Source organism: Pungitius pungitius, chromosome 20 (genome assembly GCF_949316345.1).
Source record: "Pungitius pungitius chromosome 20, fPunPun2.1, whole genome shotgun sequence".
Classification (NCBI taxonomy): domain Eukaryota; kingdom Metazoa; phylum Chordata; class Actinopteri; order Perciformes; family Gasterosteidae; genus Pungitius; species Pungitius pungitius.
This window is the reverse complement of record NC_084919.1, coordinates 4,464,870-4,536,958: the sequence shown is the minus strand read 5'-3', so window position 1 is coordinate 4,536,958 and position 72,089 is coordinate 4,464,870. Positions and strand designations below refer to the sequence as shown.

Here is a 72,089-nt window from a genome sequence, read left to right as displayed (position 1 = left end):
TTCTGAACTTTTGCCTATATGCCTCAGGCACTAGTTCATATGCCCGTAACACTGTCCAGATCATAGTCTAAACTCTTCTCCAGTGTCAGAGTGATACACACCTCCTGTGCTTTTCCCACCAATTTACACTGGAGCAGCCAAGTCCAAACATCCGTCGGCCATTTTAAAGTGGATGCGATGCGTTCAAATGCATTAAAATATGAATCCACATCAGACTCCCTGAAAGGTGGTACCAGCGCTATATGCCTGCCGACATCAAAGCTATCGCGAGGAGATTGAGGGGTCTGATTTATTATAGGGGACCGGGGCGGGCCACCGGGCTGGCGTTCCAGCTCTAGGGCGCTAACTTTAAGGTGCATAGCTTCCACCTCCAACTCCCTAACACGGAGTGTCAGCTGGAGTGCCTCCGTCGACATCACCGGCGTAGCTTGAATATCCACTTTCTTTGGCCCCTCTACAGTAAACAGCCCCCTCTCGCCTAGCTTTTCAGTCACCAATTGTCTCAGTTCCTCTCGGTTTATGTTCACAGGCATTTCTATGTCAAAAGAGTTGAGCACCAAATCCACCTTCCTACATTGGCTTAACTGCTAAAGTGTAGGATCAGCTACAAACTTGTCCAAATCAAACTCCATTTTTCACCCATACAACCAGCAATGCAGGACGAAAGAAAAGACCGGACGAGCCCCCAATTATGTTACGACCGGCCTAGGGGAGCCGGAAGTAGCATACACAAGAGTCTGTCCACCTGTCCAAATTAAGACCAATGCCGGAGTGTTCTCGTTCACAAGGGGTATTTATTTCAGTTCGAGGTCATGAACTTCAGGGTGAGCGTGGCCCAAAACAACAAACAAAACAATCTGTGCAGGTCCCCTACCTTCCCTAGAACACACAAAGAAACAAATCAAAATACAAGTGTCTTACCTATCTCCCTACCCGATAACATGAGAAAACATGAACAAACAAAAAGGCTTCTCACCCCTTCCGACCTCCTTGCTAAACCCCCCACTACCCAAAAATCCACGAGGTCCAGCATAGGTTGGGAGCTGGAGAGACAGGGAAAAGAAGAGACGGCGCTGGCTCTCACAGGATCCCTGTTATACACAGACGTCCAATCAACTGCAAAAAAGAACAGATACAGGCAAAATATAACAGCAACCCCCTCAGGCAGGGAGGTGAGCTGCACTTTATTATGACACTCTTGGTCATAACATTGCCTCAATCAGCAGCACTCTTGGGTTTCATTTGAGTTTTACACAAGCAAGTCAACTCAGTTGTCTTGCTTTTATCTGAACTTTCTAATAATATCTTAGCCATGATGAGTTGTCTACTCATTGCGGGTGAACCAGGATAGATTCTCTCATGGCGCTTAATCTGTTTGGGCAAGATTAATTCCTTCTACACACAAAATTCTTTCTACATACAACATTTAAGATTGGAATAAGTGCTACATTGTCACCTCAACAGGACGCAGATGCTCAGGCACACATGAGGAATATTTGCAGCAGCTAGGGGAAAGTGTACACATGGCTTTAGCACAAACCTAAATTTATCATCCCCAGCCCAGTGCTTCAAAATGCACCTCTTGCCGGTGCAGAGTGATGGCCTGTTTAGAGGAAAGCGCCTGCTCTTCAGATCGCATTGTCTATTCCATAAAGGTCTGGGAAGCAGAAGCTGCTTGATCTCATTTCCGCACTTGTGATGAAATGGCTGGGCATGCCTCGCCAGGCGATGATGAGGAGGAGCAGGAGGCCCACGGTTCAGTAATACCACATTCAGACCCGCTGTGCACTGCAAATATTTGAAATGTCAATCCATTTGATAATGTCAGTAGGCCCCAAAGAGCCAACTCGGCATTGCAGGCGCTGAATATTAGCAGCCCGCTCCACCCTCCTTTACCCATTTTGTTCCATTTTCCCTGTTGACTAATCTTTCTCTAGCCGCTTGGGTCCAGATTACCAGCAGAAAGCGGGGAGCTGACCGCGCAGGACTCAGGCAGCTGCTCAGCCTTCTGAAGCCAACAGTGAAGCAAGTAATAGGCTTTTTTAATAAGCGCAGACATTTACCTCAAAATACTATGTTAATGTCTCGTAGAGAGAAGATAATTGTTGGATCATTATCTTCATCAGCAAGCAGGAGTCAATATCACATTCAATGGGTCACCTCAGAGATGCATCTGATGGTTAGCCTCAATGCTTCAATCCTCAATGTATTCATACAATTATTGTTTACAAAGATCATTTAATTGTGATAATACGTTTTGCCGTTTATAGTGACCCGAACAGGCTTTGTAGTAAAGGGTTATGGGTTTTGCACCAAAGGGGAGAAACTAAGGAACTAATGTTGAAGAGCAAAGTAGTAAAGTACTTTTTACAGATATTGAGCATCAAAATCGACGTGAAGTGCAAGCGTCTGCGATTTTGATTACATTTATGGAGATAACTGCTCATGTTTTTTTTTTAAACACACCACATGTTAATGCAGGGCACCTTGCTCTCAAACAGTGCAGCAATCCATCATTATGCCCAGACTCATCATTGTGAGTCAGACAGATGAGGAGCTGAGTGCTGCATCAATCGCTGAGACCCTTTTATATATAGCGGTGTGCGCGGAAACAGACATGGACGCTATGTAATAATGATCAGGCTTCTTCACATTTGCAACATAAACAGCTTTATGAAATTTGGGTTGAGAAATTGTTCAGTACAGTGTTAATGATATGAGGCAAGACACATGATGTTTATTGTCGTCTTTGCAAACTTGGCCGTCACTTTACATGAGTCTCCGCTGTAGTGGCTTCAAGCACAGACACAATTGCATTTGAGTTAATTCTTGATAAGCAAATGGGACTTCTTGCTTAACAAGATAATTTTTATAAAAGAGTTCAAGCTCATACGTGAGTGTGTGTATAGCAAGAAGAAAAGGCTCTATTCTCTCATCTACAAGCATTGCCACTGCAATAAAAGAACAGTGTGTCACTCGTTGTGGGGGAGGCTGGATGCTGACGACCCGGGATAAATTTGCACCAGATTCATGTGGACAGAGGGGCCAGCAGCAGCCAGTCTCCAGGGCGCCGTGGCGCTGAGAGAGCAAACACACACAGACAGCAGGCCGTGATTAGATTCAGATCAGGTGTCTCAGAGAGGCTCAGCGCCATCGCAATGAGGGCCTCCTCAGAGACCGTTGCCGTGCTGATCCATCTCTTCCTCCAGCCACTGGAGTTTAGAGAGCAGCAGGGCAGACAGAGAGGCTGGCCCTGCGGTGAACCGCTGACCCCCGTGGGGTTTATTCGCTGCCATCTGAGTCACCTCTCGGCGCACTGCTGACATTTCAAGGGAGCTGCACAGCGAATCTTTCACACTTGGATAATGGGGATAATACAGAGTTGCGATCACATATTTTCCTATTTTTGGGAGGCAACTGGCTGTTTGTTTTGTCAGCTGGCAGTCAGAGTGCCCTGCGGTGTAACCACTTTTCTTTTGTGGATGATGAAGTTTGTGTGTAGGGGGGCTCTCCTTTGGCCATGGTGAGATTACAGTCCCTTGCTGAAAAGATAGTGTTTGAAATATTGTCCAAATATCCAATCTCTCCCTAGAATAAGAACAGCTTCTGTGGTTTTACGATACACTGAATTTGGATTAGAATATGTATTAGTTGGTTTATTGGTATTTATTGCAGATTAGAATGATTTATATGGCCATGAATGTCAAAGTATTATAGTGTCAGACCTAGGCAGTTCATGAATTTATGCTGTATCAAGTTTAAAGTTGAAGAACGGCAGAATGTGCAGGTGTCCCAGCCTTAACAAATTGGCACCAACATGGTGAAATAAAAGCAATAATAAAATTGGGATTGCAGTAAAATTACTAAAACAGTGGACTCAATATTACATATTTTCTTTTTTCATTGTCCCAATTTTAAAGCTATTTAGGAGTTGATCTATAAGTCATTTCCCATGCCACATATTTAATCCAGCACACTGTGGATTGGATTCAATTAGCCCCTGCTGTTCCATTGTTATTGATTCTCATTTTCTTGCAAATCCATTCTTTCCTTTTCTGACATCTTTGATACAAAAAAAGAAAATCAGGCAGATGTGTGATTGTTCCAGAGATGAAGACTCGCATTTGTGTGTTCTATATTTTATAGTGTAGCCATGACAACAAATGTCCCCTGATATTTGCAAAGTAGTCCCAAGCCATGATCTTCCCCTAAGCCATTAGTCTAAACAAACTCTAACCAGAGGGCTGCCCCGTCATCAAACTGAATGATGGTTTTTCACGTTTGTTAGAAGAAGTTTGAAGGCATAGACACATTTGTTTAGCTAATGGCTTGCTAAGCAGTCTGGTATGGGATGGGTAATGTGCGGCGGCCCTTTGCAGTTGGTTTATTGGTTACTGCAGGCTGCCTTATGACCCAACAATTATCTATTTGACCTCAGTTGTTTCATGTGTTGGATGTGATGCATATTTATACCTTTTCACTCTCTCTGTCTCTTTCTCATATATATATATATATATATATATATATATATATATATATATATATATATATATATATATATATATATATATATATATATATATATATATATATATATATATATATATATATATATATATATATATATATATATATATATATCTCATATACTAAGCCTATTCTGTACAAAACTGAGCTTTTGACAACCCCTCTTCCCCAACACAAACCTCCTTGTGCGTGTCAATTTCTTGCCCTCTTACCCGACTTCCATTTCACGCCGCCCCCTTCCTGCCAATCAGTTCGGAGCCTGATCACAACATGGCATTAACCGGCATATAAAACAGTTGACTATCTGCACTTTGGTTGATTGCCGTCAGCTCACACACATCCTCACCGAGTCATAATATTTAGACCCAAGTTGGAGGACTAATCAGCACGTTTCCGGGGAGAGCGGTGCTTGTCAAGATTTATGGGCCATTTCATGCTCCCATTTCCTTTAGTAGGTATTACGTGTCACTTTTATAACACAGTGAAGTTGAAGTGGTGAGGTGAAATGTTAAGTGATGTTTCAGCGATATGCAAAAGGAAGAGATTGGCTTATCCTTAAGTGGGTATTTAAGCACTCATCCAGCCTTCAGAGGGATCACGGCCGTTTTCTGACTTCGACATAACAAGGCTGAATGCAGCGTCTATGTCCTTGAGGAGCCTTCGCAATGCTTTTTCAACCTGGGGGAGAAGGACATCCCACTGCAATACTTGCAGTGGCATGTGATTGGTTTGGTCTAAAAGTGGTACTCCTGTAAGAATGTTTTCTTACCCTGGAAGTTTAGTGAATTTACAAAAAGAAAGACTATGGTTTTTGTTCTGCCCTCGGAACTGGGCAGTTGGTTCCCCCTTCTGGGCACTATTGGTTGTTTAATTAATTTGCTTTTATGTTGGCACGCACTTTCACCCGGAACCGGAAGTTCACCGTTTGTGTTATTGTTTTTGATAGATCGTTTCAGAGAAATCATCCGCTGCCATCCTTCATGTTTAAAAGCCTTCGAAAGAATAGTCTTTTTACTGCAATTTTAATCTTTGTCAGTGCTGCAAAATAAAGCATTTGGAGCTTGGAAGCTGATTTTTGACTCAGTAAATGCAAGCTAAAGATGAAAAATACATGATGCAGGACCTGATGCAGGACCTATCGAGCACATTAGAATGGTTCTGCTGTTGCAGTGTACTGCAAATAAGTAGTTTTCCATAGCAACAACTCACAGGGATTCAAAGCTTAAACATGAATTATCCCTCTGCAAATGCTGCTTGAATTATTCTCTAAGGTAACTTGTTTTTATTTGGTTCTTTGCCTTGCAGAATTTGCAAGTTGCGTATAACATCCTTCTTTTAAAAATGCATTCTCATTCACAGTAGCTCTTTGTAGCTATTGTAGTTGGATATACTTACACAGCAACCAAACTTTTTATTATCCTGAAATCATAGAGATATAGTAAGCACACATCCTTATGGTTACTGCCCCAGTATTTATTTTGAAAGTCATTTTCCAAAATAGCAAACATAGTTTTGAAATATATATTATAGATATAGTAGAAATATAATTATAGGAAATATATTTTTTTTTCTTTAATGAAACTACTACTCACCCTTGTTAAAGGTTCTTCCAGATGACAGAAGCCATTCAGACAGAGTTATTTTCCCTCTCGCTGTTTCTTTTATTTACTGTGTTTGCACATTAACTCTCTCACACAGTTATTAACTGTTGGCTGAAATGACCTTTCTGGCCCATTAGCAATTTAAGCCTGACATATCTCTTGTCTATTTACTAATTAATATGCAAATAAACTGAGGAATTATGGAAATTCGTTTGGTGGACTAAACTTGAAAGAAGTGTTTAGCAGATGACAGAATCCCTCTGACTTCTGTACTAATGTGAAACAGTGCAGCAGAAATGCGTTTAGCTCTACAACCAGCTGCTGAGAGAGCTGTTCTGGGCTCAGAGTGGACTGCAACACAGAGCTCTGCGGCAAGACGAAGGGTGGAGGAATCTGCTTCTACTCCAACAACTCCTGATCTGGAATCTTGAAACAGGCGGTTTGTATTTATGCCATTTCCTTTCCGATGCTCGCAGAGTTGCTGTCACGGCACGCCCTGGTTCCGACAACCATGGAGCCGGAGGGGATTTGCTGGCCTGTCGTGTCTTAAGCAGACAGAGAGAGTTAATAGAGCAGGACAGAGTTATCAGGAGATTCTCTGCGGCGTCGTTCGGATGTAAGAGTGAGAAAGAGTCAGTTGAGGGGAGAGCTGATGGAACAGAGGAGGCCAGTAAAGTAAATCTGTGCCACCACCCCTGTCCAGGGTGCAGGGGTGTGTGGCTGAAGGCGGAGGAGAGAGCAGCTGGGGTGTTCTCTTTATCCTACGTTCACACCTAATGCGTCGCCTCAAACGTTCGAAATGCGCCACAGGACTCTCGGAGGTACATATGTGGTCAGTTTGCTGTATCACGTCTGACGCGATGGAAAGGGGGCGTGGTTTATCATCCTGACACAGGTCAACTTTCCGCCATTGTTTTTCCTCCACATCAACTGTGGAAGACATAGCGACTCTGTACTTCTTGTGGAAGTCCTACTCAGGTTGGACCTTCAAACGGAGTCGTATTTTTGTACTAGCATCCCCAGACAGCTTGGTGAATTTCACCGACTTCTACAGGAACTTGGTTTGGATGACTGCCGCTTTTAGCGGTACATGATGCTAGCCGTTAGCCCGTTTGATAACTAGTTGGCTCCGATCGGGCAGTGTGCTTCACCAACTTCACATCATACTTATCTTCCGAGGGAACTGTCCCATGGAGAGACATCGTATGACTAAGCACATATCCAAACTTCCCTAATATGACATAATATTTACAATTTACACTTTACTGTACTATATTCAGTGCAGTGATGGGATGTTGTAAAAAGGCACACAGATTGTATGCTGTTTGTTAAAAGTGCGAGATCTTTCTCGGACCAGTTGCACAGGTTCTATAATGTATTGTATAGGCTATCGCATCGTAGCATCACGCCATTTTGACGCCAAAGATATTTCAACTTTCAGGTTTGATGCGACTTTGGCCAAAATCGCTTTGGCTTAGCTTTGGAACGTGATGCGAGAAACGCGCAGCTCAATCGCAGATTTGCATCCCTCGAGCGTCATCGCGTCAGCACATAGACTTTGTATGTAATCCTGTGGCAGGTGGATTTTTTTAAAAGAACGAAAAATGGGCTACAGATGCACAAGAAGTCTCGCAACTCTAAATCTGACTTGAAAGCCAACTACCTCGCAGCCAGAAATGTGGTACAATGCAAGAATCCTTTCACTATAGCAAAGAGTTGGTTCTGCCTGCCGCTGTGCATATGTGCAGTCAGACGATCACTTTGCATCCTGCTGGAACTGCTTGTTCTGTGATGCAAAAAATTGACTGCTAAAGCATTTATCAAATTAATTCGAAGAAGTACTGTGTGAAAATAAGGATGCAAGGGTAGTCTAAAAAGTGACTTAATCTAGCAACTAAATTCCCTGATCACCTTTTATTTGATGGTTTGTATTCGGATATCAAAAGAAATGTGTAGATGTATCCATTGTTGCATTTGTAAGTCCACTAAAACCCTGAGAACAAAGTGACAGGTCGAGGCTTTAAAAAGTTCAATGGAATGGCATTGTAGTGGTCAGAAGATTATGAACACCGACTGTATGTCCTTTGATCTTTACAGGGATAAACAAACTCCATGCTCAATCTGAGAAATCCTCCACTGGTCTCAGAATCTATCAAGTGAATTTTCCTTCATGCTTAAACCCCTAACAGAGACGATGAGCTGGCATTAAATTAGCCGGCTTAAATGATGACTAGAAATACATATTCTCACTGATTTGTGCTCGCACATCATTTGGCCCTATGAACGGCAATCGAGAGTAATGAAATCAGATGAAACCCCATCAATCCGCCTGAATGTGCTCCAGCTCTATCAATCCATGTTATGACACCCCCATCGAACACTAACAGTGTCCAATATGCTATTAAATGTAGATGACAGATGTGTTTCTTTTAATCTAATTGATTCATTAAGGCCTTTCACGAGATCCCAGTAAAAACGATGCAAGTCAGCTAGTTTAAACAGCCTGCTGATCATCGCGGCTGTACTGTTTTCACTCCATCTATGTCGAGATTCAAGTGTGTTAGCAGCCCACCATCCGGCAGAGAGTGAAAAGTCTGATAGTTGACGCTGTACATGACCTATTGAACACTGTACCGCTGCTCCTATTTCTCATTCGGAAGTTACTGCCTTGAGACACAGCGGAATATGCATTTAAATAGTTTGGAGTTATATGGTCGAGCTTTAATTTCTGAATCTCATGACATCATGTGAACACAGTTGTTCAAAAATCTACTGTAGAAACTAAGCTAACAACGACATGGCAGGCAACAATTAGCCAGGAGCTGGTAGAGGTTCTGCTAAGATATATAATATGTGTTTGTTCACCATATGTGTTTCTCTCATGGTTAAACCTCTGTCTGTGGGTAAATCTTTATTTTCTTGTTGAGCTGGTTGGGCATCCCTGTGGTGTGTGGCGCAGTTTCACCGAGAGAGATCACACATAGGTGTAAGGGCCAATTCTTTTGCGGGTTCGTCTTGTCCTGTTTTCAAAAGCCTAGCCTTTGTTTTCATTCTATGGTGTTGGAAAATGCAATAATGTTCCACATTAGTAAGTGTTACTTACTGCTCTTTCACACTGAGGTACATTGTGTTCTGGGTCATTTGATTATCAAGCAGTTTGTGCGTCGATGTTTATAATATTGTGGTCTCAAAGATGATGTCTACATTCAATGATCACTACCAGCACTTAGTTATTGCCCAGAGCCCCCTCCCTGTTTTAGCATGTTTATCTTTCAACCAAATATTCCTGCTCAGAAGACCTCGGAGTAGGCTTGGTGCATGACTTGTATGTGTGTCAACTCTGTCTCCTGTTGGCAAACATTAAATATCCTTTTGATGATTTCACACCGGTGTCGAGTGGGAATTTTTCTAACAAGTGGGAACCCAACACTGTTTCTTAAAAAAAATGCTCCATTTATGACTTAAGAAACCGGTTTGGCATGTTTTTTCTTTTTTTCGCATCTGTTAATCTATCACAACAGTGCTCTCAATATTCAAGTAGCATGTATCTTAAAATAATAAGAAAATGATTATTTCTTTGAATAGAATTACATTACAGTTATAGGTTGTTCCGTGTTCAACTTCACTGTGTTATAAAAGGTACATAATGATAAAGATACAAGGTTGAGACTTCAAAACTACTTTTGCACAAAACTCTCGCTCAGAAACGGAAGAACAACAAACTGAATGAGTTGACAAAAACAAGACTTGAGATAAGAGAGTCTAGTGTAGTTTTCCATATGTATTCACAGACTCTATTGCTCCGTGGTGTCTGAGCGCCAGAAAGGACGACCCGCCATCATTCTCTGTCTGAGCAGCTTGTCGTTCAAAAATAATCCACCAGACCAAGTGTTAATCGTCATACATCAACGTTGCGCCCAAGAACCGCTGATGAAAAACAATGGCAGCCCATCTCATTCTTCCACCTCTAATCCGTCAGAGGTTTCGACGCAGAGCTCGATTTGCCCCGGCGACCAATGACATTTACCCTGCCCACTCCTTCATCCGCTTGAGAAATTCCACAAAGCATCCCTAAAATCAGCCCGTGCTAGTGCCAATATGTCTTCATCGCACTCGCAGCAGAGATCCTCACCATACCAAGATGAGGCGGAGATTTCGGCCATCCATCTTGATCTGTTGAGTGGGATGACTTTCAGTGTCGCCTGAACAGCAGCAGTAACCAAGGCACAGTCTCCTCTCTGGCCTTCACGGGCCTATGAGCGAGTGTGAAGAATGACACCACCAGACTCAGTTCAATCTCTTGGATCAGCCTTGATGTCCGGTCTCCGGACTCCAACTTGCCCATGGTTATAGATGCTCAACATTTGTTAGGGGATGGCAGAAGAAACTTAAAAGGAACTGACAATGGTTGTGACTTTTGTAAAGCTGTTTATAGGACGTGTAGCTCACTGATAGCAGGTCAATATATACTGAGAAAGAACAAAACAAAATGTTATGTGTACAACCACCAGAGTGGCTAGAAAAATGTGTTAAAACTTTGCGGTATGCAAGTTACATCCTGTCAAACCACAAGCATAGTTTGATTTGAGCAACTTTCAGAATGAAAGTTTTTGAGGCCACAACATTTGTTGTGGTTTTAACATGAGGGTTCACAACCACATTCTTTTCACTCCCCAAATCATCCAATACGAATGAGCGTCAGTGAAGCTCTGCTTCTGATGTCAAAAGACCGAGAGGCATTTTGGCATTTGGCATTTGGCCTTTGGCGTTTTAATGACACCCCAACTAGCTCCAATGTAAAGCCGACCATGTTGTCATTATCAGAGCAACTGAGATAATGTAAACAGAGGGACGGTCCACTTCGGGAGGGGTTTGGGGTTGATAGTTGGGTCAAAATTATGGACTCACACCCACAATGTTATCTAGGACTTATTATATGTCAATTTTGTAAAATGATTTCTATACTTGGCTTTTGCCATGTGCATATGTATTTTACATACCAAACACACTTATTCTAAGTAATAGACTTTTCCTGTAAACATGAAAGTCTATTTTGAAAAGACACCATATTGAGCAAAAGTAACACCGACATGAACATAAAAAAGCTTCTGCTATTTGACAGTGTCAATGTGTTGACACTACTGATCAGACTAGATGTACTGATAAAACATACATTTGCAAACATCAATAACTTGATACAGCTTGTATTGGATTTCTCCCAGTTTGCTGTAAAATAACTAAAGAAGAGACCTCATTTGTACCACCACTGCAGCACTATGAATTTAAAATGTTAAACTCCACCAAAACGGCACTGCATTGAAAAAAAATCCTTTTATCTTTGCCTCCTAAATTGATTTTCCAGTTGCCAGCCACACAAGAGGTGTGTGTGATATTGAAATAATGGCCAATAGATAGAGAGAATTTCATTTTCAAGTCCTTTTCATCCCGAGGAAAGCCAAAAGGGGTCACATTTTAGAAACAAAAGGGCCTTGCCAAATGATGCTCTCTTCCGAATAGAGGAGAAGACAGAGAGGGTAATTTCATACTTGTTTATGCCCACATTCCCCAGCTCTTCTCGCATCAGAGTAAATTGATTTCACTCCTCTTATTGCAGCAATACTCAGGTTCCTTCAACCCATGATGAAATTAATCATGGTAATGTCCCCTCTAAGTGAAAAGAAAATTAATTTGCACCTCCAAACTGATCCAACTAATAACGGGCTACAAGTAAGGAGAAAATGGGAAATCATTACTCGGTGAACATTATCTTTATTATTTGCACTCTCTTCTGAGCATAAAAAAGGGCTAGCCGGGTAGGAAGTTAAGGCGGATACCTTGGAGTGTATCTGACTTTCAACAAAGAAGACATTAAATTGGCAATTGACCATTGATTGCTCGCTAATAGCAGAAAGAGGAGGGGAAGAAGGACGTTTTCTGCAACAAATTTCTTTCCTAAAAAAAAAAGAAAAATCATGCATTTTATTAAAGACATTGAGCTTAAGTCCTCTGTCGAAAGACCCGGGTAATTTATTAGTGTATTTGACGTTAATTAAATTAAATGGCATTCTGCTCATTCCTTACTAAATCCTTCAAGTCACAGCCTGATCTTCGCCTTGTCACCCTTTTTTGTCATCTACCAAAAGTAACTAGTGTGCCTGGCAACAGTTAAGGTCATTGAAGTGGTACATAGTTTCCAGAGGTGTCAAGTAACAAAGTACAAATACTTAAGTAGAAATTTTGGGGTATCTATACTGAGGTATTCATTTTTGGGACGACTTTTTACTCGTTACATTTTCACGCAAATATCTGTACTTTCGACATTTTAAAAATAGCCTCATTACTCCTGTAAGCCAATGTTCATTTTGGCTTATTTTTCCGGCTTGTAGTCGTTCAAAAAAACACACACAAAAAATTACCTATCGCGCCATGCAGATTGAGTGAATTCGATTTTGGTTGGATGAGAAGTATAAAAATGACAAGATTGAAGAGATAATGTAAACTATGTGTGACTAAAATAAATTAGAGAATTAGTGCAAATTCTGTTGCCTCGGGTTATTCCATAGTGAAGTCAAGTACTAAACAAATGCATGGTTATGTAAACTGTGAGGAACAAGGGCACTTGTTTCACCTTCAAAATACTAAGATTTCTAGTAGAGTTGAGATTCTAGCTCCTGAATATAACACCCTGATACGACTGAAGATGTGCCTTAAATGTTGAGAGATATAGGAAATGATCAGCATGCACTTGTCTCCTGGAGGAACCGACATCAAGCTGGTGGGTGAAAGGGCACATCTTCCCACAGGATGGTGAGGCTGGGCGGTCACTTGACGTGAATGTCATCTGTGGGGGATCAGTGGACTGACAGGAGCCAGCAGAGAAGCGCGCAACGCTGACAGCTACACTATGGATATTAATTCTGTGTATGCTGGAGCCTGGCAGCCCGCATCTTTTGTATTCAGCTCTCAAGATCTGTGCTTTTCACTATTAGATTTAAACAGAATTTTGTGGTTCTTCTGAGTATTTTAAGTTTAAAAAAAACATTTACATTAATATGTGCCCCGGACCCACAAACAAAACCATTAAAATCAGATATTCAACTTTCGATACGTTTTTACAATCAACCATATTTCCTCATATTTCATGTTTAAGAAAAGAATGGAAAGATTCAGGAGTGCCGCTAGTTTAATATGGGTGTGCAGTCTGCAATCCACTCCCTCACTCACATCTGTAACTGTCAAATCCACAACCTCTGTGCACAGAATACTAATATCTCTTACGCAGAGCTTTCATTTAGTGTTAGTTTTAGTGAGTGGGCTATGTTTCAGAGAACCAGACTGAAAAATACAAATTTTACTGCTACAGGGTACGTGAGTCTCTTAATTGTTGCCTCCTATTCAATGCAATGTTAATTGACCCACCTTGAAATCGACATGCAATGAGCAGCGTTGGACGTGTCCTCGTTACTCCTTGCACGTCGGGGCACTGGCCGGACACCCGGCGGCCGTCGGACGAAGCGTTCGCCAGTGGTCTACATTTTGTCATTTTCAGGGTAGATTTAGAAGGAAACAATCAATACTTTGATGACCATTCCACTTCAGACAGAGAGTACACATCCGTATGGTGTGACTTGGTGATAACCAGGAGATTCTGATGTACCTGTCCAAAATAAAAGCCTCTCAAAATGCCATACATGACCCAACTTCTTTCGAAATCTTTTAAAAGGTGTTTTTTTTAAATTGCGCCCTACGCACATAGTTTGATATTTCTTCGGGCAAAATGCAACTTTTAGAGGCCGAGGTCTCAAGAGCACACTGCGTGGATTTGAAAAGAATCGGGTTAAATCCCTCCGGGGACTTCGGCCTTTTACAACTGTAAGAAAATATGCCAAAAAGCCACATCTTTAATGATTAAATGCAGCGCCCCCTATTCTTCAGAAATGAGACAAAAATTAGGGTGTGTTCAGGGCTTCAATGTTTACATGTTTAATAATTCCTTGAAATATAATAGGTTCCTCTACGACTAGTCGTAGCGAGGACCCTAATAATAATAAAAATCCTTGAATTACAATAGGTTCCATTACGACTAGTCGTAGCGAGGATCCTAATAAATAACGTCAAGGACATCAGATTTCACAAATGAGAATAAAAACTTAAAAGTATACTCAACCGGTGACAATTTTTATTCTGGCCTTTTAATTTTTTTGCATGCTTTTCCCATGTGTAAACATTCCACATATAAACCATAATTTGGGTGGGAAAAGGATACAATTGTGTTGTTTAGAAACATTAAGCACATTAAGGACATTCAAGTTCCTGCCATACATTTTAGCATAACATAATTTATATATAGAAGTCGGATAATGGATAAGTCTTTTTGCTATATTTTTTATAACAATGGATCAAACTGCTGTGTGTAATGAGAAGAATGTCCATCCCGGTGATCAATCGATGGGAATATCCCTGATAATGCACTTTAGTATATTTTTAGTATCTTCCCCTGTCCCCTAAAAATGATGTTCATAAAAATGAGGTGCTTCATTTATGTGGGAGATGTAGCCAGGGCTGGATGATGGAGGGCATATAAAGAGCAGGAAACTGCAGGCCGCATAACTGGGTCCCCTAAGTGATGATGCTGGTCGGTGCTGCGGCCCAGGTAGCCAAAATGACCTGGCCCAGATCCGGCTTGAGCTCAGCATGCCGGAGAAAACACGTTGGGCAGACTCCGTTTGCCGACTTGCCTGAGACTCAGGATGAATGACGCCCAAGAATCAGGCCAAATTCACTGGCCCAACTCTGGTATACGACACTTCCGTCACTGCGCCATAATCGGATAAAAACTGGTCGGGCATTGGCCCAAACCCGGCACTACAAAAGAAACACGACGGGCTGGTCCGGTTGCCGATTTATCTGAGAGTTGGGATGAATGACGCAACAGGATCGGGAAGAATACACTGGACCGATTCAGTTGTACAACACTGCCGTCACTCGGCCACAATCAAAAAAACGACTCGTTTCAGGTCCAGTTGCCGACTCGGCTGAGACTCTGTATGAATGACGCCGCGGAATCGGGTTGAATATATTCTTCATGTCACAAAAACAAGCCAGTCAAGATCACATTGTTTGGTGATGAATGTACCTCCAGAAAAGACGTCAAATGAAAACCATAGGGGGTTAGGGTTAGTTTTTTTTTTTTTTTTTTTTACATATTTCTGCATCCACGAGCAAAGAAATGCCAAATAACAATATATTATCTGATCTCATATGTTAAATATTATTTTACATTATTTAAATAAGACGGAGCAAAATGTTACAGTGAATTTGTAGAAAGCCCATTGTTAAGTGTCAAATTACAGTAAATTAAAACTCATACTGGGTAGCAACCTTTGATTCTGGCCAAAATCCAGTGGTCGCAGCCTGGTAGAAACGGAGACGAGACAGAGTTGTGAGATCTCAAAATGTACAAAACAAGAATGGTAAATCTATCATTAGTTTTACATACCATTATCACACCTTATGCCAACCACTGTCTGGAAGGGCAACAGTGGTGCTACTCTGCAGACCGTGTGCAGAGCAGGGTAGATGCTGACATAGAGGTAGCCAGTGTTTCCACTACCATTATAACAGCAGAGTCCCCCGCCCCCCCCTGCTGAAATTATCCCCCGCCCCCTGAAAAAGTGTGGAATCCCCCAAAAAATGTCCACGCCTCGCGATTCCGCCACAACATGTGTGCGCATATGTCCATCACGACCAGTCAGCCGTACAGTTCGCTGGTCGAATCGTCAGCAGCGCAGCACAGCTGTATGGCTTTACACATCCTTTACATTGTTTATTCTATACACATGACATCCGTTGCAGTCTGTCCATCCCGGGAGAGGGATCCCTCCTCTGACGTTCTCCCTAAGGTTTCTTCCCTTTTTTCCCCATTGAAGGGTTTTTCATTTTTTGGGGAGTTTTTCCTGTAACGATGTGAGGGTTTCAGGACAGAGGATGTTGCATGTGTACAGACTGTAAAGCCCTCTCCAAATTTGTAATTTGCAATTTTTGGCTTTACAGAATAAAATGAATTGAATGGCTCTCAGGATTGTTTCCCACACAGGTCGCTCTGTGGAGAGCTAAAGACGTGCCATTAACCAATTTAATACAAGGAGTCTTCTCTCTCATTTTAAAAGCGATCCACAGAGGATAGCCTGGAGAGCTTCACTGTAGAGCCCCTCAGCCAGAGATCAAAGCGCCACCCTACCCCCACCCACACAACAACCGGATTAATGGGATGCTCTTAGGACGATTACAACACATACACACTCAGGTGTACACGCAGCGGCCTCCTCATCAAGTGGCTTCCTTTGTCTTTTTTTAAAGGATTAGCCCCACTACCAGCGGAAACCAACATAGGGGACGAGACGACATCCGTGTCTTTTAGTTCAGACCGGCTTAACCTTGACAAAGTCTTACTGTTTTGAGATGGGGTGGCGAATGAGGAGAAAGTGAAATATGGAACATCTATCAACTGTAATGCAGCGATATATTGTACTGCGGTATTTTGTAATGGTGTGTATTCAGAGTGTCAATGGCTCTGTTAAAGTGACAGGAGTTATCCCAGTAAATTATGACTGCAATCATGATCCCTGCCATCAGTAAAGCCTCACTCTAATATCACTAATGGCCAGTATGGTAATTGTAGCACATTAAATGTCTAAGGACCTACATGATGTCTGTGGAAAATTTATGACAATGTTTTTGGTTTATGGCATTTCCACACATTCCTGTCCAACTTTATTCATTTCCATAATTGTGTTCGACACACTGGCTTAATGCGATGCATTAGGCAACGGCACAAACAGCAACTGTGTATCTATTAAAACGCTTAACTGCTTGTTTCTTGATGTACCCGCTGTGAGCTCAGCATAACACATAAAAGCCGGATCAGGTGAATAATTTATGATTTTCATTCCTCTCTGTGAAAGAAAAACACACTCTGATCTGAAACTTAAAAAAAAATAATGATTCCATTGCTGCAGTATATATTCACAGGCCGGCCTAAATTGAGAGTCGGTAATATTTGAATGTGAAGTTGCGTAACCTGATAGCGTTAGACACGCTCTTCTGCTGGTGTTACGCGGCACAGGATGATATTTCAAAGTTCTTACACAGGACCATCTGGCATCCCAAAGCAGGCACTTGAGACATATCCATCCGAGAATAAAGAGAGTATAGTATGCATCAGCAAGAACCCCGCACATGCTTGCATGATTGAGCTGCTTACCTGCAAGCTGAAATGTGCCTTGTCAGACTGATGTTTTATTTGGGAGAATATGCGAACAGAGAGAGCTCAAATGTTGTTGATGTGACAAAAAGTCCATTCCACTTCAAGCTCAGGCTGGATATCAGCTTGCACAGTCCCGCTGTGAGACATCACCAAAAAACCAAAGGCAACTACAAAGAGACACAGAAATGACTATACACTAAATCTACATCTTGTGATACAAAATCCATATGGAAACAACAATTAACTATCCTTACAAAGATTAGGAAGAGGTGACTACAACTACAAAGAAAAACAAACTCACAACAAGCACAGAAATCTCTACAGTAATGATTGTGTACTTTCAATGTTAATTGATACACTCCTGCCATTTCATGAAGAGCCTATGAAAGCTGATTAATCGATATTTGGATGTCAGCAATGGATCTAATGACCATGATGTTGCTCATAAAAACAACCACACAGGGAAAATGTACTTATTCATTATTTTGCATTATCGTGTTTATTTGAGGGGGGTGTGGCTGTTATGTGGCATCTGCAGAGATTGTTATTTATTGATAATATTTTAAGAAATTAAGAAATTATTCGGGAGTTTATTTGCTACACTCAAAAAAGTGATTCAAGCCCTTCTTAGATGTGACAAGTTTAAATGGCGTTTGCTTTATGTGAATATATCAATTTAAGGGTAAACGCATATATAATCAAAAGCAGCAACATAAAATTGTTAAAGTTTCACTTATGAGATACTGAGGACTATCATGTGCATGTGCCACATTTTGCGCTTTTAGCGTCGTTCTGCCTTTTTTGCTGACTGAAACTGGCTGCAACCATTATCTCAGGATCGGGTGGTAATGCAGTGATTCTCAACTGGTGGGTCGCGACCCAATAGTAGGTCGCGGACACGTTTTTAATGCGTCGCAGGCCTTTGCCTGGGAAAATAAAAATTAAAAAAGAAAATTCATCATTCATTTTGTGACTTTTTGTATGAACTACGAACTACAGCCTTTCTTGCCCAGAACAATTCGCCACTTCCAGGACCTGTTTAGCGATGTGTGGCTCGCACACGTTGCTTACCTCGCTGATGTGTTTGAACAGTTAAACGGATTAAATCTGTATGCAGGCAAAGGAGAACAACATTTTTGAACAGCATAAATAAATCGATGCTTTAAAAAAAAAGATCTCTGTGTGAGAAAGTCATGTTTCCAAAAGCCGACTCGACATGTTCCCCAATGCCTGTCATGAGGGACCTGCAGCTGGACACGGCAGACAAGAATGTAATAGAGAAAACCATCACGCCGCATCTGAATAAACTTCTGGAGTGGTTTAATGACTACTTTCCCAAGAAACAGAGGGATGACGACTGGATACGTGACCCGTTTGGAATCGACATAGAAAGTGTTACATTGCCAAGCAATGAAGAGAGTCAGCTGATGGAGCTGTCATGTGACCATATGCTGAAAACGAAATTCATGGAGGTAAGCCTCTCCCAGTTCTGGTACAGCAGCGTGATCAGCGAGTATCCTTCCCTTGCCACTCGAGCAGTAAAGGTCCTGCTACCCTTCAGCACTACCTAGCTCTGTGAGTGTGGCTTCTTAGCTCTGGTTCAGGTGAAAACTAAACACAGGAATAGACTGGACATTGAGCATGACCTCAGACTGGCCTTGTCAACTATAACTCCAACTATAACTATAACTGGGGATGTTTTTTGCTCTTGGTGAGAGCAAAAAACATCCCGCTTCCTATAGCTTCCAATGAGGGTCTGGATGCTGGTTGAAGGTCTTTTTGACCATTCTGCTTTACAAAACATCTCCAGTTCAGTCAGGTTTGATGGTTTCCGAGCATGGACAGCCCGCTTTAAAACAGACCACAGATTTTCAATGATATTCAGGTCTGGGGACTGAGATGGCCATTCCAGAACGTTGTACTTGTTCCTCTGCATGAATGCTTTGCCAGAATTTGAGCGGTGTTTAGGGTAATTGTCTTGTTGAAGTATCCAGCCCCGGCGCAACTTCAACTTTGTCACTGATTCTTGGACATTGATCGCAAGAATCTGCTGATGCTGACTGGAATCCATGCGACCTTCAACTTAAACAAGGTTGCCAGTAGCTGCACTGGCCACACAGCCCCACAGCATGATGGAACCACCACCAAATTCTACTGTCGGTAGAATTTGTGTTTGTCTTGGAATGCTGTGTTCTTCTTCCGCCATACATACCGCCCCTTGTTGTGTCCAAATAACTCAATTGTAGTTTCATCAGTCCACAGCACCTTATTCCAAAATGAAGCTGGCTTGTCAAATGTGCTTTGGCATACCTCAAGCGACTCTTTTTGTGGCATGGGCGCAGAAAAGGGTTCTGCCGCATTACCCTCCCATACAGCATCTCCTTGTTCAAAGTGCGCTGAATACGTTGCTGTACATACTGTTGAACGATACACAGTGACACCATCTGCAGCAAGATCATGTTGTAGGTTTTTGGAGCTGGTCTGTGGGTTGAGTTTGACTGTTCTCACCATCCTTCGCCTCTGCTTATCTGAGATTTTTCTTGGCCTGCCACTACGGGCATTAACTAGAACTGTGCCTGTGGTTTTCAATCTCCTCACTATGTTCCTCACAGTGGAAACTGACATGAAACTGAAACTGAAATCTCGGAGCTAGCTTTTTGTATCCTTCCCCAAAACATGATGTTGAACAATCTTTGTTTTCAGGTCATTTGACAGTTGTTTTTACGGCTCCCATGTTGCCAGTCTTCAGAGAAGATGTAAAGAGGGGAACCTCTTGCAACTGGCCACCTTAAATACCCTTTCTCATGATTGGCTTCACCTGTGTATGTAGGTCAAGGATCAACGAGCTTACCAAACAAATGTCTTCCAATAATTAGTGCTAAAGGTATTCAAATCAATAAAACAAGAAGTGTGCCCAAATTGATGCACCTTTATCATGGAAGTAGACATTGATTATATAATTCGAGGGGTCACCATCTGTAAATGTTGTCTTTCTGTTCCGAAGGTGTTTTAAACCTTCCGTCTAGTTTTTTGTTTCGTGTGGTGTTATTTAAGGACACCGAGGAAGACATGTCAAAAATTATTAAAATTATTACTTTACATTACTTTTCATCCTACGTTGTTTTTCTTCCAAATTCAGTAACAGGATTTTAGATTAACCAAGGCACAATTGGGAAACGATGTTCATATTGTTTTCATCAAGGACACATCTTTGGATGGTAAATGTATTGTCTAAAACCCAAACCCACCCTCGTAAACATCTCCATATGAAATCTGCATAAAGACTGTTCCCTCTGACGTACTTTTATAGGCTCTCACAGTGAGCGGATCATCTCAGCACGTCCGCCCTTCCCATTCAGCCCCCCGCCCGCCCCTCTTCCTCCACCTTCTTCGGGAAAACGCCCCAGCTCTCCCCGTACACCCTACTCCTCCTCTACAGCAGCTCCACAGCAGTAACGCACCGGAGTCTGCGCCTCTCCAACGCCGCACTGATCCACGGAGCTGCTAAAGAAGGGCGCTTATGGCGTAATTGCGCTCCTGTTTACCTTAACGCTGTAAATTTTATGGAGAAAGAAGAAGGCGAAGTTGGAAAAAAAGGGGGCAATGTACTAGTCGAGAGTCGGGACGCGTGTTTTCCTTGCACCGGAACATCCAATTTCTGATCATTTATTCCCTCCCACCCGCACGCACCCGCCTCCACTTTGTCCCGTTTAACCTGAAGCCACTTGGCCCCGTGCCGAGGGACATATAGAGAGGCTCTCTGACCTCCGTTGCATCCCACCTGGTCCTCATCCTGAGCATCTGGCTGGAAGGGTAGTCGTCGTGTTCCGAGGATGCCGAACAGGTAATTTAATTTTTTTTTTTTGGTTCCAGCATTTGCACACATAAAACGCCCTCTGCAAGCAGAAGTCATTCCTCTCATATCCACAACGCGCCCCCGTAGTAACCATTCTGACTTTAAAGTGACCTTAGTGCAGTGGTTTGACCGTGAAGTCAGTATAACATTCCTGCAGAGACGCAGCTTTTTTATTTCTGCACTTTCCTTGTTGCCAATTCTCTTAAAGTGATGAAATACTGCAACAAACTGAAGATGTCCCCTGCAGAATATCTCTAGGACAAACACATTTTAAAAAAAAGATTTTAATAAACTCATTTTCTTAATGTTTGTGCATAAATGCATTTAGAATAGTTTCCCTGCTGTGAAACTTCTAGTTTATTTTTCATGTGCATGTCCTGTTTTAACTGTCTTTAAGGACACAGTTACTCCCACATTGTTCACAAAGGGTAGCAGAGTTCAAAGAGTGGTCCAGTCAACACATTCAAGCCTTCAATGCCTCTCGCTCCGTATGCTTGTCCGTGCACCATCAGTCTCGTCTGTTATTCTGTCATTCTGTGCAGCTGCTTGTCACCATTAGTCTGCATTACATTTCTAATGGGCCCTTTGATATTGTTTAAGCGCTTAAAGCTATGTCGCCTTGAGAATCAGGAACGAAGAGACGGAGGGGCAAAAGTGCAGCGTGGTGAGCCATTAAATGTGTTGGGTTTGGTTTGATAATGGCAGCATAAAGCTGCTGCTTATACAAACCTCACCAGATAGTCTGCTGTCTCAGTTCTGCCAATAGTGCCACGTTTCAGGCCTCAGCGTGCACCGCTAAACCCGGGGCTCCACACCAGTTGACAGCTGTGAGACTGCGCTCGATAAAAAGGAATCAATGAATGCTTGGATTCAGGAAGTATAGCAGCAATTTATGTCTATCCCTTTTTGCGAAAAAGGACGTCTTCGGAAGTTTGGACAGACACTGTCTGTGAAGTGCATGTCTGTCCAGACTCACAAATTCTTGTGGTCAGGGAAAGATGACTTTTGGATCTTGGAAGCAAATGCGGAAAAAATGCAACATTGTGGCCAGCAGTTTTCTTTGAATGACCACAATCTTTCACCAACCTTTTATCAAATTGTTCCCAATTTACTGAATCAAATGACACCTTTTAGAGGTAGCAGTTACAATGTTATTTTTCAGGGAATTGAAAAGAACCATTTGAACCAGTAGATTACGGCCATCATCAGTGCACGTGTTGGCCAGAGGAAGTGGAAGAAAAATGTTGTTTTCATTTTTAGAATTTAAAGTGTTTAGTATCCTCAGCTATTCAGCTAGAAGTGCAAATGAGCTGCTCAACAGGATAAAGCTCAACTGAAATAGGCTCAACTGGCCAAAGGACAGTAATACTAAAGGATATCAAAATAATCACTTTTATATAGTCCAAAATGTGTTATTCAACGAGTCATTCAGATGTGGACCCCCCTTGTGTCACATGCTGTGCAACGTATTTGGCTCGCAGGCAAGACATCAGAGCTGTCTGATGTTTTTATGGGTTCTTTCAAAAGACAAAGTGCTTGAGATAGAGGGTGAATACAGGCAAAGTACGACCAACTGTATGAGAAAAAAATGATTTTTTTTAAAAACCATTTGACCCTTTAAATGTCTTCTAAAAGAAACCTGATTAACATGACAATTTTGAAATGGATATGTCCCTCTTTAAATTTGTAAATAAATATATTTATGTATTTTTAAATAAATAAATATGTGTCGCACATAAAACAGATTATATTACTCTCCTACTCAGTTTTCTCCAACCAGTTAACTAACTATATATACGTATATATGTAATGATATATATAACTAATTCACTCTATATATACCCATGTCGAATAGCTGCCAACAATAATTAAAATGTTAGATCCCCAGCTTTATAAATATATTCGATGCATGGTTAGAAAACAATTTTTGGAAATGTAAATTTAAAAAAAATCTATGGTCAAAGTTGTCACGGTTATTCCCCTTAGTAATCTTTTATCCCCTCCTATAGGCATCTTCCTCATCACCTCGCCGTGGTACCACGCGTCACAGCCCTTGAGCATGAATCTCATCAACCGGGATAACGGTAGATGCGTTCCTGGAGGTCTTATTCCAGCCATCAAAGGTCATGATGCCACGTGGTTAGCGGCAGTCAGGACAGCATATTGTCCTATTCATCTTAATGACTCCTGTGGGAAGGGCTGCGGGCGGACATTGAGGAAAGGCCTGAAAACACACTCCAGTTACTTTGTGCGCTAACAAATGGGGTGTGGATGAAACGAGCAAGTCCTGCGAGGGAGGATGCCAGCACCAGTTAGACTGTGAAAATTAAAGAGTTGGTCCATCAGTCAATTTTTTTACGGCAGCCTTCAATCTACCTGCTCCCTCACGCTCCAAGCCAGTTATTACATTTCACTCACGTTTGCCGTTTTACAGGAGGGCTAATTGAATGTCGAAAAGAGACCCACATACCGTGCCTACATGACCTTGGTTTAAGGGCCTGCTGTTTCATCCCTCCGGATACACAATAATCAACATGCGGTGCCCAATTTGCTAAGAGGTGTTTGGGTATCAAACACATTTTCATACCAAGGCATAATCCAAGGGCGCAAGTTTTTTGGCTTAGCTCCAAATTTTGGATTTGCGCGGACATCGACCTGATTTGCACCCTCTGATTTTGACATTTGATTTGGCATATTTTCATGCTTAACATGTGATCATGGAGGCAGAAAAGAGGAAGGGGGCTCTGATGGGATTGTATTCTGAGAATAGATAGCTAAAAAAACATCTATATTATAAATCTGATCCTTATATAATGAAGTTTTTGAGAAGGCTGAAAATTCAATAAGGGAACATTTCAGAAGGAATACTTTGTACTTCGTTGATCTCATTGATCTTTATCATGCGTTGAATATATTATGTACAATATGACAAACTATTAAGGAAGCCAATTTCTTAGGAACAGAACAATATAAATATAATGAAAATGACCATACCAAGTGTCACACTCACCTTTTGAGCCATTTTTAAGTCACCGGGTGCACCAAGATGTAAAGTTGAGTTGTATTGCTGAGAGAGAATGTTAAAGTGCAAAAATCTCTCCCTCTGCAGCACTTGCATTTGAATGCCTCAGATTGAAGTTGTGTTGGGTTTTCTTTTTGGATGGATCCATATTTACTACCACTGCTGTGTAATTGACATCTGAACACATAAATAATGACTGGCTCTCATCCTCTTCTCCGGCTCACTCCGTGCCCCCCATCACAGCAGCCCTGCAAAGAGCAATAAGTCTGAAACATGAAAAAAACAAAGTGGCGTTCCAGGTAGATGAGGGGTCTGGCAATAAAACACCATCTCCCATCGAGCCGTGAAGATTGTTAATGGCCAGTGCTGCTCAGTGGATTGAGGGTAGTAGGGAGAGGGTGAGGGGATTAACTTCTATAGTGGGCCACTCATGCCTATAATGTAAGCACTCAGGGTATCACAAGATGCTCGTGTTTATTTTGCATTCTTATATTAGCTTTAGGCGGACTGACTTGAGGGAGTGTCATAATAGATTGAAACCATTATTAAAAGCCAAGGTTTAAGAGCAATGTATCTTTAATTCCCTGTTTTTTTTACTAGGAATACATAACATGAAAGATCAGATTTGATTGGTTTGACCATGATTTGTCAGAAGGTAATGTTATATTGAGTTTAATGGTATTTGCTTTTTCCATTGCTAGCTGCAAAAAAACATCAAATATGAACTGTAAGTATAGAAAACCTCCATGAAAATCAAATTAGTGTCAATAAAAGCCATAACGATACTCCATAACACAAATCAAACTAATTATAAAATGCACAAATAAGAGAAACATTGTGCCAAATTGCAACTTCATAAAAATGTGGAGAGCAGCCGCAATGTAAATATGCTTGTAGCAACTGGTGTCTTTCAGTTAAAGTACTGCAGAGGTTTTTAAAGTTATGCAGTTTACTAGCACACTGCTTAAAATAGCTGTGCTTGTTTTCAAAGCGCAATGTCCACAATCTAATAAGTGGACCAAAATGAAGGATGAGCTCAGGGTAGTACACAAGATTTACACAAGGGTTTTTTCATATTTGGGGGAGTTTTTCCTGTGCCGATGTGAGGGTTTCGGGACAGAGGCATGTGTACAGACTGTGAAGCCCTCTGAGACAAATTTGTAATTTGCGATTTTGAGCTATAAAAAATAAAATAAATTTAATTTAATTGATTTGATTTGATTTGAAGATAGTGGTGTTTGGCTTTTAGCGACTTCAATGAAAACCAAGTGCTTTTTTGAGGGAGGTATTCCTCAAAAAGAATCTTCAGATATGCCACTTGGTTGGTATGAATCTTGGGTGCACATATCAGATCAACATCGTCTTCAAGTGCAGTTTTGATTCTGTTCCGAGTAATTACAGGAGAGATGCAAGAGGCACCAGTGTTGAGCAGCATGCCCACCCAAATTTTCCCCATTCGGTTTAGCCTCACATGGTTTGTTGTTAGCATCACTGCCTTTGAATGGAAAGTTTGAAATGATCCTGTTTAGCTGGCAATAGGTGAACTTTTTCTGAACTTCCACCTAGTGCTTAATGTACAGAGTATGATCAACTGAAACAATTCCTTCAAACAGGTCATGACCCAAACAGGGAGGGAGGCCAGGTTGGCAAACATGATAATACTTCAGCTGATTGAAAACTGAGTCAAACACCAATAATTTCCTGATTTAATGATGCCTGGGTCACAAAGGTGTTTCTATGAGGCAATACCTGCAAACATATTGTCTTTTACTAAAGTTCTCAGTAAAACCTCCAATGCAATGGGACCCTAGATTGTCTACAGTTACATTGACAATGTTCCCATCAGGGCCAGTTTCTTCCATTTCTTTTAAGTCACTAATTAGATTGAAAAATATATTTTCGTCGCCAAAGAATTTGAAGTCCTCTTCCGTACATAAAAGGACTATCTGCATTGGATCAATGGAAGACCCGCTGTGTGCTGCAATCTCAGCCAGGGTCATATAAACAGTTAAGATCTTGTGTTTTTTTCTGCCAGATCCAAGGGGGTTGGCAACCTCAAATGAATCTTGATACAAGATTATTTATATCAAGGGTGGGGATTCCTGTCACAATGTATAGTTTGCAATGTTTTTACCATCTCTTAGGTCTTCCAACACTCCAGGAGTGGAAGCTGTGTCAGATTTTGGCTAAATGTTTCTGTACCATTAGCATCAATACCCAGGTACATTGGGGTTGGCTCCACATAGTTGAATTTACTCTTGAGGAGAGTTTTTCGCATTTGGTCACTTCGAAGTACAGCCTCATTGCACATTTTCAGGAGAGTTTATCAATGAGATCTTTTATATCATTCTGAGGCACATTTAGAATTGTTAAGTCTAAATGCAATGGGCTTTGTTGTAACTGTGTACCTCCTGGAAGTCTACAATTAATTTCTAAATAACACTGGCTGGTAGAAGCACTGTTTTAGCATTGACTGTGCCGATGGAATTGATACATTCAATATTTACACACTGTTTCTCACATTTTTAATTACTGTGACTTTTTGGTTACTGTGTTTTTATACAGTATACAAATTGTTAATGTGATTTTATACAGTAAATTAAAGACTTTGAATACACAGTAAATTACTGTGAAATAGTTTTAATTTGGTGTCAAAAAGAAAATGATAACTTGTGTGTAACATTTACTCTGATAAGAGAAACATGACGTTTGAGGCAAAGCAAATTGTATTGAGTAAAAATGTTCTGGCAGAAGGAAGACAATATAAAACAGGAAATTAGATTTCTACTGCCTATCTCTGAACCCATCGGCTCATCAGCTGGCGGCAATTTATCATCCGAAGGCAAGGCATTTCTTTCCAATGTAGCCAGCAAATATTCAGGTTGTCTGCAGGTCAATTGTTTACTGTCATATTAATTTCAATTCATTTTATTTTGTATAACCCAAAATGGCAAATTACAAATTTTCCTCAGAGGGCTTTACAGTTTGTACACATGCAACATCCTCTGTCCCAAAACCCTCACATCGGCACAGGAAAAACTCCCCAAAAAATGAAAAACCCTTCAATGGGGAAAAAAGGGAAGAAACCTTAGTGAGAACGTCAGAGGAGGGATCCCTCTATCCGGATGGACAGACTGCAATGGATGTCATGTGTAAAGAATGAACATGTAAAAGATGTATAATACATTTAATTTCTCTAACAGAAATTACACAAATAATTGCAAGTAGCAGGCCAAGTGTACGGTAGGACCACTGCAGGGGCCACCACCATCAAATAGATAGAACCACCATCCACAGAGGCTATTGTGGTGAGGCAAAGCACAAATATGTTGGTTTATGATGATAGTAATATGAATCAAAATAATGATGATGATGATAGCAGCAGGTGTCAACAGGGCCATGCCAGGAGTCAGGACCAGGGTCCAGACGGAACTATGATCTACGGAGACCTGCTAGGCAAGAAAGCATAAAAATCTCCCGGAAAGAAGCTGATTTAGTGATGTGCATTAATACAACGTGGATTATTGTAGAAGGGGTGAGTGAAAGTGAGAGTTGGGCCCTGTGTGTCCTAAGAAGTCCCCCGCCAGTCTAGGCATATAGCAGCTGAACTCTCAAATGAGCCAACAAATCTGCCCCCCGGACTGAAAGTGGAAGCTGGTTCCACAAAAGAGGAGCTTGATAACAGGTAGGATGTGAGTTAAAGAATTCAGTTAAGACACTAGGAACAACAAGTAACCCAGCATCTATGAAGCGCAGCTGCCTTGTAGGACAATACGGTGTTACAAGCTCTTTAAGATAAGACGGTGCCTCAAATAGTACCTTAAATGCTATTCTTGATTTAACAGGAAGCCACTGCAGAGAAGTTAATACAGGAGTTATATGATCCCATTTCTTAGTTCTTGTTAATACACGTGCTGCAGCATTCTGAATCAACTGGAGAGGTTTAAGCGATTTACAAGAGTAGCCTGATAACAAAGAATTACAGTAATCTAGTACCAAATGCATGAACTAGTTTTTCTGCATCACTTTTTGACAGGAAGTTCCTGATTTTCGATATATTACGCAGATGAAAAAAAGACAGTCCTTGAAGTCTTCTTTATATGAGAGTTAAAGGACATATCCTGGTCAAAGAGACCTAGACTCTTAGTAGAGCAATTCCATCCAGAGAAACTGTATCACGTGACAGCTGACTTTGAAGGCGCTCTGGGCGTGACGTGATAACTTTCGTTCTTTCCAAAGTTATCAGTTATTGAGTTTAGAAACTTGAATTGTGATTATTGAGTTGGAGTTTAGAGACGGCACGTATGGTTATTTGCTTTAAACAGACCTTCATATGAATTCAGTTAAATGAACAGAAAAGGCTAAGATGTCGACAATCAGAATCGACTGGCTTTAAGATTGCATTCCTCTTGTGTTCTCTTTTTCCCTCCATGCTTTCAACCAAAGCCCGTTTAAACATGACTGACCAGTCAAATGTAAACCACAGTGATTCCAGTATCCTGTTGCCTACAGATTCTGCATCATGCAGCTATCGGTTCTCTAGATTATTCTTTTGGCGGCTGAATAGTTGGTCGGAGGTCCTGTCAAGCATCAGCAGATACATTTTGGTCAAAGTGCACCTGTGTGTGGAGAGACGCTGATGAGCAGTAGTCTGAACCCCCCTTAGAGGGTTAAAAAGCCCAGCAGCCTCCTTCCTGCCAAGCTGTGAGTTATGTCACTCTTTTATCTGATGGAGCACATACTCCCCAGCCCAGCCTTGTTGTCAAGTATTCTTTTCAATTACACAATCGATTGCTGTTGCCTGGTGTTAATGATGAGTCATGTAACTTGTGATGACTTTATTACTGTGCTCTCTTGCATCGGCCTACCACCCATAATTAAGACTCAAGTAGATGTAGTGGAGCCAAAACTAAATATAAAAAATAAGACCCGGCAAATAGACTACAGAAGAAGAAATGTCTTTTATTGGTTGCGGCGTGAGGAGATGACTGTTTTTCCTTAAAACTCATGTTGAGGTAAAATACTGCTCACAGAGTGGTGGGATAATAATTTTCTGTAAAGTATCACCCAGCGCCAGCCCTTTATTTATTAATATTTTTTTTAGGGAGTATCTTGCGAACGGTCAGCGTAAGATGTAACGCAGAAGGCACCGGTCAGACCGAAGGGTTTTCAACCCTCATTAATAAAGCAATGTGACACAGCAGGATGACACAATGGTGTGTAGTAAAAAGGCAACTGTGAGCTGTTTCATGGGTGAGGGGGGGTGTAAGAGGAAAGCAACAAAGTCGTGAAAAAAGGTGATCCTTTTTTACTTTTAGCAGCTTGATGTAAGAGTTTCAGTGAATCTCTTTAGATTAATTCCCACAGGGGAAAATAAAGAGGAAAGGATGGAGCCGTTTCTGATGTCAGTTGTCTCAGGCGCAACCCAAGAGACTTTCATTTTTCGCCTTACTGAATTATTCATGGATTAGGATGAAGATAAACGCCGTCATTAGAATTGTCCGGCAATTGTGAGCATGTGTTATCTTTTGATGTACATAGTTGATCATGCGTTTTAAGGATTGTTTTATCATGGGTTGGATTAGGAAGATGGAATAGCTTTGTCATGCGTTTCATGTGTTTTGGTTTTATGTAAAGTAGATGTAACAGATGTCTGTTCAATGAATGGTATAGATTTGGATTCAAAAGTTTGGGGTCCTCGAACCCCTCCAACAGTATGTTATGAAATCAAATGACCATATGCATTCACAAATTTTAGCTTTACCTGGCTTTTTGTCTTATTTACGCGTGGTCAGTTAGTAGTTAGCTGTAGAAATTTGCAGTGATGCACATGATGTACAGAAAAAAAATATTCATAACTTGCTTTTGCTCCTGGATTTATTTCCAAGCTTGGAAAAAAAAAACTCTTCTTTCTGAACTTTTTTGTCTAGAACCTCCGTATTTAGAGTTTTACTGCCGATTTTGAAGTCTGAGGCCAAATTCACACAGCCATTTTCAAAGGTATATTTCTGCCCTTTCTAGAAAAAAAACGTATGTGGTGAAAGGAAATTACAATATTATGTAATCCTTTTAGAATTTAGAACAAATAAACAGGTTTGACATATTTCTGTGCCCCCCTCAGGACATCTTCCTCCTTACAATACAAAAGGAGTTTGATCTTTTTTTGTAACAGGATAGAAGGAGGTGAGAATGTGAAGGTACAGAACATCCGCTGGGACGTAACCTAGATATATTATCTGCACAGATCTGCTAGCATGCCTTCCATATATCTGATTCAATACTGTTGATCTGTTGACCTTGGAGGAGGGGGGCAAAGGCAGATGGGATATATATATATTATCCTACAAAAAGAAATCCGCTGTGAGCTCTGAGCCAGTTTGTTTCCAGGTTGTGTTTGCTCATTGTCTGCCCAGACGAAAGCTACCTTCTGGGCAAGCTGCATCTCTGGTGCCGTGCAGGGGGAAGCTCTTCACGTTCGTCAGTGCTATTCTGTACAGGCTCTCTCTGTTTACCCCCTTTTTTGAACACAGTGCAGCGAACAGCCTTCTTCCACTTTGCTCCCTCGGCACACACCATTTTTTCTATGAAAGGGTTATAGTTGCGAGATAAAAAAAAGTTTGCAGACCGGAACGTCTTGGTAGCTTGTCGTCTTGTCAATCAGAATTTCTACCCCGCCGCAAAGTACCTGTCACGGTTTGGTTCTGCTTCCTGTTTTATTTTGTAGTTTCATGTCTCTTGTGTCCCTGGGTTAGCTTCACTTCCTTCCTTGTTCTGTGATTGCCTGATTGTTTCCACCTGTGTCCAATCACCTGCACCTCCCTAGTGTATTCAAGCCCTGTGTGCCTGTTGTCCCCTGATGCGTCATTGCTAATGTCAAGTCTACCTGTTGTTGGAGCACGTCTTTTCTTTGGAATAAAGAGCAGCCACCATCCTGACAGAACCCTGAGCTTTATGGTTTATTTTTCCAAATGAGACCATCATTACCTAAACATTTAACTGTAGAAGACTTTAATCTAGCAATGGAGACAATAAACTATATCTACTGAGAGAATAAATCAAGCGAGAAGTAGTCATTTAACCAATTGAGTCAACCCGTGATGAACATTAGATAGAACGTACTTCAGTTTAGTGAAGTTTAAATGTAAATGCAAATATTGAGAAGTAATGTGTATGACTGGATCAGCCACAGTTGGACTGAAATTATAATCAGTTGAGTTTGTTTTGCTGTCGTCAAACGCAGCTGATTTTTTTTTTTCTTCATATTCTTTGTTAACCATGACATGAGAGAAAAAATGATACTTTGATGGGTAAAGCCCTAAAAATGTCACAAACTTAACACAGTGTTGTTGTAGAGATATCTGATTCCATCCAAAAGAATTGACTGGAACTACTTGCCATAATTATAGGAAATTATATAAGAATAAATTATATTCTGAATTTGGGGGAAGTCAGGCGACTGTCTGTATCCTAAATAGAAATGAGTGGGAGGTTTTGCCAAGAGAAGGTTGCGTTCTTCAGTACAAGGGCGTAACCATGGTTAAGACATTGGGGGGGTCCAAATAATCCCATAATTTTTTATGCGGGTATTGGGCTGGTGAGGGAAGGTGTGTTTTAACAGTGATCCAGTGTGTTCTCTCTGGTTGGGCATTTAATAAACTGTTTGTATTTAGGAAGTTTTCCTTTGTTAAAGTCCTCAAGGACAATAACCAAAGAGTCTGGGGTGGTCCGCTTCACACGCCGTATTTGGTTGTCGAGTGTCTGCTGTGCCTCCTGCACGTAAATACCAACCGGCATGAATGAAGCGAACTCACAAGGGCGTAAAAAGGGTTTACAGTTAATGATATCAGATTCCACATCAGGAGAACAGTGTGGTGGATCACTGTTACGCAGCTGATGTTGGAGTAGAAGCAGATTCCTCCACCTATCGTTTTGCCGGAGAGCTCCGTGTCGTGGTCTGCTCTGAGCAGCTTAAAGCTTGTCAGCTGGAGCGCGGAGTCTGGTATTGATCCACAGATCAATACCAGACTTCAGAACGTAGGATGTAGAAAAGTCTCTGTCTGTCCTCACCAGCAGCTGACCAAACATAATATATTTTACATTGTAACCTTTCAGTCTGATACTCGTGGAGGGCAGGTCTATATATTCGATTCTAAATTCTGTTTAAAACAACCTTCAGCCTCCATATATTTTTGACTCGTCTCCAAAAGTGAGCTTTTTTGGCACTAATACGAATATGTGGTTCATTGAACACCCATAGTCCCTGTGGTATGATCATTTTCCACTCCACTGATTCAGGTAAATGAGGCTGACACCTACATGCTCTACATAATGTACCCACCTGTGACTTTGTTAACTTATAGGGTCTCAGTCTTGTACGTGGAGGTTGGAAAAATGTGCTATCAATGCTGATAGCACCAATTTTAGGATGTAATTCCTAATCTGTTACATTTACAGACATTACAGGAGGGAAATGTTTACCTTCAAAAGGTTCTGATAACCCAAAGGGAGAGAGTAGCCTCTATGAGTGTGTTTCGGTCTGAGAAGATGTATCATTCATCAGAGAGAGTGAAGGATCACTATATCTCTGATGAATGATACATCTTCTCGTGAATTCTATTCTTATATTGCCAGAGAAGCAGATGAGAAAAAAGAAAAGAACAAGGTTTTTGCAAGGTCAACCTTTATGATGCTTTTGTCTGGACAAAGCGCATCCCGACTCCAGCTCTGTATTTTATCGACATTGATCCAGCCATCCCAATGTTGTGCTCTTCCTTCTTAAAAAAAATGATATTTATACACTTTCCCCGTAAGTCTCTGTGTCTGTCTTGCCCGTCCGCCCATCATGTGAGTTTCCCTCCTTCCGCTGGTGATGCATGACTCTACCAACCGAAGCTGAGTTATGTCCACTGAAATAACATTCAACCACGTGAAATAACAGTCGACTTCTGTGGCTCCATGTTTTGGCTGCTTCACAACGACGTGATTTACTCTCCTGGTTGCCCCGCTCCGCATTATCTGTCGACACGCTGCAGCATTACCTATTAGCGGCTTGTTCATGCTTTATTAAACCTGCTGTCATAACACCTTATCGGGGACTGTGGGTAGAAGTTCATTCATTCTCCTCTTCTTCTGCCGTTAAAAAATAAATCTTTGAAAGCGCAATGTGGTTTGTTTTCTGGAATTTACTCCATTTTACTCACAGGATGTGACACGCTTCAGCGTACACCGGTTCGAGGAAGTCGGACCAAACGTTTTTCAAATGGTCAAATTGCTACTTGATGCGTGTGTCTTAGAGGAGACTGTGTTGATTAAGAGTCCTGTTTGCATTCGTCATGCAGTGCAGAGCACTGGCTTTGGCCTGCTCACCACTGTTTCCGTGTTGATGTCCTTTCACAGAGCTTGAGCCTGCTGTTTTCAGTAAAGTCATTGCAGCCTCACCAGCAAGTGCAGTTATGCCAAACGGTGCCGGGATGAAAGCCAACAGGATTGCGTTTCCCCTGCTGCATCTTTTCAGTGAGAGCTGCCATCAACCTCCGAATAGCTTATTCTAGGACATGCCTCTACTCCTGCGCCCCCTCCCAATCTCAGCACCTACTGCAGGGCTGTTGATCACTGCAGGAGGACACGGCCATGCTCGCCTTGGCCTAAAGTAAACCCCTAGCCCTGGTTTTCCTCCTCTTTCCGCTTTGTCCTCCAGTCTCTCGTTGGGGGGGGGGGGAGGGGGGTTACTTAATAAAACTGTGCATTCTGCTCACATATGTCCAAACCTCAACATCTCAACAATATGTGCAAGATTTCATCTCAGGACTGTTAATTTGTCCTTGATCAGATCATGAAAGGCACATTGAAACAACAAGTGTAACCCTGTTAATCCCATTCAATGCGTTTGTTGTTTTTAATGCAGCATCTGGCCATAATAAGACAGATCTGTTCTCAATGTGTGCTTTTTCACGCCAACAAAAGGAAATCTCACAATCACCTCAGTGTGGCATGGTGTTGCACCATCGTAAAAAATGAAAGCAGACAGGCGATTCTAAAATACTGTCTGAACTCGTAAGGTTGCTGTAAATGCTGGCATTTATTGTGATTGTGATGTTTTCAAGAATTAGGTATAAGCAATAGTTTGCACCCGTAGGTATGCATTACATGCCTCCCAAAGAACCCCTCCAGCAATGTCGGGAGTGTCATTGTTTCAAGTTAAGTTTTTTAAATTGCTTGTCACATAGCGTTGTGGGAGACAGCCTCCACTGTCTCTGCAAAAAGCTGTGATTAGGGTAACACATGTCAACTGCAGTAGGGACATGATCTGAGTGCAGTTGGTCCAGTGCAAGAGTCTGTTGTCAATGAGAAAAAAGTAAACTCTCAAGTACGTGTGATTAAAGTGGATGAAAAAGGAAAAGGCTCTTGCAGATGGGTTAGCATATCGCCATGGCTTTTTAGACATTTTGTAGTTTGAACTATGAACTGAACTAGTTCTCTGGTTGTTGCTCAAATTGTTCCGATGCCTATAACTGTCTCCTGCCACTCAGGAGTTGAAACACAAGCTAAAAGAAACACTCATAGTTGCCATTTCTTCTGTGTGAACCAAACAGGAAAACACGAAAGGCCCTGCTGCCTCTAATGAGCTTAAATGTCAGGGAACAAGAGCAGCTGTTGGCGCATGGTAGACCACTGTCATGATAGTAATGGTTGATTGACACATACAGTCTGCCACCGGATCCTACGTGGGCAGACAAACTCCCTTATCTCTAATGAACACTTGCAGTTGCTTTGAAAGCTTTCCCATCCATCCTGGAAGGAAAGGTAGGGGAGTATGGGAAGCCTTTGTCTTTTACTATTGTGCAGTCCCTTCTGAAGCGTCTCAGCAATTTATGTCTCTTTTAGAGAATGTGGAAGTTGATCGTTTCTGTGGACGGGTGGTGGAAAAAAAAGTTTGGTTGCCGGGATGTTTTGCCACCTGCGGGGGGAAGGGGCAAGCTGTCAACACAATAATTTAATCAGATACGGAGCAATATCGGCACGAATTTTGAGCTCTGTTTCCCTCCATGAAACTAAGTCACTCCGCTATCAGCTTTGCTTTTGTCTCAGCCAGGCAGGAAATCACTCCACTTGCTAAATTCTCTACGTGTGTGTGTTGTCGGGGTGGAATTTCTGTGCCGTGAGGAGTAAGCATTTGGATTTTGCATTCCTGATTTTCTTGTCTTGGGGGTGTGGGGCACCCACCTGTTTCAATGGTAGGGGAACCACTGCTTTATACAGGCTTAGTCAGAGTTTTTTGATTGAAGGTAGGAGACAATGTTGTTGATGTTTGTGAAAAACACCCAAACAGTATTTCTGACTTACTTTTGACTTACTTTTGGTACGAAATGTGGTTTTGCTGCTTTGTATAGGGCAGTGAGTCTGAGGATGAAGCTATTTAATTGCCAGTTGAATTCATATGTATAACAAGTGGGAGTGACCTGAAACGTAACTTCTCTTTCAGTCTCAGTGTTAAAAGGAACAAAGGAAGCTGTTAAGTTGTCCTGAGATTTTTCTTTGTTTTTTTATTTTGAATAAAATTGGCTGCTGATGTATTTCAAATATATTTAACTTAACACGTAAAACTATCCTGTGTTCCTGTGACTCAGATATGAAATTATTAAGTACATTAGGGCCGTTTTAATGTTTGAGCTGAACACAACAAATATGCATATATTTGGATAATTTGAAATGCTTATCCTTTCCTTTTTAAATGTACAGTATGAAGATTTTCACCTAAAGGCAGGATCTGTATTATTTTCCACTCCTTAACCTCACTCTGTCAATTTACCTTTGTGACATGCCAAGCTTTCCAAGCTGTCTATACTTAAAAGGCATCGAGCCTGAGCACGAGGGAAGAAGAACCTGCAAAGCTCCCAAAGGTGTTTACTAAGAAATGTACTCAGAGATCCTCGATGATCTACTAGAGCTAACCTTAAAGATATCTGTCAGTTTATGTGTCTGTCCGTGGACAGATGTTGTGACCAGGATTGTATTGCAACCATACACTGCAATGCACTCACAATATGTTACAGGTAGAAGAAGAAGAATGGTGACATTTTTATCAGTATAATATCCATGTCAGTGATTGGAGGTAATAACTGTATTATCTACAGATTGGATTTGTAGACTTTTCTCATGGTTCTGTAATGCTGACACATATGGATTAATTGTGACCTACCAGGCTGAATGAGTTTTGATCAATGCTGACTTGTGTTGCTGAGTAGAGTGATCCTGACCGTCCCGGACAGATAAAGCCTGTGAGTGGCACACTTGGGGCTTTGATAAAAGTCTCCCCCATTAATAATTACAATCAGGCACACAATGACATTGGTTTCCTGTGGCTGTGTCAGCACTTAAAGTTTACCTTATGCAAGAGGGCTAAAAGTGGACTTTTGGTGACATTGCAGTTATTTACGCTGCCAACTCCTCCCCTCTCTCTGAGCAGCTGTGCAAGCCAGGTCATGTTATAAATGAATGCATTAGCAGTTTTGCTTTGGCTTCTGTGGCCTGATTAAAACAGGTTGCAAGGTAGAGAGGTCCCCACAGCTGTGGAGGTGGGATAAGCGCTAGTGGACACGAAAGCTGACTGCTTCAGCCTCACAAAAGACATCCAAACTAATTAACAAACACAACTAGAAGAGCGACACTGTGGACACGTTAACAGCATCTCCTTTCAATTAGAATACACAGTTAAGTCATATTATTTGATTTCTCTCTATTTGAGATGTCTGTTAGTATTGTATTCCCAAACACTGTATGAGGAAATTGCATCTTTGCTCCAACATTTTAGAAGTCTTCCTATCTCTTTTCAATATCTCTTGGTTGATGACACTGAACTTCTTTCCGGTTTAGTGGGTTTGGTCTTGTTGACACCAGCAGCTGATGCTAGATTTGTAAATGGACGGATTTGTGCTCAAAAACGTCTTATAACGACAGCATTCCATTTTATATTGCCTGGCTTTATTGTTGATTTCGGCGAAACCTGAATATAATGTTGTCATAAACTACATTTGCAGCTTACAGATGGTATCCACATACAATTTTGTACCACGTGACATGATTGTGCTTTCCAATTAGCTAAAGCTGTTACTTGGGGTGGCCAGGGCTATTCTATTCATTCTACATTCAGTGTAGTAATTGACTCTTGCAGGTTTAATCTTTTGCAGGACTTTGACGTCAAGATTAATTATTTGTTATATGATGATCTATCAAAAAGACAGAAAACACGTTTCATTTAACCAGCTGAAATGCCAAAGGATAGAAATCAATCTAGAAGGTGCTTGTTTAGTGCAATGCAATCTTTAGTATTCAAGATTTTTCAATACTGAAATGTGTTTGTCTGAATAAAGCTGATAATTGGTACTTATAACCATAGCTGGCGGGCAAAATGTATTGTAAGAGCATAAATGTTTTTTTTTGAAAGAAGGAGTGAGCATGAAACAGTTCTCTACCACCACTCAACCTTGTTTTCTCTGTGTTGCTTCAGTGTCCGTGACATTAAAGTAGTAACACAACTGTCCACTCAAACTAAAATATGAAATGGAAGACATTGATATGCAGTGTAGGCACCTACATTTCACTTTATATAACATATTTTGAACTGATAACCAGGCTAGTAATTACCTTTTTTCTTTGCCTTTCCCATTTGAGTTTGAAAAAAATGTATTGTCTTAGATCTCTGCGATGACAAGAGCAATGTTGCAAAGTTGGCTTTGTACTGCGGGAACACAACATATTCCCGCAATGCTAAGATTGTGGGAACATGTTGTGTGTATTGGGTTATGGGGTTGGAACCCAGGAGGGGGTGATAATTGATAATGTAAATGTTTTATCATGGACTAAGAGCCAGGTCGTGATAAAGTGGGTATTCAATCTTCCCTGTGCACCAAGGGAGTTTAAGATGGTGAGAGATGGGTGGGAGAACAAAAAACAGAGCCATAAATAAAAGAATAGATACGTTTTCTATCCATTTTTCTTGCATTGTGTGCCCACTGTGGGAATTCCTCCTTTTCGCCACTTCTCTTCCATTTTCATCAAGTGAAAGCATAATGTTGCTCTTAATTAGAGAGGTGTAAGACCCAGCAGAACATTTGGGCATGGGTCATAATAATAATTAAAATAAACAAACAATTGTGTACATTTGCATAAAGAAAATTAATATTTGTTCTGCGAGGCTCAGCAAACACGTTCCCCGCCGCCGCAGCTAAGTAGTCTGTTTTCTTACAGGAATGGTAATCTCAGCCACAGATAACAAATGCCACCGCAACCACTGCTCTTTCTTCCACACACATCCGTAACCTTAGTACAACTTTTTTTTTTATCACAACTTCTCCTTCAATAGCATTGCTAAAACCACCCTCTTTTATTTCAAAACATCGCCCTTTTGACCAGACGCAACAGCATCCTCTGCAGCACCCAAAAAGAAATCCTCAACAAGGCAAGGCCTTTTTATTTGTACAGCACATTTCAACAACAAGGCATTTCAAAGTGCTTCACGACAAACCATTAAAAACATCCAAACATAAATCAAGGAGATTTACGGACCTTGATACGTTGAAACATAAAATTAAAAGTCATTAAAAGGATAAAAAAGACAAGATTTCAAATAGATTTATTAATTTATTGCAGATCGAGAGCTTAGTGGTTCATGTGTAGTCTAGATAGGTTAGGGGTCTTTTTCATTGGTTAATTTCTTTCCTTTGATTCTGCTCAGCCCCTTTTCCCCCGTTACCATATTATAGGTTAAATAAAAACGGTACTGCTTTGTGTTTGTCCTGCTTGTGCACCCACACAACCTCATCACCTCACCGACCTTGTGGCACGTTCACGTGTGACGGCGTGTTAAGGTCTCCTCTCTTGAGGGGAGTGCGTAACAATACAATTTGCAGTGTGATTTAAGAATGTCTCTAAGAATTCCGAATTGCATAAACGGTCAATTAAAGGCTGCAGCAAATGTGCTAAAAGTCTTTCATCTGGATTTAAAGGAGCTCAGGGACTTGGAAGACCTGCAGCTTTCTGGAACTGTTCCAGATATTTGGAGCAGAAAGACTGAACACTGCTTCTTCATGTATAGTTCTGACTCTGGGAACAGAAAGTAGACCAGTCCCAGACGACCTGAGTGGTCGTGAAGGGTCAAAGGTATCAGCGGATCAGTACTTTAGCCCTAAACCATTCAGTACTTTATAAACTAGCAGCAGGATTTTAAAGTAAATTCTATTTGACAGGAAGCCAGTGTAAAGACCTGAGAACTGGAGTGATGTGATCCAGTTTCTTGGTCCTTGTGAGGACTCGAGCTGCAGCGTTCTGGATCAGCTGTAGCTTTCTGATTGATTTTTTACAGAGACATGTGAAAGCATCGTCACAGCCGTCGAGTCTATTGAAAGTAAATGCAGTTTTTCCAAATCTGGTTAAGACATGAGTCCTCAAATCATTGATACATTCTTTAGGGGATAGTAGGCTGATTTTGTAACTGTCTTGATATGACTGTTCAGGTTGAGGTCCGAATCCATAATTAAACCTGTCGAAAGCCTGACTGGAAGGCATCAAAACCGTTATTTGTGGCCAAGAAATAGTTTAGCTGTTGAAAACATACTTTTACTCAAAAAAGGAAGGTTTGAAGTAGGCCTATCATTTTTCATTGTTGCGGCATCTAGGTTAGGCTTCTTTAGAAGTGGTTTTATGTCTGGGAAGACACCTGAGAGGAGTGATATGTTTACAATTTGTAGGAGATCAGAGGTCATGCAGTTTGAAATAATTTTGAAAAAAGTGTGTTGGAAGAATATCTACGCAGCAAGAGGATGACTTCAATTCACATGACTTTACTGCCACTGGAAGATTTGTTAGCCTGTCGACCGTAGCAAATAAGGCGCGTGTGTTGTTATTATTGTCAGTGAAGAAGGCCTGTCTTACATTTCTATGTTCAGAATTATAATTAATTAGTCTGTCTTTATATACGTCACACCAGCGAGGCGCAAGAGGATCTTTGGGCGTGTTTGGACTGCACAAGTGCAAAGTGCTTTTTGTCCGCAGGGGGTTTGATGTTTGTTGGCCTTGTTAGTTGTATTGTACGGAAGCTTAGTACAACAATGAGCTTGAAGTTAATACAAGAAGGTATTGAAACGGTCTCAGTTTAAAACTGATGTCTCTTTAAGTAAACAAGACCGTAGTCATTCTTATTGCGTAGTTCTTGGATTCTATCCATCTATAGGGCCCTCACGTTCATCAGAAACTACGTTTAAGCTTGGCTGGGAGGTGGAGAGCTACCAGGCATTTGTTGCTGGTAGGCAGCAGACTTACTACACTTTAAAAAAAACTACCCTTTTTATCTACCGCCAAATCAACACAAAATGAAAGAATCTTGAAATCAACTTATAGCAACCCTAACCCTTTTCGACTAATCAAATATTTCTCTTTCTTTTTTAATCTTTTGATTGCATTATTGAGGAGATAAATTGTCATTCATTGAATGAAGTTCTGTTATAAATACGGAAAATACAGGAAAGAAAGCCATTGCCTGGAGCTTTGTGGCATTTTATTGCTGCATAATGCCGTGAGCCAACTTGGAAAGCTGCTGGTATTGGGCCATAATTAAAGTTGATATAAAAAGATGATAGCGATGCGTAAGTTGCAAAAAGGAGCACAGGGGGAGGGAGTCATAGGGGCCAAACAACCTGCTGGCGTCCCTGCAGTCACCTTCCCTGTATTCTTGACAAACTGCTTCCACCAGGCCACGCAGGGGGAACGAATCGGATACATAAACCACTGCCCTTCACACAAGCCCTTGACTTCAGTGCTTTTGCGTTACAGCATTGTCACTGCTTAAGATGCACTCCTGGGACAATAGCTTGGAAGGAGAAAGTGAGACTACATCAATATCCCCTTAAGCCAGTTATACGCCACGTGAAGGTTGAACGTTGCAGTACTGGAGAAAACGCATTAGAAGACATTTAGTCATATGGCTATTTCTATGATTATTTACTGCAATGTGCGGGGGTCGGTGTCACTGTAATCTGTCGTAGCTCCCTACCAACGTCACTGGCATCCTGCCTCAGCAGCACAACTCCCGAAGCATGAGTGGCAAGTAAGTTTGTAAGAGGTATTTGAAATTTTAAAACATAATCCAGTCGTAGGATAGAGCAAGGGCTGGGATGCCAAGCCAAGGCATACCCCCCCCCTTTGGGAGTACAGACACTGGTGGTGGTGGTAGAGGATAAATTGCTCTAATCTCCTGAAATCCCATGTTCGTCTGTAGATTGGAGGTATCAGGGGTGTTGGCGGGTCGCCTTTGGTGCGTGCTGAAATGACAACTGACAGAAAAAGAGAACAGTTTATGGTGCCGTTACCATGAACCAATTGCATCAGTGCTGGCAAACGTTTAACCCAGTACTACCCAACCCCCCCTAATCAGCTAGCCATGCAGGCTACCGGGCGAGAGGAGAGGCCACCAGGGAACGGCACAGCCTGTCCAGTGATCCTCTAAGCTTCATTTAAATCCGGAGAGACAATTTGAACAATGCTTTATTATAACAAGCATAAATATTTGTATTGCAATGTTGTTTGGGGCTTGGACTCAATCCTGCCATACGATGGACCAGGGGCCGGGATGCCGAGTTATATCCCTCAAAACCGGGTTTATTTTATGAAGGAATTAAATAAATGCTCATGGCCACTAAGAGGTCCTAGTCGGACTTGGATCCTGAGCTGGTGTCACAAGGGAGTAGCTTGGTAGGACGACATATAGTAGGTCATGTGGAGCCGAGAGACAATTGAGGCTAAGGTTATCAAGAAAAGAGGAAGGTCTCATTGAACCACAGACAAGGACACAGGAGCAAGGGAAGCCGCAGGACATAGCAAGTGTCTAGCTGGACCAAAGTAAAAGATGGTCTGCTAGACCAAAGGACAGAATAGGTTGGGGTCGTGTGCGCCCGCAGACAAGATAGGGACAGTAAGGGCCAGGGGACACCGCAGAATAGACTCAGTTGCGGAGGGCCCCCTCACAGAACAACTTGAACGGATTCGCTCAGACCGGGAAGACTGGCCTTGTGAGAGCCCGCGAAGAAGAAAGGTAGTCAGCTTGACTGGTCCTGGGAGCTTGATGGGTCCATCCGGACATCTTTTTGGGAAATTGATGTGGTCCCGTTATACCAGGAAACAGTCATGTCAAGTCAGGTAACGTTAAACCTAGGAAACACTGACACTTTAAACCAGGTCACATTTATCTAGGAAATTAGATTCCTAAGGGAGACTGTGAGGAACTACGGCATTTCACTGCAATGTGACACTGAAGTGACCTTCCAACATTGCAATAAGGGAACACACCACCCCCACCAGTCCCCCACCAGTTTTATGCAGGCTTACCATTTTTACAGCTTCCAGATTCTTTGCAAGTACCGTGTTATGGTCAGGGCGGAAGTGGAAGGTCACAGCAGCCGACGACTGCCACCCTGTGAACAGTAGCAAAAGCAGATAGCAAGAGCCATTGGCAGAAGCATTTGCAACTGCAGTAGTCGCAGCCAAGAAGATCACAACTCGAGTTTTAAGAGACGTGCTGACTCTTGCTTCCATTTTCCATGAGGCGTGACATGGGTCCACCAGAAGGGTCACGTTAGGTTAGAAATAAGCGGTGTAAGCTGGAATGGTCATGTTAGACTGCATCATCGCAATTGAAGTCAGCTTGACTGTTCACGTAAGACCACAAACCCAATTGATGCCATGTTGGCGAGTCAACTGGAAAACCTACTTCTTTGGAACTGCAAACAGGTCACGTTAGAGTCTACGAATCTGTGTTCAAAAGAAGATCCCCTTGAATAATACTGCTATAACAGGCCACCGGGCAAATGAAAGGCCAACTATAGAAGAAGCTATATGAATGATGACCTCAGTTAAATTTATAAACTTACCCGACCTTGTAAGGCTTTTCTGAACTCAACTCACCAGCCTTGGTGTTGTTGAATGTAGGATGTGCGCCAGTCCAAACGTCCCATTGTGGCAGGAATAAAGAGGAGATGCCTTGGTTTATAGCTGAAGTAGCTGTCCCCAAAAATACCATAAGTACTATTTCTAACCTTTAGTTGATATTAACGACTTGTCCCACTAAATGGAATCCCCTCCAAAACAGATGGCCTGCATGTGTCGCCACGTTGCTGAATCGGAACACAACGCTGTTGTAGAGCTGTTACACTATCTCATTGAATCCACTGACGTCAAACGCTCTGTCAGTGCGGCTCTTGTCCCTAGATTCGATGGTGGCTATCAGGACAAATAAGACGCCATGTCCAGCTACCAGCACAGAAATGTGCATCCTCACGGAATGTGCATGACGAAATAGCCTCTCGCTCTTACACAATCTCTTGTGAACATGCAACGAGCGTCGTTTAACTTTGGGACCTCATGCCCGCGGATCACGCTAAGGTAGCAGATTTAAATGTAGTAATATGCATCCTGTTTTTATACGAATAAGCTTAAATGCAAATAGTTTAATTCACAGATATCAGTGCCAGTAGACACATGCAGTTACACTAAATTGGTCAGCGTTATTATATTAAAAGTAAATGAATGACCCGTTGCCAAATGGTTCAGTTTCTGTACTTTCAATTCATTGCTGTAAACGCGATGTCTCTGGAACACCTGCAAGTCCATTTGTATATAGTATTAAACACAGCTGTGGCCACAAATCAAGAATTCATATGCTAGTTCTTACATGTCTAGTATTGTGGTAAAACATGAACGTAAACTGCATCATAAGTGGTTAGTGAACACATCTTCTATCCATAATTTTAACTTTTAAAATTATGCATATTCATTGATTTTCATATGAGAGTTCCACTAAGTAACTCAAATGTATTGTGCAATGAATTACTGGAAGATGTCTTTAATGTTTTATTTAAGAAAGTTTGGTAATCAAATGAAGTAAATTAAACTGGAGCTTGGCCATCATACACCTGCACAATTGTACTGCTCAAAATGTGCTCACTTAAAATCAAGGGATTTACATATATACACTGACAGTGTTTCATCCTTCAATTCTTCTCTGACACTCAAAATAATCTCTTCGCCAATTCGATGGCAGAAGAAAGAAAATCCAGATCTAAGTATCCGGCGTAGAGAAAGATAAGGTGCTGTGATCTGTGTTTTTTGACAGCGCTAGACGTCTGTTAGGCCCCCCAAGCTGTTTATATCATATTAATTATTTTTAGGGGTATTCAAAACCGCCTGTAATATCTACCTTAACCATCTTCTGGGCTCTGAGTGCTGTGTTCAAACACAGAAATGACACAGAGGAAGAGAACGTCATCATCCACATGTATTATTCATGGCTCCTACTTGCAGTCTTTGTTACATGGGTAAGAATGCTTATTTTGATTGCCCCAGCTCTGACACCAGTTCCCCCCTCAGCTTGATAATAATGTTTAAAATGTTTATTTAGATTAGTGTTATATTTAGATTAGTTTTAGTAAGTAAGCATCCAAGGCTTTATTTATTTTCATAGTAAAAACAACTAATTTATTTATGTAAACTTTAGTGCATGTTCATTTTTGCAATGGTGCAATCCATTTTCCTAAAATGGTCACCAACCGAAGATGGGTGTAATGGTAGAGTGTGACATTTTCCTTTGTTTTATAAATGTTTTTTCAACATGGATCTATAGCCAATCAGATGTTGCCTTCATTTTCAATCAATCACAGCCCCTCCCTTCCCCCCGAGCCAGTGCTACGCAATTTGCAGAAGCGATGTGACGGGTAAGAAGTCAGCAAACAATGGTGTCTGGTAGTAAATATATTTGTGAAATGTTCCATGCCCATTTGTGAATTTTTCTGTGGGCATTTATAATTATTTCAAAGATCTGACCCCATATGTTTTGACATTACTCAGTCCTGTTGTAACCCAAAAGTGCATGTTGTAAAATTGAAATAGAGTAAAATTATCAAATTTAATCAATAGTTTAAAAAAAAAATCATGAATCACATTGTTTCCCAAAATCAAGTAGATTTTCCTGGAAAACTAGTTTAGTTTTTACTTTTTTTGCATATCATGTGTTGTAGGAGGTTACATTGGTCACAAATACTGTATGTCACTTATGTGTTTACATTCCAAAATAAGAACCTTTGAAAAAGATTTTTGTGTGGACATAAACCTTTATTTCGTAAAAGGCTTTTATTCCAAAAAGGACAGCGTTGGGACAAAGCAGTGACTTGCACATCATCATAAATTGATAAGTACTGTGTTGTGATAATGCGTGCTATCTTAAAATGAGAACAAGTTTCATAACCCTTTTTCTGTGCACGGTGGAAAGAGAGAGAGCCAAGAAAGAAGCTGGATAAAGGGCAGATACTGGTGACTTGGAGGAGGAGAATGATGTGGTCATCTTCCATAGAAAAGACACACTGTTATGGACTGTCGCACACTTAAAGCAGCGTTCTGGGAAACTGGGGAGAGAGGCAGAAAGGGGATGACAGCAGGTTAGAAAGTGACAAAGTTGGCTGCTGCTACTGCACTATAGAGGATACAGAAAAGGCTGTGCAGTATACATGAAATGGGGGGACGGTGGTGGTGGGACGTGACACTTTCTCACACGCTCTCAATACCTTTAAACCTCCCTGAAGTTGTGGTAGGGTGCTCTCAGATGTTGTGACAGTGTTCCTTTGTCCGCCTGCAACAATGAGCATTGTTTCCAACATAACCTTACATAACCTAAAAAATAAATAAGCTCCACCAGGAAGATTTGATTACATTCCTGCTGGATTCCCATTTGGTGTGCACTCACATTGTCTAGCCGTCGTTTTGGTGCTACTTAAATTCTTTGTGTTTGTCGCTATAAGCTATTTGTTCCATATGAAACCATTTGATCCATAGTTTTTTTGCAAAAGTGCTGTTTTTTTAGCACATTTGTTCATAGCCCTGGGTTTTGGTGTTGCCTCTTCTCTGGACATTGATGCCTACTTCGGTAACGCCAGTCTGAGACTTTGGAGGCAGACATAGTGAATTGAACATATGAAGAGGAAATCGACTTTGACTTGTAACAGTTGACTGACTCTCTGAGGGTTGCTGGCTCCACTCCTCAAGCACTCAAGGGGGAGGGGCAGGGACTGTAGAGTTTACATTTCACCCCATACGCCAGACAATTTGAACTTCTTGTCGACTCATCTGTCAGAGACATCTCTGAGATGGATTACCTCCTCTGAGCAACCCTTATTTTGTCCCTTAGTGTACACCCTTGTGCATTTATCCCTTCAAGTGCCACTGCGTGATCAATGGACTTTGAGTGGGAACTGGCAGACTGCACGTGCAGAATTCTGACTTGGCGGGGCTTTCCTTTGCCTATTTAACTCCACATCCAGATGTTCTCCACCTAATAATGGAAGCTTAAGACGCAGATAAAAATTTGCAGATCCCCAAATCAGCGTGGACTTACCCCCCCGTCAAGACAGGATCCACTAATGTTCAATCTCTAATATGCTTTATTACAGTGAAGGGAATCCTATATTAGGTTTACACAAGTCTGATATGGTATCTATTATGTATATACACTGTATAAATACACACTATAAACCCTATCCAAACCATTTAACTGTCTCTTTAGTTATGCAACCAGAGAGGGTACCGATCTGATTGCGGCCATGTCGATCCACAGCTTTGTGGTCTGTCCTTGAGCAAGACGCCGCACTGCTCCCAGTTTACTTCTTCAGTACGGTGTCCGCTTTAATGTAAATTCAATTCAAAAGTACGGTGTTCATTTTAGGACATCCTCAGATCTCAGACTCTAGTATCAGACTCAGACCAAAAGTCCTCAGACTCGGGCAAAACGGTGTCAGGTCTGAGAAAAAGAAGTCTGAGAAAGGGTTAATGAAACAACCAACAACATCCTGCTGAGCTGCGGCAACCGCCTGATGGAGAAATTATACAATTTCAAAAAGCCTTCATGCAAAAGAAGGAGCAGAAGGCATGTCAGAGGAAATCACGAGGTGCTTGATGGCTGGAAACAGTTGAAAGGTTTTTTTTTTTGCACAAGCGCCTTGTGGCTAATTAGTTCCTCACATATGTTGATCCCGCCGCAGGGATGCCTGTACACCTAGAGCCCCCCCCTGCCTGCCCCCCCCTCCCCTCCTCACATGGGTTGTCAACCCCCCGTTAACATCCCACTTGCGTCAGTGTCACTTATAGTTGAGCATTGCAGATGGACTATCATCCGCTCATTGAAAGATTTCATCTTCCAAACTGGCCCGAGGACGACTACTCAAAGAGGAGCTGATCAGAGGCCAGGCCTGATGGACGAGGAGGTGAATCACGTTCACACCGTGTTTTGTTGCAGTTTTTTTAATGACTCGTATCACTTGCACATTACTCGGCCCCAACCTCTGCCTGCCACCTTCCTCCCTCTGCACCTCCCCTCGGGGCCTAGAACGGGGCTAGCTCAGCTGTGAAATCAGATGACACGTTTTTTTTTTCCCTCTGTGAACTGGCTATCCCTGCTTCAGCCTTGGAGGGACGCTGGTGTTCTGTGCCATGATGTGTGAATGCATAATTTGCCGATGAAGAGAAATATAATCTGCTCTTCTTCTTATTCTTTCCATTGTGGGAGCCAAAATAAAATAACCCAGTGTAGTTGTCTCTCTCCTGTTGGATCTTGGGAATGAAGCGTTTGCTGTTCTGCAGGATCATCAGATTTTTGTGTGCTGACTGAGACAGATTCTTGTCCAGATACTTAGAGATGAGGGAGGGATTGTACTCGTCTTCTGTCTGAGTTCTTAAAGTGGGAACCTTTGCTTCAGCCGTGAGTTGTGTCTTTAGATGAATTTCAAAGGTAAAGTTTGAGATTTTTGTAAGCTTGTTCACTTTCATCCAAAATATCAGAGGAAATGGAGTATCTCTTTTCATCAATATGGCAGCCAGCTCTCTTGATAATCTAAATAATAATGGACGTGAATTGCTTAGTGTGGCGTAAAGACTTGAAACTGTTCGCAGGAGCTGGAAAGTCTCTGTTGAGTATATTTACTGGCACCTATATAGCTCACTTATTAAGAAATGTCATCTATCTAAGAGAAATGTAGATTTATGGGTATTCACCTGCTGAGACAAGTGTATCCATCCGCCCAGCCATTCTGTGCGGTGTTTCCCATATTTACCAGACGTGGTCTGTGAGCTCTTGTGTAGTACAGTAGTACAACTATGATGGTGTCAGACCAACCAAATTCACTGACAACAAGAGTCTAAGGAGCAACAGATAAAGTCACTGTGCATGGGTGGTGTTTGCTAAGAAATAGTCCCGGCACATAACTCCCTCTTCAACCACAAATAAGTGAATGGCTTTGTTGCCTTGCGCAAAAATAATGGTTAGCTTTATGTTTTTTTGGTGGGTGAGCTAGGAGGATTACTCAAGAACGATTTCTTCCAAAAGGGGTTCTTAGGGCCCTTAGTCTTATGGACCATTTAACATTTCTTTGGAAAAAAGTTTTGATGTAAGTATTTCATTTCAGAACAAATTCCACCCAAATGGATAAAGACAAAACCAAGTTAATAGTCTCCCTAGTAGGGAATTTCTTTTGCAGGAAAGTTTGAGTGCATACGGTAGTTCAGAGGGCTGGACGTGTGTGGAAGTTTACTGACCACTGATGCTGGCTTCCTCTGCATATATAGAAATAGATGTTTTGAGCTGACAAGCGAGTGTTTGGAAGGATGCTCAGTTTTGTCGCTTCCCGTGCCAGGAGGTGGTACGGAGAAGTAGCTGTGCTCAGCGTGGGGAACAACCGCATGCCAGAGTAAAAGAGGAAAACCAGATGAACTGAAGCTGCCGGAGGCAAGCTGCTGTGGGGAGTGGTGGGAATTGAGCAGAGACGCGGGCTACGTTAATGAGAGGGCCTGCGGGGCCAGAACCAGACACCAAACCGCTCCCTACTCCACCCCTAGAGCTGCAGTACATGGAGACCGTCGCTTGTTAGGACACCAGTGTGGGATGGTGGTGGTTATTTGTGAGGGGGGAATAGTTGTCTATGCAGCTGTTAGAAGCGAGCAGCTGCTCTGGAGACCTCTTCGCTCGCAGGTGTTTGTACCGGATGTGATTTGCAATTCTCTCAGAAGGTGAAGAGAGGGTAGAGCACACACACACACACACACACACACACACACACACTCAAACACAGACATCCTCACCAGCACCTCCTTCCAATAATAAATCACGTTTTCTTTCTCAAGCTAAAAACAGGCTACATTACTTTACTTTGTGCTCTTTGTGACACAGAAGAGATAATCACATCAGCCTCAAATAGAAAGAAATGTGACACTTAGCTGAAGTGTAGGTAAATGGGTTACTTTTGAAGGCGAGAAGCAATCTCCAGAGTAGCATCTCACAGAAATTTGGAATACCATTCTCTATTTACTAAATAAATAACTTTTTTGTAAAATGCTGAACAAAAAAGTACACCGATGGAATCACAACTTTCATTCAGTTAATTACTGTGTCTACACTGGTAGACAGGGTACATGCAATTAATTAACGCAAGAGTAATTAAAATGCATATTTGCATCCATTTGCTCACATGGAAAGACCGTAACCAGTCCTGATGAGAAATGCAAAAGGACAGATGATACCAAAATGATAATACTCAAAATAATAACAATCCTTTTTTGTACTATTATAACAATGCCGATACTAATATCAATAATTTATTAATCAAGAAATAAATTAAGTCTAATTAGATCATTAATGAAAACAATGAGACCATTCCTATTAAACTACACATTCTGTCAAGTTGAATATGCCAAGTTGTTTTGGCACAAATAGTGCAGAGGTTGTGAAATTATTTGATTATTTATCCTGTAGTATCAATCTGCCTGTCCCTTTAGAGGCCATATTGGGACGCCAGAGATGATACATTCTTAACTCATCATGCCATGAGGGGCTTCACACATATTTATAAAGAGGCTGCTTGATGTGTTTAAAAGTGCATGGTGTGGTATTGGAACTCGGACTGCGTATGTGCTCTCAAAGTCAGATTATATTATTTAAAGTATTCAGGAAAATCTATGAGATGAGATGTCTAAAACGCAAGTGATAAATATTGTGTAATATATGACACCTTGCTAATATTATTACACCGATTTTGTCAAGTAAGCCTGAAATTAAATATTTATTGTTTAGAAATTAGATTTTAGCCAGCACTGTTCCTTACCTACAGCACATTCTTAATGTAAAGGACACAGTAGCCTGACTGGAGTTGGAGACAAAGGGATCTGCAGTGACGGATGATAAATAATGTAGGTGTAATATCACAAAATGACCGCTTGGGTTAGACAAGTGGAGGGGAGGTCAGTGGACGAGGCAGCTCTAAACTGGACACCAAACCTACTCCCTTGTGCAGTAAACATCAATAACGATAATAAAGCACATAGTGGTGAATTATTCATCAACTCCTCGCTGTCTTTTCCCACCACCATTGTCTCCATCTGACTCGACTTGAGCAGTGTGTATGAGCCAAAGTTCTCTGCAGCTGCTCTCTGCCTCCTTCAAACTGAGAGAGCGCTTGTTTCGACGAAGGGCCAAATGCAGATACTTAACTTAGCCGTGTTTTTCTCACACGCGAATGCGATTGATGGGCAGACGACTTCGTCTTTAATTGCAGACAGTCTTTGGAGTGTGCACCATTTTAGGATTAGACGTGTAAAGGCTGTTTGACGTAGTCTGTGGTGATTGGCCAAAACTTCCACAGACTAACAATTTCTGGCTTCTCTTTGCGTCTTTATCCGTTATGTCCGTTGGCCTTGATCACACCAACAACAACCCTTCTCTCTGAGAGATTCAGCAAAAATCTTGTGTACTACGGCCCTGTAAAATGACAATTTCTTTTTTTAATTTTTAATTTTTGGCTTGTTTTCATCATTACAGGCATAACATTTCAGGAGCAATAAAATGAGTGTCCCTTAAATGCTTTCAGGATAAGGTGACAATTCGGTCAAATATGATAACATTTCACCAACTGCAGCTTTATTCTAAATATAAGAAAAATGATTGGATTTAAAATGAAGTTTGTTTTTTAACAAATAATCAGTTATTTAGTGATTTGCAGAATGATGCACTGTAACAACAAGTTGTCTTATAATATCTATATCTGGTAAACATGAATACAACAATGGGTTAATATTGGAAGTGTTTTCACGACTTGGATAACAGTTATATATGTACAGTGTGTTTGAAAACAACAACTTTTCAGTAACTCAATGAACAATGGAGAGGATACAATGAGAGCTCAGCTGCAGGATGCCTGTTCTTACCAGTGCTCTCATGTGCTGCTTTGAAAATGTAAAGAGCAGTGCAGATTATCAGCACAGCAAGTGTCTTCAAAACTAAACAATGCTCTTTTTCCAGTGTCCCAATAAACACGTATTTATAGATTTTCTTCATCAAGCTTATATACCCCACTTTCCAGTATTTGGGAAGTAATTATAGTGATTGTCAGGCCTGTAAACAGCGTCGCTTTTCAGTGATTTTAATTACACACAAAATGCCCTGTCAGCACTGCCCTAATCACTGAATGTTTGTTTTTTTCTCTCATTAAAGGGATTCTGCTTTGCTCTTTGTCAAGCGACTGGCTCGGAGGGGTGTTCGCTTTCCTATGATTGATTGCTTATGACACATGCCAGGTCAAAACCGTGTGGTGGAGGGAAATGGCAAGTTACCTGCTTTTCATTTCAAAATATTTGAGACTTTTAGTGAAGGCAGAGGGACAGTAGATGGGTGACCATGGGGGTAGAGGTCAGGAGGTGGGACAAAATCTTCGGAGGGTACTCTCGGTCGTGCACTAGAATATCTGAGTCTTTTGGAAGTATTTCTGACATAGCCGAAATTTTGGCTGAATGTCTCTCTCACGGTTGAGTGACAGCTATGAGTCGATTCACTTGCCTTTTCTCTCACACAGCGCCTTGTGCCATGGCAACCAGTCCTGTGGACAGAGGATATATAGGCCAGATTGGTCCAGCTGTGGCCACAGCATGCACGCATGCCCCAGCTCGGATTAGATGTGTGCCCATACTTCCGCACCTACATTTCAATGCAACTTGCCTTATCTGATAGTGATTGGATACATTACGTTGTCAAAGATGTGTCTGTAAAATTGTGGATAAGCACTTTAATTTCCTACTTTAAAACAAGCAGGGAATCAGAGTGCATACTGTTAGCAAAGGAGAGTGTGCTTTTGGGGGGAGTTGCTTGAAAGGAGTGTGCCACAAGTCGGCCAGTAATCTTCGAATTTGGATTTGATGATATAGTTTAGTTCTAAGTTTCACAGATGGGCTGCTGAGCTTTCTGACAACAACAAAAAAGTCTGGCTTCAAAGTATCTTGAGTGTACAACTTGAGTGAAAATGCTCTGCTGTGACTTATTCAACGCGAGATGTGTTGGCAACGGCTTGCCACATTTGCAAATCATTCCTTTGCCTCCAGAAGATAGTTCCTATTTATTTTGTTCATCTTCCTGCTTTTTTTGTCGCACTTTCAAGAAAAGTATTCTAAAATATACTTTTGTAGTTGGAAAAAGTAGCAGTGAATTTGCTACTGCAGCAGCGGTTCCTACTTCCGGCCAGGAGCAGAGCTTTCTGCCTCGGTGCTCCGCTGGTTGGTATTAAGTCTGAGTTAATTTGTCGTCACTTCTCTCCGCAAGGCGACAAGCAAATTAGTTTTAAAATACTTTTTTTTTTTTTTTTTTAATGCAGTTCGGATCGATCAGTGCTGGGCTAAAATTGTAGCAGCAACATCAACGCTCCAAATAACATCATATAGGCAAGAGTACAAATCTGACGTATTGGCATTTGCACAATTTTGCGTTTACGCACCTTTATTCATGTCTTTATCGTTGTCTTTGTAAGGTAGTCACGTTGTGAGGGAACACAGCACTCCAGTCAAATGAGAGGTTTTAAAAAGGTGCTCCAAAAGAGTACCCATTTTTCCCACAGCCACCACCAAGATCAGCACAAACTGACAGTTCCTCTTTAAGTAAACAATATCCATAATGTTCGTAAACCAGCTCATAAATGTCCATTATAAGGCAATGCGCATGTACAGTTTGCTGACCTCAGCCAACAGTAGCCAGTATTATGTCATACCTGAAAAAGTAAAAATGTAGTATTGAAGCCCCTTAATGTCGTTGGGAAAAGTTTTGTATTCAGGGTGGAGCAAACAATGTGGCGGTTTAGCTTTAGAATATACTGACCAGTCACTGTTTGTAGTATGATCTGTGTGTCTGAACGCAGCGTATTGCACCTCTTAAACTGTACACTTGGTCCTATATTAACTCTCTTGCAGCTGCCTGTGTATTTGGGCATGGAAAACAGACTTTTCGAGTGCCATTGGATTTTTCTGATCACACAGCTTGTGCCTATCCACTGCATGATTGTCACCAACTTGTGTACTTCAACATGAAGCCCCCCCTAGACAAATGTCCCTGCATCACCCCTGGCATTTCACCATTCTGTCTTCTTTCTCCCAGCTGCTACCTTCTGATTGTTCGATCAAAACCGAACTCTGTCTGGACGCCCAACAAGGAGAAAACAGCCTATGGTTTTTTAGGTCACTCTGTATGCGAATCTGCTTTACATAGACGACATAAACAGCTCCTAGCTTCCTTTTCAGAGCTGATCTTCTCTGGCAGATGCGGTGGTGTCATTTCAGAGACATTTTTACCAGCAATGCAGATGAGAATAATGCAGCTATTTTTATTTTGACATCAAATTCTCTTCCATGCCCAGTGCATAGCAAATAACTGCTCCACCATTATGTGTGTGCGTGTGTGGTGTGGTGGTGGTGGTGGGGGGGGGCAGCATCTCATGCTCACATCATGGAGCAGCTCCTCGACAGGGCAAACAATTAATTCCTCTGTTTGCTTATGAATAAGTAATAAGGTGCCGCAAGGTGTAGTCTCTGTTCATTAGTAAAACAGACTAGAGCCTGGGGAGACCTGCTTTAAGTCCGTGTACATATGGACGATCTACCCCATTGGCTTCAAAAATACCAATCGTAATCCAAATTAGCTATTTTTTTTTCAAATAAAAAAAGAGTTTTGGCAGTGAAGGCTCTAATTCCATTCAATTGTCAAGGGAAGTTTGAAGAAAGAAGAAGAAAGAAAAGAAAGATCAGACGCCCTAATGCCTTTTCACATCCAAATGTTGTAATGCAATGTAAGTGAAATGTCAATTTTAGGATTATGGCTAAGCCCCACTCAAACAAACAGACAGTGAATAAAATTGCAAATGTTATCTTACATTTGCTAGAATTCAACTGGCTGCTGCTGATGACACCTGACAAATATAAAGCTCTAGCAGCATGTCTCATGAATTAAGAGTGGCTGCATCTCATTGCTTTTTGTGGTCAAAATTAGTGTGCATGAGATTAATTTTCACCCAACACTTTTGAATTGAACTTATCTCTTCTCTTTTTTTGAAACTAAAATAGAGTAGATAACTTTATTTTTAGCCAGAAAGCAAGACATTATTTTCATTGGCAGGAATTTCAGCCTCTACAGCCTCCTGCTCGATTCAGAGATACATTTTTTTTCTAAATGGGACTAACACCAGGCTGGCCCCTCGCTTTATTCTTCCTTTTTGTCAGACGGATGATATTGCAAATTCTTTGCTGGTCTCCCTTCAGAAGTCACCACGAGGCAATATGAGTGAAATATTTTCCAGTCACACTGGGGTCAAAAGCTTGCTTTACCTGTCCACGAGATGCTGTCGAGGATCCGCTCTATTGGAAATGGTAGGCAGTCAAGTGCAATCGGCCTCTGTAGATGTGTTACTCCGTAATGTGATCACACTGTGATGCGCTTGCAGATGTGGCAACGGCTCAGGTATCGACCCACAAAAGAATAAAACCCTGAGAAACTCTCTTTTCGTGAAGAACAAAACATGCTGCATAATGATGAGAGGGTGCGGTGCCCTCTTTTGGATAAAGAGATGAATTTTTCCTTCAAAGGTCTTAAAAGGGACATTAATGTCAACATAGTGTTTATATCTGTATTGGTTGTTGGTAGATGTTTAGAGATGAAGATTTTAAAGGTTGTCCTGTTATAAAAGTCAAGGACAAAAAAATTCAAGAGAGTTCATTTTTACAATACTAATACATCAAATAACGTTTTGTGTTGAGAAATGTGTTACTCATAGTGACCAACCCACATATAATAGTGTAAAAGAGCTGCTCCCCTCAGTTCTACCAAGCATTTTAGCCATTTTTAGCACAGTGTCCAAGTTTTTACATTCTGCAACTTAAGGTTTTTGCGCACCAAGGGCTGACGGATAAAAGACACATAAATTAAAGAAATGATATCAAATGAAGTCCAAAGCTTTTATTGTGAAATATACATAGAATAGAAAGAGTAGATATGAAATGCAATCTTTGTTTAGTTTTTTTGGTGTGTCATCCTCCAGCGCTTTAAAATGTGGAAGGCTGTTGACTAGTCTCAATGCAGAAGATGAGAAAAATCAACTTTGTTTTGCTTAATGGTCTATTTTCATAATGATGATTTAATGATGTGCTAAACATGATGCCACATTGAATAAGACTTGAAAGACTCATTTAAAGCATACTCATGTCTACCAAGATAATAACTCAAGTGAGAAGTAGAGTCATTTTCTGATGGAGGTCTTTGCAATTTTTTCGAAAGAAATTGAAAAGTTTAAAGGCACTTCAGAATTCCGGTGCTTAAGATTTGATCTTGCACAGCACACCCGTTCATTAGATCAGATCTCATTCTTGGATTTGCAGGGATAATCCAATCTGATCGAAGTGTAACAAAGTGATGGTTGGTAAATTAGCATTTTTTGCCTGAGTGTGTGCGAATAAGCTTTAGACTGTCTCTCTTCCCCTAGTGACTAGTGGTTTTATGTACCCTGCCTGCTGCAGGCTCAAGACGCAGTCCTGAAGATTGATGGAGGGCCATGCTATTCAAACAGCAGGCATTGCTGAGACAGAAGCTCTTCGTTCTGGGCAGCCTCGCTATCGGAAGTGTCCTCTATCTCGTGGCCAGGGTTGGGACCTTGGATAGGTGAGTCATCACAGCCGCAACACAATCCACTGATTACTATAGCAGAGTTTAGTGAGTTAGGGATTCAATGCAGGCAATCCTCCACTTTACACATGAAGTCCAGAGCCAGACTGCTTCATGGATTTATTTCAGCTTTTAAAATCCAAACCAGGCGAACACCTCACAATTTAGCAAACTGAAGCCAATGCAAAAGTGCCTTAAATTGAATGGAAGTCTATGAGAAAATTCGCCTAATTCTCAGTTGATTTATTATGTCAGTAAACATAGTGTGTGTTTGTAGTCTCAAGTTCTGGTTTCAAGGCTTCTTCAATACAGCATGATATTCATATTGTAAATAATGGTTTCATTTACAGTCAACTATGGCCTAGTAATAAACTTTGCTCCACTCTCTTGTGACACCTCTGGTGACAGAAAAACAACAATGGCAGCAAAAACGTAATCCAAAAACCCATTGATCGCGTAGCACTTTATATACAGATTATGGTCCATAATTAAAACTTCACAGCTCAGACACAGCAGTTGTGTATGATATGAGTCACGTTTGCCCTTTGCTTACGCAATAAATGTACAAATGTTTATTAGATTAACAAGAATTTATAAGTGTGTGATGTGAGCTCACTGTACATACTATGCCTTGCTGCCCTTTACTGTCCGATGGCAGACTGTGAGACAGATGGTTTGCATAACTAACGGTTCGATAAAACAAATGCAAAGGATGATGGGTGATGTTAAAGAACAGTTCAGAGCTCAAAAGTTACTGTAGAAAAAACATATTTACCAGGGGAACCTGATTATCTTTCACACAGATTATCTCTGTTGTGTACTGAAATGTACGTTGAGTCAAAACAATGTAACTGAACTTTAAAGTTTCTTCTTAAAAGTACAAAAGAGAATGAAGATCCAATCATGTGGCAAATTCAGTGGGATTTCATCTCACACAGTTTTCAATTTTTAGAAAACAATGCTTTTAAGCTTCAATACAAGACAAACATTTTCATCGGGAGATAGAAATTTTAAAGTATCACCCCCAGATCTCAGATTCTACATATTTAACAAAGCCAACGGCATGTGGGTTAGACAATAAGATTGTTTGATATATATTTTTGGCTTTTGTCTCTCTCAGGCTACAGCCCATTTGCCCCATTGAGAGCCGACTACCCCATCCTGAGCTAGAGCAGATCCCTCTCCGCACCTTGCAGTTCAAGCGCGGCCTGCTCCATGAATTGCGCAAGGGCAATGCCACCAAAGAGCAAATCCGCCTGCACAACCTGGTCCAGCAGCTGCCGCGGGCCATCATCATCGGGGTGCGTAAGGGGGGAACCCGCGCCCTGCTGGAGATGCTCAACCTGCATCCGGCGGTGGTCAAGGCCTCGCAGGAGATCCACTTCTTCGACAATGACCAGAATTACGGCCGGGGCATCGACTGGTACCGCGAGAAAATGCCCTTCTCTTTCCCCCACCAGATCACCATTGAGAAGAGCCCCGCTTACTTCATCACAGAGGAGGTCCCCGAACGCATCTTCAAGATGAACTCCTCCATCAAGCTGCTGATCATCGTACGCGAGCCCACCACCAGGGCGGTGTCCGACTACACGCAGGTGCTGGAGGGCAAGGAGCGCAAAAACAAGACCTACCACAAGTTCGAGAAGCTGGCCGTGGACTCCGGCACCTGCGAGGTCAACACAAAGTACAAAGCGGTGCGGACCAGCATCTACACCAAACACTTGGAGCGCTGGCTCAAGTTCTTCCCCGTGGAGCAGTTCCACATCGTGGACGGTGACCGCCTTATCACGGACCCGCTGCCGGAGCTGCAGCTCGTCGAGCGCTTCCTTGAGCTGCCCTCGAGGATCAGCAGGTACAACCTGTACTTCAACGCCACCAGGGGGTTCTACTGCCTGCGATTCAACATTGTCTTCAACAAGTGCCTGGCGGGCAGCAAGGGCCGCATCCATCCAGAGGTGGACCCGTCGGTGGTGACTAAATTGCAACGGTTCTTCCACCCATTCAATCAGAAGTTCTACCAGATCACTGGCAGGACCTTCAACTGGCCGTGACCACGGCTTGGGATCCTCCAGTGAGATTCCCCGACTGTTTTTGTTGTTGTTGTTTAGAAAGGCAAGGCTGTGAGATCTCAAATTAAAATGTTAACAGCACTTTGAGTTTAATACAGGATTGACAGTGTGACCAAATATAAAAAGGGACTTGATGCTTGAATGTGTGTGAAACAAAATAACTTGATGGTTTGACTAAAATAATTGGTTTGCTTAATCTTGCAAGTTAAGTGATTTGTCCCTCATCGTTCCCCATACGGAGGGAAGAAAAGCCGCACCGAGCTCTTTAATTAACAGAAGACATTATTTTTTTTGTTGCTCTTTAAAAGACTATCAAACGCTGACATTCATGCTGTTTTTTCTCCCAGTACAATGAGCAAAAGATATCTAAGTTACATTTCATAAGCAACATAGTTGTTCATTTATTCCCCCCATGTTGTTTATTTGACCAAATCCGTCACTTTTAACATTGGAGACTCCTGTGTTAGTCGTCTTCTGTTCAAATTGGTTTCTGCCACGTTTTTATGTTATGTTATGAACCCATCTGAAGGTGACCTCATCTCATTCCCAACCCAGCACCCAGTCTGAAGCACAGAACCGCTTCATCAGAAATGGTTCTTGTATTTAAAGACTCCAGCTTTTGTTTTTTTTAACATACATTTCCTGGCACAACAGCCATAGGGGGGGGGGGGGTTGTCCTCTGATGATTGTCGTCAAACCAACTGTTTATTCTTTGCTGATGTGTCTGTTACTGTGCAAATACTCACTCTGTAGCATAAGTATGTTGTTAAAACAGTTTAAATTAAAAGAACGTGTAAACATTGTAAACGGATGATTCATTGTTTGATTTGGTTTTCATTTGTCCGTCGAACAGATTAGAATCGACATCATGGGAAACAACGCTCGTTTGTTTGAAGGTTGAACTACGTCCTTTTGCACCAGGCTTCAGCGACATGATTCAAACAACAGACATGAGCGCAAGTCAAGTCAATTATAATCTCCATTAACATAAATCACTAAATGAACCTTTCGTAACCTGTACAGAAAGGACACACTCTGTTTCGGAGATGGAGGACACTTTGTTGATTAGATGAAATTCAAAGAAGAGAAGATGTACATGTGTAAAGATAGACCAGTCATAATAAAAGCACAGTATTAAGAGTGATGAAGAGAATACGGAGAAAGATTGAGCAACACATGTGCAGGAAGAAGGTCCAGATGGAGAATGTGAACATGAGAGCGAGTGAATGATCCAGCGCAGACGACAAGGAGCGGAATCTTCGCATGTCTCATTATTTTGCTCATACTGGACGCAGCATTAAAGCTAATTCAAAGGAGGAACTAGGAAAACTAGTTCATTTCTGGTATCAGCATCCTCTCGCTTGTGGATAATGGTGTTACACATGGGATGCTGCTGACACCTGGTGGTGTGGAGCAGCAAAATTAAGTGCAGTGAATTTCTGCCTTCTTTCTGTTGGAGCAAACAAAAGTGGTTAACACATTATGTTCATGCGGCAGTATAAATCCAAACCATGTCGATTCGTGAACTAAATCCCTGACCTAGAAAGTCAGCGACGTGTTTGAAGCCATTAAAGCAAAATGCACCAGCCGAGTGTGCACAGGCCGCTCTGAATCAGTGGACTGAGTTCTCACCCATCTCTCGCTGGATAAGAACGAGTCCACTTGACCCTCAAAGTTTCCCTCCTCCCTGGAGGAATCGCTTCTTCTGTTTTTTAACTCAGTCATTCAGGACATAATAGTCATAATATCTGCTAAGAGGGCGTTCTTACTAGTTTTTTTTCTGAATGCTTAAACCCTAACCCTAATTTTTTTTTTTGATAATTAGTTCACTTTGCAATCAGTGTAAAAACTATAAATAAGCCACATGTGAGCTCTCTGTGTGGAGTACAATGGAGGGAGCAGGAAGAGTAAGAATTAGAGGAGGCTGAGGAAGAGGACGTGGAGGTGAAGAAGTAGGAGGAACAGCAGGAGCGAGAGGGAGAGGACAAAAGGGACAATAATTGGTGCATAATGGAGGATGACACCATCTTCCAAAAAGCACACAATGTGAGCATTTCTGTATTATCTGGTGTACTCATACAGAATTCGAATGAAACATATCTACAGAGTCCCTTTTGAAAGAAACAGTGAACGTGTGAAACAGCAGCGATATGACCATGTGCAGGTAAGCTGTAGCCTAATGTGCTGTGCATGGGCCTGCTGTGCCGCATTGAGAGTGATGGAGCTGGAGCCAGAGGTGCATGTGCTGCTTTTTGGGGATGAGGAAGGTTTTAACCTCACTAAAACAAGGAGACATGGCGGGACCTTTTTTTATTGGACTCGTGCCATAATCAGTGTCCCAGGACAACAACATGGTGGTAACATAACTATGTGTGCAGCTATAAGTAACAATGGTGTCGTTCACCATCATGCAACCCTGGGCCCATATAACACTGTACACATCACTACGTTTGGGTCCATGTCCTGTTTTATTTTGTAGTTTCATGTCTCTCGTGTCCCTGGGGTAGCTTCACTTCCTGCCTTATCCTGTCTTCGCCTATGATTGTCTGCAGTGTCATGATTGCATCCTGTGTATTTGAGCCAGTCAGTCTCTTGTCCGTTGTCGCGTCATTGCATGTCGCCTGTGTGCTCGTTTGCATGTCGTCAGTTTCATTATGTCCTCGTTTTTTTTTTTTCCACGCTGATGATTTTTGGGATTTCGAGTTTTGGGATTTATTAAAAAGTAATTTTCGTTAAACTCTGTTTGATTCCTGCCTCTGCCTATCCAAGCCTAGGCATATTCTAAATACTGTTGATTTCACTCTCCTGATTATCATTTGAAATTTTTTTTTATGAATAATTCTGTATTGCAGCCAAAAACAAAACCCATTCATACAATTAAGTGTTCATAAATATAAAAAAAATAATTAAAAAAATAATTATACCATTAACACAAAAAATGGATAAAAATTATATAAGGTTTTTATTTCCCTTGTTGTTGAGTTGTCATTAACAGGCGTCGAGTTATATTTACTATTGTGGTGTATATATTATTAAAGAAATCTGGTAATGGTTGCCATATTTTTTAATTCTTGCCCTGAGAGGTATTACTCTTTCCAATTTTAAATTAAATCGAGGTCTTTGTAATGAGCCCTTTTGCCACGTGGTGGCGCTCTAACCCAGAGGGTAAGAGTATCACGCTCACAATGGGTGTAATGTCAATGAAAGGCGGCGCGCTCGATGAGATTGTCCTGGCAGTTCACATTTTTTGTAAGTTGTGGCAAAACACACCATAATATCGCTACAACGATATTTCATTGGGTTCAATTGGGTGTACAAAATTCCCCACCAGGACGACTCCAAGGTAGATAAAATGGCATTATCCTTTAGAATGCTCCTCGCTGCAAACTTGTTGAGTTATGTTATGCCCAAATAAAAAAACGTGTCTCCTAATTGTTTGCTAATGTCCGTACTGGTTTGCCATGTTGTGAATATAGCCGACGTAAGTGAGCTGACAAAGAATCCTCCGAGCCCCTTGTAGGTTACAGCAGCACGAGAGGCCCTCGAGGTTTATTGGCGAAAACATTTAAGTTATTTTTTATTTCATCCACTAGCATTACTATAGTTTGCTATTCACTGTTTCTACATTCAGAATCTCTTGAAAGGCCACAGAGGACAAGCGGTAGGTAGGTAAGAGGTAGGATTGTTTTATTTTTATTTGATGTAACTGCAATGTAAGTTGTTTGCCATAAAACGTGGGATGTATCCATGCAAACGTCTGGAATGATGTTACAGTATGACTGAACACATGGTCGTTATCATTGTGATTGACTTTTCAACATCTGATCTATTAACACTGTTCATCGGGATAAACGTCAAATGAAACCATTACCAAAACGTATTGATTTACATTCTATAACTTAATTAACATTACATAAGTGTGGTTTTGTTTAGCTACGAAATAGCTCATCATTTTTATTTTGACGGTTCCAAGTCATGTCTGCATAGGCCCAGGGGAACGATTGTAAACATCCGTTATTAAGGATGAAGCGAATCGTAGTCGAGTCTCAGGAGGATTAGTTTAACTCCTCTAACCTCTTCTGTTATCACTAATGGTGAGTCATGGTTGCGCTCCAGGTGAGATTAGCACAGAAGTTGTGAAATCTGTAAGTGTCCACACCACTGCCCTGTGAGCAGAGGCACCAATTCAAGTGTGCACATCTTGTTTGGGACGTGTAGCCCGTCTGACCCTGGAGGACTCGATAGGTAATTGTGCAGCAGTGCATGTTGGGCAGAAGGACTGTGCTCATTACACCCGCCATTACACCTGTAACTCTGGCAATTGTTTTTTCAAGTAGATCAATGACAATGTTTCTGGGGTAATGATATCGTCCGGGAGTTAATTGGGACTATTGGGAGTGTCAGATGTAGTCAGTATACATGTATAGAGTAAATTATGGCCCGCACTCCCCCTCGGTTTGGAGAAGCAAGGAGAGCTGAGCAACGTGAATACCTCGCACAATCAAAAGAGAAGGTCATTGATCTGTGTTCTGGCCAAAGCCACCAGACTCAATTGGGTCATCTCACCGAGGAGACCGGAGCAAAGTCACGCAGTAATGCCAACAGAGCGACAGATCGAGTCAGCGGTAGAGGGATGCTTCCTGTAATCTGCGATTGTGAAAAACATCCCGTCTGGTGTGTTTTGGAGACAGCAATTGGTGGGTATAACAGGTCATGTTCCCAGGTATATATTTTTACCATATGACAAGATAACGCATATTCTAAATACAGCCTCCATTTAAACTAGTGGTGGGCTTTGGTAAATTTGAGTTTGCTCTGTCTCTCATACGTTGTGCTGCAGGAGGCCTTTATGAAACAAGCTTATATTGAAGACAGTTTAGCTTTGGCCCGAAGTATGTGTACACCCCTACTTTTGTGTGCTCTTTAGTCTGCGTTTGTTCTTCCCGGGCTGGGGTATCATTGATAACTTTAAATAAAAGCTTCCACAACAGCGCTCCTGCTGTTTCAAAACAATGCCGACAAAAAGAGAATTGGGACTTTTTTTTTTTTTAAACAAATAATGACAAATGCATCTCAAAATTTTATTCACATTTATTGTCGCTTTTAGTGTGCTCACAGAAAATTAGAACACCTTAAGCAGAGGAGTTTAATAGCATTTTTTTTGTAAGCAAAGTTACATTCCAACTCCGAGTTAAACTGGTCGAAGCTTCTCCAGTCTTTACACAGGGAAAAGAGCGTGAGCGAAACAAGATGCTACACAAACATTTGCATCTCATAGATTCCTTAAATTTTTGTAAAAGACCACTGAAAAAGCATTGCTTGCTGTAATCAAAAAACATACCACAGTATATAAACAGTTAACCATTCCACTTATCACAGCTTGGTTTTGACTTCAAAATTGCTTGAGAGCGTCCCGCGGGATAACTTTTTGTGTGTGTGTTTTTGTGTGTATGTTGCGTTGTTATCTTACAAAAAATGAGCGGGTGGAAAAAAGAGCTGCAATCTTTATGTGCTTCTTGGTCAAGATTTTTTGTTTTCATTTTGTACAATAATCACAGTTAAAAACACCCCGCCTATACATACTTACATTTTTTTTTTTTATTAAGGTCATAATATTGACAGTAAACAATAAAGTCTATACAACTGGTGTTTCTACTGAATCACTGACTGGTACAGCTAATGAGAAGTGAAGAGCTCCTATGCATTTAAATGACTTCCTAAAAGATAAATCTAGATCTGGGATTTTCACGTTTTTATTGTTAAAAAAAAAAAAAATGACGTAGTGTTGCAGAAACCGTACGGGCGTGTACCAATGTTGGTCTCGTGTTTTTGTTAGACTACTCTTTTCTCAATAGTCTAACCCCCCCCCCTCATCCCAGTTATACCATGGGCATGTCTATACCGTTTTGTTTAAAAATTGTATAAAAATTCAAAAAGAAAAGAAGATGTAACACTGCGTGTGGATGGATTTAATCAGTTGTACATATTGTAGCCACCCACCTTCTTAGAGCCCGTTGAACTGGAAGTAACAAGGGGTCGAGGTGGGTTTTGTGTAAAGGGGGGGGGGGGGGGGGGTTTGGGGGAGTGGAAACAAAACAAATCAAAAAAATAAAGAAAAGCTTTAAAATATCCCTTGTTGTCGACAAGTTCTTCAACGCCAGGACCTGGCATCACTCCAACATACAAACAGGGAAATGTTCTTTGATTATCTTTCTTTTTTTTCTCTCATTTTTTTCCCCATTTTCAAATTTCTCCCTTCTTTCCTCGTCGGAACTTATTCGGTAGCCTCTGTGGTGGCGGCCGGGGCCTCTGCCGCGGACGACGCCTCCTGCGAGACTGGTGCGGCCTCCTCCGTTGTGGGTGCCTCCTCGGCCGGCTTCTCCTCCTCCGCCGCGGGCTCCTCTGCCTTTGGCTCCTGGGCAGGCGCGGCCTCCTCGGCGGGCTTCTCTGCCACCTCTGGCTTGACCACTACCTCCTCCTTGGCGGGCTCGGCCTCCCCCTCGGCGGGCTTGACCTCCTCGTTGGCAGCCTTGGTCTCCTCCGTGCCCTCAGCCTTGGACTCCTCTGCGGATGCCGCAGCGGCAGCGTCATCAACAGCAGCCGCGGCGGCCTCCTCGCCCTCTGCTCCATCCCCGGTCTCCTTTTTGGACTTCTTGAAAGAGAAGCCGCTGAGCTTGAACGACTTCTTGAAGGAGAAGCGTTTCTTCTTCTTCTTCGGGGTGTCGCTGCTGGCAGACGGGGTGGCGGCGGCGCCCTCCTCCTCCACCTTTGCCGCCTCTCTCTCGGCGGGGGCGGGCGACCCCGCCTCTACTTTCTCCCCGTCCGCGGCCTCCTTCTCCGCGGGGGCGTCCTCCTCCTTGGGACTCTCCTCGGCCGCAGCGCTGCCATTGGCCTGCACCTCCTCTTTGCCGTTCTCGGCTGCGGCGGGAGAGGCATCCCCGTTCACCTTAACGTGTCCGTTTTCCTAAAAGAGAGAAAAGTAGTGGCTGTTAATGGAATGCAGAGAGCATGCCATGGGTTTCAACTGCAGAGCCGGGCAGTACCGCCGGTGTACACCAGGGGCAGCAGACACCATCGAAAGCAGAGCCCCTAGATGCTGGACTCGGGATCTACTTTCAAGACTTTATTCGCATACGATCAAAAACCAAATTCTTTTTTTCTTTTTTTTCGAGGGGGTCGGTTTCTGGTCGCAGAGCAAAGCTGATGCTCATTAGTCCAGCGAATCAGGGGGGGGGGGAAGAAGTTCAGGTGCATTTCCGGAGAATCGTGTAAAATGTAAATGCGGTCCCTAATTGTTTTTTTTTTTTTCAAACTCTTTAATAATAGCAAAAAAGGAACGACCAGAACCCCCCCCTACTACCCCCCTCCCTCTCCGGGTCGCACCGCTGGCTCCCGGCACGACAGCAGGCTGCCATCTCCACTTTCTCGTCGAGCACCTGTAACAAAAGGAGCGTCTCTCCGGGCGCTCGCAGCCCCTTTTGTTGACGTCGCCCATCTCGTTGGGGCGACTTTATTCGAAGCTGTTCCTTTTTTTTAATTCATAATTCAATCTAAAATGCACGAAATACCAATCAATTACGTTTCAGCGTTTCAAAAGGGATTTAATTCCGAAATTGTATCGTCATAAATGAACTCGCTGTTCTAATTCTTCGGGTCTCACGAAACCACAAACAAGTCAGGTGTTCAGTTGTTGATAGGGGACAACAATTAATTCCAAGATTAAAATAATTGAAACCTCTACCGCGCATCTCCATTTGAGCCCCGAGAGCGCAACCCCTCCCCCCTCCCCGCTACCCGGATGGATGCAATAGAAGCTAGATGATAAATTGTAATTTACCTGTCCGTTGGTCTTGTTGGGCGAAGAAGCAACAGCCTCTCCGGGCTTTTCAGCCTTAACGGCTGCCCTGGACAATTGCGCTCCCATGCTTGTATCTCCAACAAAGAAACTCAACCGATCACCACACACACACACACACAAAAAGGGAACAAAGACCCCCACAAGCCTCTTTGTTGCAACGCAAAGCTCTTCGCTGCTGTCTCCCCTCTTTCACTCTCTCTTTCTCCCTCTGCACATAAAGGGGGAAAAAAAGTTCACTGGGGAAAACGTGAAATCAAAGTCCAGTTGAGTGCCACTGAGGTTTTTTTTTTTTTCGGAGAGCAGGAAAAAGCTGATAGCCTAAAGAACAAGTAATAAAATCCCCGATCAGTCGCGTCGCTGCAGATAAGCTGCAAAATGGAGAAATTTCCCGTTTTGCTATTAAGATGCACAGTCCAACGCCCAAGTGAAGAGATGAATGGGCGCTCCGAGCGATGACGGCACGGCACTCCGATTCAGCCAATCACGTGCCGGCGCTGCGCAGCGTGGGCCGGGTTTGGGGAAAGGGAGTGAACAATAGATTGTAGCGCTGCGTTCAAGGTACGTCGGTATCATGAATTTCACAAACAAGCAACAAAGTATCGTTCTTTTAATAAAGAAATTTTACCAAATCACGAGATAATTGCTTTGGTTTTGAATGGCAAAATGTGGAGGTTTTGAAAACGTAGGTAGGGCCTAAATGTTTTCACTATGATAGGGTAAACTTACTAGTTTGTTGGCGCTATATGCAAAAGATCAATACTTTCATAATGTAAAATTTGATACATTAAACAAGTGGGGACTTTGATGTGAAAATATTCCCAAAAATCAATACGTATATGATTAAGTCTTTGGAATTTTGGTATCTTTGTCACCCAAACTAAATTCCAGACAAATGTTTTGCGGACAATGCAAACATTAAGATCACACTTAATTAGACCGGATTTAGAATGCAGATTCATGATGGCGAGCTTGGACCCCAGCTAAAAGATCGAGACTGACGATTGGACGGAATAAACAGTATTTTGGAACTAACCAGTCTTGGGTTGGAGATGTCTCAAGTCTGTAGAGCATTGGTGATATGGGAAGGGGGGGGGGGATCCCAATAAATGACTAATGTTGGCCAAGGGCTTCATACTCTTTCAAAAGCAACAATCCAATCGGAGAGGGGAATGTGGGACAAAATCGCAATAAACGGAGGTCCATGAATTACTTGAACTTGTAAGAGTTTGGGGATCATTGCATTAGACTAAATATATCTATGTTGTGACGTACGTGAGGAATTTATTATTATTATTATTATCATGTTATCGTTAAGTCTTGGCTACACAGATAGCCTTGGTAATAAAAACCCAATTTTGGGGTTTGTCATCATAAATTCACAAATTGCAGCACTGTCTAACTAATTGTGTCACTTAAATTGTACTTATTTACAGAAAGTTGTAACTTGGCTTATTTGATGAAATTGCACTTTGTTGTTTCTTGTTCTTCTGAGTTTGTATCGTAAGTCACTTCGCATAAAAGCGTCAGCTAAATTACATGTCATATAATGGAAAATTAGCGCATTTTTGATCAATTTGGTTTGTAAAAAATTAGCATGGTTTTCAATCACAGTCAGTGCTTGTATATATAATTTATTTTGGTGTGCCTTGAATGCAGCATGTCAAGTGTTCTGACCACAATTGTCCTGCTTCACAAACACTATTTCAAAATATATATATATATACTAGAATGCTTCTCATGGCGCAGTTCTAAGCATTCACCTGATTGTTGGTCAAAGCCTACATTACCATGTAATCATTAAAACAGAAACAGAAACAAAAATAACATCAGAAACTCTGATTTTAAAAATCATCTCAGCCACTTTCTTTCGTTGAACAAACACCTTCCCGCTTGTGTGTGTGTGTGTGGGTGTGGAGGTCGCACAGTGGCTGGATAGGCGTGTACCTCCATTTGAACCTGCGATGATGTGCCCCGCAGGGGAATGTTGCAGACAGATTCCCTCGGCTCACATTTGCAATGCAAATCCATCACACAAGCACAGGCGCAGTCAACTGTTTTCCGCAGCACAAAATGAGGTGGGCTTCCCCTCGCAGTTTCAGCCTGTGACTTTTTAAATGCAAAACAGCCCCGCGGAGGCCACCCTGCCCGGGAATGCGAAGTATGGCACTTGTTTTCAGTTTCTGTTGTGCCTAGTTGACGCCACTCCACATCAATCTTTGACGAGAAGTCCTTATTGAATCTGTTCAGGAACATCCCACATAGGCAGCAGGCACATTTTCCAACAACATTATCAAAGAAACACTGAAAAAAAACATAAACACCCTATCCCTGCGCTTAATCAAATATTATTGAAAAATCACGTTTTTGGCTTCCCAACATTAAATAGACATTAGTGATTTGCCATAGTGCCGCTTAAAGCACATGCTCCAGCTCGTAAAAATGGCCCCAGAGGACAAAAAACTGACCGTAGTCTTTATTTGCTCTGGTCATTGGTTACAAACTTGTAACTTGACTAACATGTAACTGGTAGTTTCTTTCCCCCAGCCTCCTCCTCAAGGAAAAAAAAACCTCAAGATGACAACAGACAAAACTTGATTCCATTGCACCAAAACGCTAATGAGATTCAAACAACAAACTCTCAGCACAACCTATATTTTTGACGCTTTAAACATGTTTGACAGGCATTGACGTACTGTATGATACCGGGGATTGAGATAACTTTAGACCTTCAAACAGTGGTGAGGCAGTAGGTTTTGAGATATTATCTGAGAGATTAAAAAGTCAAAACTGGGAGTAATACATTGTAAGCGAGGGACTCATTCTTCTTGTGAGTCGAGATGTATCAGAATTCCTGGCTCTTATCGCAGTTGAAAGCAATCGGGTTAATAAGCTTTCGTTGGGGATTGTTGTCCCCCTTGAAAAGGTCTCTAAAAGGAAATCACGCAATGTTTGGGAGACACAGGAGTTGATCCATCTCTTCATTTAAAAGTCCTACGTGTTCGGACCACTGAGTAAATACTAAGTAACAACTAACAGATGATGTGTTGCCTAAGCTCAGCTTGTTTGAGGAGACACATGCTCGAGGGTGTGTTCTCCCATGAAAGGTGATACAACTGATCTCTTTAAATTAAAGTAAATAGGAGGTGATCCAGTTCCTGTGTGATAACATAGCAAGATACTAGTCCTGACTACTTATTATTAAGATGTAAATTAAATGTAAATCTTTAGCCCCCCCCCCCCCTCTTTGTTGTCACTACAAAACTAAATCTGTTTAGTCCAAGCAACCAAACCCCAGATCTTTTTTTCAGGGTTAGGGTTTCCTGATAGGTGCTTATTTACAGTAATATGGCCGTCATTACATATCTGTAAACACGTTGTGTGCAGCAAGCAGGAGAGTAAACCTTTTTTTACTGTTTACAAATGTAGATAAATGTTTTATGTTAGATATTTTCGTTTCAATAGATGTTTACTTTTGGACTACAATGCATTTACAGTTATTGAAGGTCTTTGGACATGAGGCAAAAACAATCCCTCACACCACCTCTAAAAATTAAGTTTCTTCTCTTTACCTTTGTATGAACTGAAAATGCACTACAATACTACAACACAATTTTGGAAGATTAAAACAGCTACATCTCCCAGACCAAACAAAGCCATGGTAGCGAAAAGTTTCTCTTCTATTTGACTAAATAGACGCTGTATTGATTAGGACTTGACACTTGTTGGCACTTGTGCTGCATTTGAGTATTAGAGTACAAGGTTAATTAATTAAGGTAAATCTAATAGCAGCATACACATTTGTCATTGTGGGCACATTGATCAACGATTGCCATGTTATACATGAAAGTGTCAAATTGTGTCCTATGACACATTGGGAGGTTTGTAGTCCCCTTTTTTCCTTGCAGTGTAACATGATGAAAACTAACAATCACTTTTTTCTTTTGTCTGTTTACTCTTTTGTATATGACTCAAAACCCAAATGTTAATGTTACAGGGAAACAAATGAAAAAAAAACAATGATTTTGTAAATCTATTTATTGTATTTTCATTGCTGATGAAAAGAAATGCTACCTTATTTTTTTGACAAAGGACACAATCTGCAGTCAGATTATTTGTCCGACGAAATAACTTCAACGGCAAATTCGCTTTACATGAAGGTATTGTTTAGATAAAAAGTTGTGAAGAATGATGAATTTAGAAGGTTCCCTTTGGAATGTTTACTCGACTTGTCTTTTTTGTGTGCCCCAAAGCCCAACTCCAAAACACTTCTCCTGGCCCAGGAATGCCAGAGTTCATTTGCTCAGGGTCAATGTTGTCCAGGCGAGCAGAGGAGAGAGCAAAGGGAGAGATTCCGAGACACTGAGTGACATAGTTCTGTGAATAGCGTCGCACAAAACCCCAGGGAATTGAACACGGATAGGGGGCCAACCATAAATGTTTGTCCACAGCCTTTCTGCTGTCATTACTGGAATAGCTGGGCCTATTGAGCGCTGTGGGAATAGCCTGACTCAACCCTGGAGCTAAGGCTCTGGATTCTTCTCTGGGCTTTCTATACAAAAGCTATAGGAACCGAACACTCTGGGCCCGCACAAAAGGCCGCAGAAACATGATCGTGTTTTTCTTTTTACTTCTTCACAAGAGCCTGGTTCGGTGCGAGAGGGAGAGGCGGGCTCTTCCGCTGGCTCTCGTAATTGCAGGTCTCCCCCCCCCTCTGTGGCTCTGGCCCCCGGTTGCCTTCTCCCGTCGCTTTGTTTTCCTCCCCTCCGCTCAAGTCCTCCACCCTGGCTGGAAGAGTTATGGGAATATTTCCTTCTGTTTTGGGGTGTTCCCTTGTAGCCACGCAGATGGCCACTTGCATGGCCCCCCCCCCCCCCCTCCCTCCGCGTGTCAAACACCACGCTGGGGCCAACGCTATCAAGCAGTTGCTCCATTCTCCTTTTTCTTTGCACAAGTAGCACATGCCTGAACAAAAGCGGTGGCGGTTTTGCCATTAGGCCAGGAGTCTGATAAGATTTATGAGGGTTTGGTCCTCCAGCTCTCTGCTGGGGTGGTTCACCCCCGACATGCAAAAAGCATTGAAATGTAAAACAATGGGACAGGATTAATATGATCGATTTAATGATTAGTGATTAGAACATTTTCTTTACGTTAAACCAAACTAGCGTTTTGCCATCACATTAACTCGTCATATTCTTCTGAATATTTGCGAACGAAAATCAACATATTGGTTAAAAAAATAAACATTTTAATAAAGCCAAGTCAACTCTAGCCGTGAGTGGGAGCAACCACATCCATATGAGAAGGTTGCAACCGCTTACCACAGATATACCTCTTAAGTCTGAACTGTGAGTGTGTGCGTGTGTGTGTGACAGAGAGGTTGTACACCGGCGACTGTCACCTGGAAGCAATAGGCGCATTTCAACACGGTTTCTTGTGTTTCTCGTTAGCGCGGTTAGTGAAAAGTCTCTCGCATTCACCCGATGGGCACGGCTGCATTCCTTTAAGCCCATCCCCGAGGCCGGATACGGACTCCATTTTCATCCCCGGTGCTTCTGAGCACTACTCAACCTCTTGGTCCAACTTTGCTATCATTCAAACGGCAGGGTCAGAGTGGTTCGGGGGGCGATTTGGTTGCAGAGCTGATTTAAAGCAGGCCTTACAGTTAGTAAGGCCGTGGGCAAGTTAAAGACTCTGTAATGTTAATTTTTCACAATGATTTATCATTCTCCTATGTATAAACTGTTTGATTCAGAGCAGGCCTACTGGCAAAGGCAGAGAGTGAATTGCAATGTACTGTCTCCTCTGTACGGTCCCCGTGGTGGTGGTGGTGGTGGTGGGCGGGG

General features: G+C 41.8%; 2 protein-coding genes across 3 annotated transcripts; one reads left to right on the top strand and one right to left on the bottom strand.

The window, feature by feature from the left end:
* The first annotated feature begins 20,779 nt into the window (after positions 1 to 20,779).
* On the top strand, positions 20,780 to 59,132 carry LOC119195341 (heparan sulfate glucosamine 3-O-sulfotransferase 5). 2 transcript variants are annotated; one of them, XM_037450183.2, is made up of 4 exons: positions 20,780 to 21,238; positions 56,175 to 56,316; positions 57,440 to 57,620; positions 57,780 to 59,132. In XM_037450183.2, the coding sequence occupies exons 2-4, from the start codon at positions 56,210 to 56,212 to the stop codon at positions 58,368 to 58,370; spliced, it is 879 nt and encodes a 292-aa protein (XP_037306080.1). In that variant the 5' UTR covers positions 20,780 to 21,238; positions 56,175 to 56,209; the 3' UTR covers positions 58,371 to 59,132. The 2 variants fall into 2 exon arrangements, with proteins under 2 accessions (XP_037306080.1, XP_037306078.1); XM_037450181.2 differs by having other exon boundaries at positions 57,440 to 59,131.
* A 4,329-nt stretch (positions 59,133 to 63,461) lies between these two features.
* On the bottom strand, positions 63,462 to 66,705 carry marcksa (myristoylated alanine-rich protein kinase C substrate a). The gene is made up of 2 exons (XM_037449754.2): positions 66,226 to 66,705; positions 63,462 to 65,352 (listed from the first exon to the last, which is right to left on the bottom strand). The coding sequence occupies exons 1-2, from the start codon at positions 66,310 to 66,312 to the stop codon at positions 64,663 to 64,665; spliced, it is 777 nt and encodes a 258-aa protein (XP_037305651.2). The 5' UTR covers positions 66,313 to 66,705; the 3' UTR covers positions 63,462 to 64,662.
* Between the last annotated feature and the right edge of the window lie 5,384 nt (positions 66,706 to 72,089).

Excerpts from the sequence above, each read along its gene's own strand:
- LOC119195341 (XM_037450181.2), top strand. The coding sequence starts at position 56,210 with ATGCTATTCAAACAGCAGGCATTGCTGAGACAGAAGCTCTTCGTTCTG. Across the intron at positions 56,317-57,439 it reads AGGGTTGGGACCTTGGATAG|GCTACAGCCCATTTGCCCCA; the intron begins GTGAGTCATCAC and ends TGTCTCTCTCAG.
- marcksa (XM_037449754.2), bottom strand. The coding sequence starts at position 66,312 with ATGGGAGCGCAATTGTCCAGGGCAGCCGTTAAGGCTGAAAAGCCCGGA. Across the intron at positions 65,353-66,225 it reads CCAACAAGACCAACGGACAG|GAAAACGGACACGTTAAGGT; the intron begins GTAAATTACAAT and ends TCTCTCTTTTAG.